Below are 72089 nucleotides of genomic sequence, written 5' to 3' on the forward strand. Positions count from 1 at the left end.
ACAGGGCTGACGCTGGACACAGGGGTCCACCCGCGAGACACAGAGAAACGGATACAACTACTCCAGCCAACCCTTACCATCCCCCACCGCCCTTACAGCCACAACTAGGTCCCACGAGGCTGTGGAACAGACAATATACCACCAATCACCACACAACCGGGTGTATGGACACTAGCAGCGGCGCTAGTCATGTGGAGGGGGGGAGGAGCATGCAAGGTTATTAAGGGAGCGGGCGGAGGGGGCAGCTAGATCCTCAAACGGCCTCGAATGGAAAATCGGGCACATACCTCCTGAGGCTCAGGGTGTACAAGCATCCCGTCGGGTAAGATTACACGGTTCAGTCCAGGATAGAGAAGACTAACGAATACCATTAACAATTTCCTTCTCTGCATACACCTCTCAAACTCCAAACCAAACACAACCACAAACCTCTAGCGCAGCAAACCGCACGAACTTCACTACACTGCAACAACAAAACAAAAAAAAACACATAGACTCGCACATCAGCACACGACGACTACCGGCCGCATACACCCCAGGCCCAGCCGACGGAACCACCGGGCTGAGGCTGCCAACAGCACATCACTGCAATCTTGCACTTTTCCAGCCTCCACCCACTAACCCACCATCCCCCCCCTCTTTCAGAGCCGCCAGAGCGCCAGGGGACCACTCCGGTGGTGATAGTGCGCGGTACAAATGACCTTTAACATTAACATTAACATTAACTTATAATGCAAGAATTAGCAATGCTAAATCAGGAACAAAAGACTTATTTACCATCCTGAGAGAATTAGAAACCCCAGTGACCCCACAGGATCACTGCATAAAATACGCCACTTAGTGCCGAACATCGAAAAAGCACTATTGGATAAAATCTCGCTCCTTCAAAATAAAATGTATACTAAAAAACGTAGCCTGCCATCAGACTCCCAACGGTCTGAGCACTCGGACTTCACTTTAAATCGGCCCAACCAATTTCAGTTTGCACCATTTTCGGTACCTGAAGTGATTAAAATAATTGAAAGCCTCAAACCCTTAAAATGTCAGGGGGACACATCTCCTGCCACTCTTATCAAAGATGTGGTCGTGGAGCCGGCTCCCTTCATCACCACATTAATAAACGCTTCATTTGAATCAAGTACAGTCCCTACCAACCTCAAGGATATGTGGGTCTGCCCACTCCTTTACAAACCCAAGCACACATAGTAACTATCGGCACATAACCACGGTACCCTTCCGTTTGAAAATACTGGATAGGGCTGCATACCTTCAAATTCAAAATCTCGAATCTAATAATCTCCTTGCCCTTCGCCAGTCAGGTTTTAGACTAGGTCACACCACAGTCAGCGCTTATTGACCTTAATTTACAAATGGAGGAGTTAAAGGACAAAGGCAACATAGCTCTCCTTCTACTAGACTTGTCTGCTGCCTTTGACCTGGTCAACCACAACATTTTGTGCAAAAAGTTTACCTCAGCTGCACACTTCTCCGCTTAAGCCACATCTTGGATCAACTCTTTCCTCTCCAATAGAACAATGAGAATCTTCACCCCAACAGCAACGGCCGCCCTGGGGGCCTGTTCTGTGTGGAGTTCCCCAAGGATCTTGCGTCTCTCCTACTTTGTATAATATTTTTACAAAGTCATTATTTGATTTCCTTGACAGTTTGGGTGTCACCTACACTTAACTATGCAGATGACACCTAAATACTCATTCCCCTTTCAGGTTCTTATGACACCGATTCTAAACTCGTGAACAAAATTTACCAAGTTATACATTGGATGGCCACTCATAGCCTTTGTCTGAACGACGACAAAACTGAGATACTATTGATTGGATCCCAAAACCGCTTACACAAATTACCAGAACAATTCAAATCTTTTGTCATTGATAATATTACTATCAAAGTCACAAAAGAAGTAAAAACTCTGGGGATCTACCTGGACTCAACACTCTCTCTAACCAAACAAATCAATTCAACAGCCTCCTCAGTGGCATATACAGCTAAACTCATTATCGCTTGCAGGCCATTCCTCTCTCCTGTTGTTGGATCACCTTAGCGAGAGCCTTGATATTACACTGATTCGAAACTCCTGAACAGAATTTACCAAGATATACATTGGATGCCACTCATAGCCATTGTCTGAACGACGACAAAACAGAGATACTATTGATTGGATTCCAAAACTGCTTAAAAATTACCAGAACAATTCAAATCTTTTGTTATTGATAATATTTCTATCAAAGTCACAAAAGAAGTCAAAACTCTGGGGATCTACCTGGACTCAACACTCTCTCTAACCAAACAAATCAATTCTACACCATCCTCAGTGTCATATACAGCTAAACCCATTACCGCTTGCAGGCCATTCCTCTCTCGTGTCAGTTGTATCACCTTAGCAAGAGCCTTGATATTAGCAAGACTGAACTACTGCAAAGCCTTATATGTCGGCACGAGTTGCCTCAACCTGAACAAATTACAAGTATTACAGAATAACGCATTAAGAGCGGCACTCAATATTCCAAAAGTCAACCACACCACTCCCACTAGACAAATGGTATTTTGGCTCCCAGTGAAAAACAGAATCACCTTTAAAATGCTTTCTTTATCTTTAACCCACAAGTGCCAGGCGAACAAAGCCCCCAAACACTTAAACTGTAAGTTAACAAAGAACCATTCGAACAGACCTACCAGAGCCTCCCAGGCCAACCAACTAATGGTGCCTAGATATAAATTAGAAAAAACAGGGGGTACGAGTTGCCCAGTCCTAGCTTCCAAACTCTGGAATGCTCGGCTATCAGACCTCAGAATTGAAACTGCTTACTCGGCCTTCCGAAAAAAACGAAAAACGTGGCTATTCTCTCAGGAATAATAAGCATCCAACCACCAAGCTACCAATCTCTTCAAGGAACCCAGTGTACCACCGCTCTGCAAAGGTGCTATGTCCGGCACCATCACTGGATCTCCTCCAGTGCATTTAAACTTTTGCATTGTACTATAATGTTCCTCGTCTTATTACTGTATGCACTTTGTTAATTGAAAATGTAAGTACCTGCACCTCAATTGTAACTTGTAAATATTATTACTGTATGCACTTTGATAAATGAAAATGAAACCATTTGCACTTCAATTTAACCTGTAAACTTGCACCAAGATACCTTTGGGTTAGGAGTGCTATGTAAATAAACAAACAAACAAACAAAGGCAGGATACCAGAAGCCAGACACCCAAGTGGGGTAATGAACAGCCAACCCAAGGTGGGGTAATTGAAATTAGACTCGATTGAGCAGGTGGGTGAAGCCAAGTCCCAAGGAGGGACAAAAAAGACACCAACCCCCATGGCAGGATTTTGGACCCAAGACCCCAGAAATGGGGAGGAGCTAGATGCCTCCTATTTGGAGAAACCAATATTTCGATTTCATGCTGGAAAACCCAAAGCAAATACCTGGTGTGGCCTTATAACTAGGGGTCCGCCAAAGCTGAACAGAGTTTCAGAAGTAGCAACCCCATCGTTGGTAAGATATGGTGAAAGATACTAATTACAGGCTGATCCCCTGCCTGAAGAGGGGAACGTGCAAGGGACATTTGACATCTTTTGTTTTGAACTGTAACATGGGATCAAGTGCATTCTCTCTGACAAAGGGACATTATGGTGGGGTCTGAAATCAGCCACCACATCCTTTGTTTTTGAAGTTAGGCTATTGTTTTGGTCACAGTGGTAGGAAAATGATTCAGGATACAATAGGTTTTGTGAATGGCAGACTTTGGGCACTTTGGGACCTCCTGAGAAGCACTCTTTACACTAATTTTCTTTTCTTTAGGTTAAGCACGAGAAATGTAGGGTCAGCTTAGGGTTGGAGAGACAAAAAAATAAAGAAATCATGTAACCAAAATATCACCACATCCATCTCTTGATTCTGATTTACCACAACAATAACCAATGACATTCTTTTTGACTCTATTGGATGTTCGGCAATACTGTAACAACATGACATTCTAGCTCAGGGCCAAACCTGCCCCTAGGTACATTTCTGTGGTGCACTGTTTGGCAGTGGTTATATATTTATGCATGCACAAAGACCTGCCTTCATGCTCTGGCCCAGTATGTTTGCTCATTGGGACAGCACTCGATATAAAACCAAGCCCTCCACTATAACAAGATTATGGGCCTTTCATTCCCTCTGATATAGGGACCTGCAACTCAGCCTCAGACACACTCTGAGTACATTTTAGCTATAGAAATTTTTATTTTTTTATTTTTTTATTATTGTTTTATCAAAATATGATTTTACAATACTGAACTTTTTGTGGTGAACTACAAAAAGAAGACATGTCTTTGTTTTCTGTTTTGCAGACTTCTGTTTTGCTATTCATTGTTTGCGTTTAGTAACTTTGCATCAATATGTTTTAGCATTTTTGCAGTTGCTATTTGCCACGTTGTTTTGTCTCCCCCGATGAGTCTGCACCACCACAGTTGCTCTTCTGGCAGTGCGCTGAAGTTTGGTATCATTGGCAGATAGCACTGTCTAAGTGCTGCGGTCGCTGTGCATGTCATGAGTAAATGTCTTATCGTCTCCGTCGGAGGTTGTGTATCGTTGGAGCAGAATCTGCAGGTGCTTGACTGTGTTTGTCCTCGTACGTATCTTATTTCGTTTGTTTTCAACAGGTTGAGCCTAGCGCGTAGGATTAAGTTCTGTGCTTGCCTGTTTGGAAATTGCTTTATATAGTTTTGTAGTTCATTTCTTTTTGCAGTGAAACTAGGTAGGTGAGCGATGAGTTTTAACGTCGAGGTGTCATCGATCGTTTTGGCCCAGTCCATGTCTTTTATCTTCTTTAGCACTTTGCATGGATTTGTGATGAGTTCGTCTTCATCTGAGTTGATTGCCTCTAATACTTTTTGATTTTGCCTTTGCCAGTTGGTTATCATGTTACACGTATTGTCATTAATTTCTTGTTTAATGATACTGAAGATTTTGTTTTTGCTGTCCATTCTGCATTTACGGTAAAGCATGATTCCATTACAGGTTACGGCACATCCTAGGGATTGTAAACTTAGTTCTCGTCGTATTGCTGTTCCAGGAGTCGAATTTGGTAGTTTGAGAACTTTGCGCCAAAAATGAGCTTCTAGTTTGCACCAGACTTTCTGTGGAATCATTGGCATAGCTTCACTGCCGTATATGATGGCAGGTACGACTTTCATCTTGTAGAAGTTTATTATTGGTTTCAGGGAGAATTTTCCAAATTTGCTGTTGATTTTTTTTTGCTTGCGCTGTTAGTTTGTTCATTTTTGTGTGTAGTTCCTGCTACATTGTGGTCTCATGGTGGGAACTGTCCATGTGGACTCCTAGATATTTAAAGTTTGAGACCACTTCGATTTTGGTTTTACCCAAATGCCATTGAAAGTTTTCCTTTCTTGGATGGGATTGGAAAATCATGATTTTTGTTTTATTAATGTTGATTTCCAGGTGATTGCTATTGGCGTAGATTAGAAGGGCATCAAGTTTACGCTGCAGGCCAATTTGGGTTTGGGCAAAAATCGTTAGGTCATCAGCATAAAGTAGGTGTCCAATTTGTGTTTTACCTAATGTTGGTGGGAAGACTCGTGTTGGACTTCTCATATTTTGAATATCACCTATGTAAGTGATAAAGAGTGCTGATGCTAGTGGGCAGCCTTGTTTGACTCCTCGTGTGGTGTTTATTTCAGATGATAGGTCTCCTTCACGGCTGAGTCTGACTCTTATGGATGTTTCCTGGTGCAGAGCTTGAATTGGCTCTAACAGAGCGTGGGGACATTTCCATGCTTCAAGTTTGTTCCACAGGAGAGATCTTTCAACTCTGTCAAAGGCTTGCGAAAAGTCAATATAAGCTGCAAATAGACGGTGCTTCTTTTCTAGGGTTTTTGCTTTTAGTATGCTGCACACTAGTATGTTGCATGTTGTGCCTGTGTGTTTCTTGAACCCCGTTTGCATTTCATCGTTACATTCTGCAGAGGCCGCCCATTTTTGGAATCTCGTCAAAAGTAGTGAGGCGTATACTTTCCCCATGACATCTAGTAGGGCGATAGGTCGGAAGTTTGTTGGATCCGTGAGACTGCCTTTTTTGTAGATCGGTACCACAATTGCTTTGGACCAGGATTGTGGTACTGATCTCGTTTCGTTGCATCGCTTGAAGATGACGCTTAGCAAGGTGGCCCATTCCTCTGGATGATTTTTTAATTCTGCATTACTGATGCCATCTGGGCCTGGCGCACGAGAGTTTTTCAAATAATTGATGATGTCGATGATGTCTTCTTTTTTGTCTAAGTTCAACCATTGTTCACCTGTTAGTTGTTGTGCCTGTGGTTTTGCATTTAGATCGGATTTAAAGACTTTACTGAAGTGACTTTCCCATGTGTGTTGACTGATGTTATTTAAAATTTGATTATCCTGGGATTGTTCAACGTTGTGTATTAAGGACCAGAAGTTCCTGCTATTGTTGTTGATGAGCGCTTTTGTTATTTGTTCAGCGTCCTCTTGGTACAATTTGTGTCTATATGATTTTACCCAGGCTTTGTATTTTGTTTTGATATTTTTCATCTCTTATGTATCGTTTGTGGGCATTTGTTTGGAGACTGTTCGAAGAAGTCTTCTATATTCGCGTCTTTTATCAGTTAGAACTTTGTTGTATGCATGCCTTGGATTTTTGTTTGTTGCATTTCTTTTTCTTTTTGTTGATTGTATATACGGCAGTAGTAAGGGTTGATAGTCGACGCTGAGGCATGTCGCTGAGCTGGTAATGGCCTTGTATTTTGCTGTGATTTTGAGAATTTCAGCAGTGCTTAATTTGATTCTGGTGCCTTTTGCGTTTGCCTCAATTTGTATGTTCATTTGACGGTTTTTGTTGGTTTTAAGGTTCCATGCAGTTTCCAGCAGGTTGTGGTCACTTGTTGGAGTGTGCCGGACTTTGAAAAGTTGGAGGCGTTGCAACATGGATTTGGATACATAGATATAATCGATCGTGGAGGCTGAGGATGCTCTCTGCCAGGTTGCTATTCTGTCTGTTTCCACGAACACTTCATCCAAGTTGTATAGCTCACTCGAGTCGGTGAACTTTCGCCAGATTGTGCCACGGTGTACGGACGCCTTTTGTGATTCCGTTGTGTTCGTGTTAATTGTTTGGGTGACATTTAGATCTCCGCATATCAGGATGTTCTCTATGTCGTGCTCGGTTCTTATTGCGTCAATTGTTGTTTCACAGAGGTTTATGAATTTTTTTGTGGTGATTGCAGCTGGGTTCCAATAGAGATTTATTATAGCCATTTTTGAAAAATCTGTCTTGTGATTTGCGTCGCTTTGCCAGGCAATCTCTACTGCTAGAATTGATTGATTTGCAGTTATCGTTTGTACAATGGAGGCTCCAGAACCGTTTTGGCAGGCTATTAGGAGACCTGAAGTTGGACGTCCTTTGGATCCTCTTGCAGCAGGGGATAGAATGATTTGATAATCTTCTAGTGTGGGAGTTTGCTGGAGCCAAGTTTCCTGTAGACAGATTATATGGAATTCTCCAAGATTGGGACCTCCCGGAGCAGTCAGATGTGCATGACCTCGCGTGTTCCATGAACATAACTTGATGTCGTTGTTAATTTCTGTTGGTTCGTTACATGTGACTGCTTCCGCTATCTTGAGTGGCTATTGCTTACGATGTAAGTTTAATGCTCTTGGCAACCAGGCCCAGATTCCTGTTTTATTGCTTGTGTTTGGACTTTGTTTGTGTTGAGCCGTAGGTTTTGAGCTGACTCTTTGCGTACAGGTTATTTTTGTGGTACCATCTATAATTAGTTTCTGTTGTGACGTTGCCGTGTTTTCTTTCTTCGTTGTTTTATTGTATTCTGGGGCGTTCTTGGTTTTGTGGTGCTCATTTTTACTCTTATCATGATGTGATCTCTGATGTTTTTTTGATGTTTCAAGTTCCCTTGCTGCTTTATGGTCTTTCTGAGGATAATCCTCTGTATCTTTTGTGACGTGCTTCTCATGTTTCGTGATTAAGGGTTTGCTTTCTGTGGCAACGGTCTCTCTGATCTTAATTGATTCGATGCGTTCTTCGTTACTGTGAGTTGTGAGGTCTTCCACGTGGTAACCAGAATTGTAGATATCTCTTTTATTATTTAGAATTTTTTTGAATGTTGTTGAAGACGTTAAATGCAGTATTGTAACTGCCCCATGTTGCGTGTGCCATGGTTCAACAATTTTCAGATTGTCTGTGTGAAGTCTCTGTAAGTCTTTAACTTGACGTAATATTTTTAAGACCGTTCTTCGATTTAAAATGATCTCTTCTTTTATGCAACTTCGTTGGGTCAGTCTGATGTAATATCTTGAAACATTTTTCGTGGAATGTAACTCGTCGTTTTCTTTAATGTCTGTGTTTCTTGTTTTTGGAGCATGAGATGCTCGTTTGTGTGTCTCGTTCTGTTGTTTAAGTCTTGGGCTTGGATTATATTTGGTGTTATTGTTAGATCTTCTTACTTCGTAGTCTCGTTTCTTGGGTGTTTCTTCGTACACCTTTAGCTTTCGTTTTTTGTCCACTTGAAGTTCTTGTGTTTTGTTTTGTACTTGTGAAGTGGTTATTGACTCTCTGTCCGTTTTTTTTTTTTTTTTTGTAGAGAGTTCTTCTGATTTGTTTCTGATGTAAGTTGTTTTGTCGATGTTTTTGCTTTTGTTAGTTTCAGTGTGTTTATCTGCAGTATATATTTGCTTGTGCTCTTTTTTGTTCTCACGGGATGCTGCATACTTTGTTAGACGATTTCGTTTTTGTTCTAGAGTTTCAAAGTCGCGTTCTTGTAGCATTTTCGCGGGATTTTCTTCTGTGGTTGCTGTAGTCTTTAGTTTCGGTAATTTTGTTTGTTCTGCCTTTTGATTGACTGTGGTTAGTTTTGTTGGTGAATCGCTGATTTCATACGAGTATGTGCTCAGATTCATTAGGGGATCTGTTAGATCCAGTTTATCCTTGAAATTCTGGTTTTTGATTTGTTTACTTTTGTTGTTTATTGCGCTTTCTGAGTTACTGTTTTCTCTTATTGTGGTGGGCGTTGAGCTGCTCGCGTTCCATTTTGGTGCTGCAACTAGTGATGTTATTTCAGGACTTGGATTTGATTCTTTTTCTGTATTTTGTTTGTTGGCGGTGGCTTTTAAGATGTCCTTGTTGATGCAGGTTGAGGCTGTTTTTGGACCGTTATTCGGTTTGTCTTTCCGGCCAGTTGTTTCAAAAATGCCAAATGAGGGTGTTACGAATCTGGTCTCGCCTTTGTCTTTAGCGTTTGCTTGATTTAGCACTAACATTACCGATGGCGTTTGTTGTTTCGTGGACACATTATGTTTAATGTTTGTGGTCTCGTTGTTGTTTGCTGTGTTTTGCTGGGTTTGTTCTTTATCAATTGCTTTTCTGTCAACTGTTAAGTCGATAATGGTCTCTGTTTGTGTTCCTACTTGATGTGTGTTGATAGACTTGTTTGGTTGATTAGGCAGTGTTTCATTTGTTGTTTCTGTGCGGTTGATGATCGTGTCATTGCTACTTGACTCAGTTGTACCTTTATTGTTTGTGGGATTTCCTTTTGCTGTGATGTAGCCTTCCAAGTTTACTATTTTTGTCAGCAACATTGCTAGGATGACTTGTTGATCTTTTACTGCGTCATTCATGGTCTCATATAGTTTGCAGAAGGGATTGAGTGCAATAGTTATGACAGACATAATTCCTTGTAGGTCCGTTTTTTTTGAGGATGCTTCCTGTACTGCATTTGGCGTTTGTGGGCATGAGGTTCTGCCTGACTGGTGTTCAAAGTCACTGTGACTTCTCCTAGGTGTTCGTGGATGATGAGAACCTCTTGCTTCCATTTGTGTTATTTTTTCTGTCGGAAAAATCCATTGGGGTCGATCTTTTATTTTATCCCCTTGAATGTCCAGTTCCACTATCTTTGAATGTTTATTTGGTTCTTTTGTATCTGTCGCGTGATGACTGGTTGAGCGTGGGCTAAGATTTTGACTGGGGGTGTTTTAGGCTCTAGGAATGGAACCTGCCAGTGCTAAGCTCCAAATGCTTTGTGATTACGATTTTTTGGGGGCAAGATCACAGGAGCGGTTTTGGGGTTAGCCTAAGCCCCAGTTTGGTAAGTAGAAAAAGAGAGGTTTGTTGCTCCCGGCTATCTTGCTTGTAGTTTGTAAAATAAATATTTTTGACACTTTGGTTAATACGAATTAATTCGTTTATTGTTGGTATTTTTCTCTATGATTTTTCCATAAGTACATGTGTTTATGAAAAACACTATTTCGAACTTGACAAGCAAGTTTAGGTCAGCCGACACGTGTTTCGACCTTACGGTCGTTCTCAAGGCTGAACAATATTCAATTAGTGACAAGGTAATGACATATTACATTATTTTCAGCAGTGGTGTTATGGTGATGTGCAAACATAGTGACAGGTAGTGACATGATATTAAAGATTTTGACTGGATGCGGCTCGTAATGGGGATACTTCTGACACCGAGGTCTGAGGTAGGCTTTCTTGTTCTTGTGTTTTTGCCATGACCGCAATGGCCTTTTGAGGCTCTTTAAGTTCTTTACTACTTCGAGTCGGTTGTTCATCGTTTGTCGCGCTCTCCTGGTCTGTGTTAAACGATGTTGAGTACACACCTTCTGTGGTGTCTTGATAAGGTGCGCTTTTTCTATTACGTGTGTCTTCGTCTATGTTCGTAGAGGGGTTGACTTTTGTCATTTGGCCTGTTGCATTCTCGTCGCTTGCGTTTGTTTTTTTGCCGTCCTCAATAGTTGAGTCTGTTGATGTAATTCTTTGAACTGCGGGTTTATCTGCTTGTGGCGATCCTGCTTCAGGTGAGAGGTCCATTCTTCGTTGTTTTGCGTGTGGTATGTTTTCGCTTATGGCTGTTAACATTTCTGCATCAGAAATTTCCGCGAAGTTTCGTGATTTCTTCAGTAGCTGGAGTTCAAAAAAATCAGTCAACATTCGCATAGTATTTGTTTTTTTTGATTTCACGATGCTTGCGCTTTTGATCATCTGCTCTTTTACTGTAAGTGATGCGTTCTTAATGGATCGCTTCACTTTGGTTCTTGCATGCCTATTTGATTTATTATTCTTTTGATTGGTAAGTTTGTACAAGCTTGATTGTCCGAATGTGGTTTCGCAACTGTGTCTGCTTCTTTTTTTCATGTTTCGCTCTGATGTTAGTGCGCTTTCTACACAATTCGTTTCTGGTGGAGCGTGTTCCGTACCGTTTGTGCTTTCCTGAAGGTTGTCTTCATTGTTCGAGGCGTGCACTAGGACGTTTACTTGTTGATGGACCTTCGTTGGTAATTGGTCATGAGTCTGTTTTTCAGATTTTTTCTCTTTCTGTCTATACGGTTCACAGCTCTCAACTTCGATTACGGGTTGTGTGTCCTTAATATGCGCGCAATCTTCATCCTCTGACGTCAGATCAGAGGTAACTATTGACAATCGAGAGTTGGTATAGCTTGATTGCAGCGTTTCTTCTACGTCTTCATTTTGAGGGCGTGTGTCTGTTCCCTCACTTTGCTCCAGGCTCTCTTCATGCATACACTCCAACTCCCCTCCGGGGGTCGGCAGTGTAGTTTGCTTGGGAGTGCCGAGTTGTGGGGGTGTAGACTTCTTGCCGTCCTTGCTCTCTTCGTTTTCCAACTGTTTGCGATTTTGGACGCTGGTTATTTTTTCCTCGTTCACGGTGATTTCTGAGATTGTAATGGGGGTATACGCAGACTTGTGGTTTCTTTCCAGATTGACTGTCCGCGGGCCGATGTGCTCGCGACTCGTTTGTATGAGGGGTATTAACGATGCATCGGTGACTTCAGATGGAGCATCGTTCTTCTTTGTTGATCTATTTATCTTGTTTCTTTCAATGGCTGCACCGGTTCTGGGCCCTCCTGCTCCTTTCCTCGAGCTGCGAAGACGACGCCCGTCATCTTCGTCCATTTCTGGAGTGAGCAGATTTTGTGCGCTGGGAATTTGGGTGCGTGTGATGAGTTAATAAGCTTCAGTTCTCATGATTTTGAGTGGGATGGGTGTTGGAATCGGAGTTCATGGGCTGAATGCAAAGAAAGAAAGCTTGAGAGCTTGGAAGGGCTTACCGTGTGTGCTTGAGCTTCTGGGTCAGGGCGCTACCGCGGCCCTCCGCCGGACCACGCCAGACCACTTAGACACCACTTCGCACCGCGCGCGCTCCGCTCCGCGGATGGTGTTTTGTAGTTGCTGCAGCTCCTCCTTCAAAAATCGTGGCAATGGACAACAGACTCTGACCACGCCAGACCACTTAGACACCACTTTGCACCGCGCGCGCTCCGCGCCGCGGATGGTGTTTTGTAGTTGCTGCAGCTCCTCCTTCAAAAATCGTGGCAATGGACAACAGACTCTGACCACGCCAGACCACTTAGACACCACTTCGCACACATCCACTACTCCCTGAGATTGGGCACAGTAATGCCACCATTGTTACTCTGCAAACCGAGCAACTAGGAGCACTCGAGTGGCTCAGAAAATCAAAGCAGGCCTGCTCCCAAATGCCATGTCCAACAAAGTTGCAACCCAAAATGCTCTCTAAAAGTCATATGGCTGCTTTCGTGGGACTGCATGCAATTGCCAGACAGATCTTACCCCAAACGTATCTGACTCCTGAAGACCCACATGTTGCAAGTCTGTTTCAGACCACAGTACCATATGTCATGCTGATACATGACCTTGTACTGCAGTGACATCTGCAGCAGACTGCACCCGTCACCTATGTCCCCCACAAATCAGGATCAACTTTAAGAAGCACCACTGCTACGGGGCAAGCTCAAAGTGAGAGCGTTAACAGACTAACATGAATGGTGGGTTTTGCTGGGAGCAGCCTCTCTTCATCACTACTTGAAGTATCTTTGTGGTGAGGCAGCTTGGTGCACACACACACTAGGAGCCATTATGTATAAAAGAATACTTCTTTATTACAGTTACAGGTAAGCAGGATCAAGCAGTAGGAATAGGACACAGATACACTAGGGAACACTTCACCCCGCCGCCCTCTCTCTAGCCAGCCTCTCACCAACTGTCACTCCTGGAACACACAGCAGAGAACACTCACACCACATTCTAAACTAGGAACACCCGTGACCTCACAGGGGCGTTGCTGGGGGGGGGCTAAGGGGGCTATAGCCCCTAATCTTTTGGTTGTAGCCCCTGATAGAATCTCAGGAGCTACAGCCAAAAGACTACCTAGCCCCCAGTCCCAACAGTTCCTACATCAGTTTAGCCCCGGGTCTTTTCCAGACCTTGCAACTCCCATGTTCACATCCATAAATAGTAGAGCAGGTAGATAAAGGTAAAATCACCACACCCACCCCCTTACACGAAACAGGAAAATTAGCTAATTGAAAGAGACATGCACATAGGCCCAAGCACTGCAACATCCAAACATGACATCTCTCTGAGCAGTCTTCCCGTTCCACCATTTACAGACCTTGAATACAAACTCCACCCTACATCCAAAACCCAACAACTGTCCTCACATATCGACAGGCACATGCCACCTGATAGTGGGACAACACTACACAAACCCTGTCACCCGTCAAAATATATGAAATACAATGAGAGGCGACCACCTAAACTAAGCAAAGGATATCATGACTCACCCCTTAAACTTGCATGAGCCATCTAAACAAGAGTTTACCATACTCCATTTAAGGACAGCAATAAAACCATATGCAGGAGAAACAAGACATCAATCCCCTGGACAATCTTACTTGAACAATTTTCAAAAGCACCAGCAGTGGCGACTCCAAACCTACCTCCAATGCATTTAACCACGCAAACATCCATTGTGCGGCCATAAAACCCTCTGCATGACCCAGTCACTCTGGCACTCCCTCAATGAGATAATTCTCCAAATGTATTCAACATCAGACCAGGTTCAGGTGTCAGATACAAGACTAGAAAGTTGTTAGAAGTCCACATAACTCCTCAGCTAAGATGATATCCTACAACACAAGAAGCACAAAACCTTTGGTGTCCAACCCCTCTTGAAAACCTGATGTCCGAAATAGTATAATTTCCTGGGTGTCCAACACCCCCATGAACAACCTGGGTGTCCAACACCTCCAATGTTATGGTGTTCAACACCACTAAATGACCTAGGTGCCTAATACCTTCCGAAATTACATGGGTGTCCAACACCTCTTTTAATGCTCATGTGTGTCCAACACTGCAAAACCAACATGAGTGTCCAACAATCCAAAGCGGCACGTAGGTAGTGCATTGCACACACTAACAACAGCTCCAAGACAATCAGTAAAATCAGAAAGCACACACCTAGTTCAACATACACAGCCACCCTCAATTGGACCCATTGTTTGCTAGGCCATGATCCCAGTGGCATATACATACACAAAACATACATGTGTCTCCACCGATTCAACTCACAGTAAGTTGACAAGGCCCAAGACTATGGAACCTCCTCCCTGTCAGCATCAGACTCGCCCAGAGACGTTTTTATGGGAGTGCAAAAGGGGCACTTGCCCAGGGCCCCCACATAGGAGGGTCCCCTACAAGGCTAGCTGATCTGAACAAATAAGATTCCATTGTTCACCGGTCTTAAATAGCACACATCCGGATATTTTATGGGGTGCTGCTGAGGCTCTAAACCCATTGCCTTTCTGGTTTGGCAAGTGCATTCTGCCTTGATCAATTCATCATGTATTGCTTCCTATGTTCACTGTGGTATACATATTTTGTCTCTCCATATGGCACAACTCTGTAGTATTCTTTCCTTCCTGTGGGAATTATGTTGATAATGTGCAATAGGCTATGGTGAAATGCATATTGATACATTGAGTGCCACAATGGTTCAGAAGTTAGCTCAGTGTATGAAGCACCCATTTCAGAGATATGTGTCATGTGCACAATTTGAATATCACATTCTATCAAGGCTGGCTGAGCCTTTCCTATATCTGAAGTTTATAAACCTGCCTGCATATGTACTTGGTTTTGCAGACAACATATGCTATTATCAGCAATGTACCTGTACCAGATAGGGATTGCTATAAAAACTAACATATCGGCCGTATGGTGAAGGTCTAGAAATTGGTTTGTTCAGATGGGGTATTGTAAAACCTAGGTAATCGCCTCCAACAATGACATAAACTGTTAATCCAAGAGGTGAATAAGGATCCAAATTTAAGACTATGGAACGACAGCTTTCATGTTTGTATCCTGGATTTGCCAGCAGATGATGATACAGTGATCCTGGGCAAATCATCTAATATATCGTACATTACTATGCTGTGAGGTTTTCCTTCTTGCATGCTGCTGGTATCGTTTAGCCCATTACTTGATCTTTCTTCTTATGTAGGCCAATTGGGTGGACGGGTTGGTAGACAGAAGAGCGTGGACCATATATTGCAGTCCCCAGGCAAGCATATTTTAAGGTTTGTTTGTTTGACACAAAAAGCGGTTTGCTTTTTGGTAAACGTTAAAGGTTTTTATGCACGTTTATTAATGAAAATGTCACAAGCCATTGTTTAGGAAGTATTTAAAGCTTTAAAATACAAAAGACAACCCCAGATTAAATTTGTTAAATCACATCGATTGGTATGCTGGTTCTTATATACTTCCCTTGATGATGGAGAGAATGAAGCTAGAGTCATTCCCATTTTGCATAACACCCTTCTATAATATTTTGTTTAAAAATGGTAATGTTTGGTAATGTGATTTTTATACTTTCCATGTCCATTTTTTTTCATAAAATGAGATTGTTTTGTAACAAGAAGAAAGTGTTCAAATGCAGAAATTGCAGAGTTGGCACAAATCCCAGCTTCACCCCTTCACCCCCTAACTAATGTGTGATCCTGGGCATGTCATTTAATCTTGTATTGCCTAACCTCTCAATATTGCCATTCCCTAAACCTTTCAAAATTGTCAGCCCTTCCGAGTGATCTCCTTCTTATGGTATGATCTTCATAAAAGCCCTATTCATAGTTTCCCTGTGTTAATAGTAAGCATATTTATATCGCACACCACAGGCATTGGTTCCTTTGATATTTATTTTATTCTTTTTTTAATTTACAATTCTTATAAAGTGTTTAATGCCCAAAGGCCTCAAAGCACATTCACAAGAAAACAAGACAAACATTACATAAAACAATAAAAGCAAAACACAATATAAAAACAGACAGCAAATGCAGGTGATGGTGGCCCCTTGGGTCATTTTCCCACAGAGCCAACAGATCTTAGACCACCAAACCAAGATCCGAAGAGCCCATGGGCAGATATTTGCATAGTCTCAGAAAAAGGGGTAATGTACTACTACATATCTAATGGCAACACTATTTGCAAACCATATCCCACTTCTAATCTCAGTCTGTCTGTATAAAGACACCTTCCTGGTAGCTTCTAATCTGCCTCCATTATCCATGCTACGGTAAGTGTAGCGTTCTCCTTCCTTCCAATTGGTGATCTCTATCCATCCATGAGCATTCTGTGAGGCAGCTAACGTGAGTTCTCTGTCTAGTATGGGTTACATGTACCTTTTACATATGGTCCTGCATTAATACTACATCTACCTTCCTGGATGTTATTGATAAAAAAGTATCCTGTATGTACCAGAACAGTAACCCCTTTGTAGACTGCTAATGTTGGTCTTCAAATGCTACTTATTTATCATTCTGATTAGAGCAAGAATGAAGAGGGCAGGGGGACTTAAAGGGAGTAAACTTGCATATTATGCTGCGAGACAGCATATCAACCTATAGGATGTGAGTGTGACGGGTGGGGGGCGCACCAGTATTCTTGATCCCTTAATTCCTTTGGTTTGGTGGAGGGGGACCCCAAAGATGTCCGTGCCCAGGGCCCCAAAAGTGCTTAAGATGGCCCTGGACTCGCGCCCATGCTCCTACAATTCAGAAAAGAACTCAAGACCCAGCTTGTTGTGGGTATCTCCTCCTCAACACCTCGGACATCACGTGGACCCAAGCACCACCTGACCCACTCAACGCCGCCCACCGCTCTTCTCCCCACCACCTGTACATGTGTACCGCTCCTGGGTGCCCCGCTGTATCCTACCCCCGCTGTATATCTGTTCTGTTGTTACCTCTGAAAAGCACTTCTTTATGTATCTGTACTTTGTATACCTCTGTAAAGCACTATGCTTAATAATTACCATAATAATATTATTAATAATAATAATTATGATAATAATATGAAATGAAGACATTTATAACTTGCCTTAACAAGTCCATGACCTAAGCCTAACGTCTGCAGATGTTGATTGTCCCTGTGGGGGTAAAAATAACGTTACAAATAACACTTACAAATCACAATAGTTGCTTTGACTCCTTGTTACAGAGGCCACGACATACATCCGATGCATGGTCACCCATTAATCACTAGATATCACTATCACAGGCCTCACATCACACTCTATTCTCTTATTGAACACATTTAACACATGCCATTACAGTAACTTTACAACTGCATAATTCCTCCTTCACTTTGCCAGGTAATATTACAATTGTAAATTTCTAAATAACGGCCGCCACAGCATTTCCAAATGTCCATGCCATTGACAGGAAATGAAGGAATCACTTGAGTTCTAGTATGTGCACCAGAGTGCAACCTTCCCTCTGCATCCCTGAGAACTTGCTATCTCGGTCGCCACCTTATTGGCAGTATGGTACCTGTCTGTCGGCTATCCACCGAACAGCAGTTCATGAAGAGCAATGACGCTCTCACTCCCTTCAGCACTGCACATAAATAAGGCCTGAAACCTGGTTCCAGCTTTTCAGTCCCCACTGTCACTGCATTGTGTTTCTTTTAAGAAAAGCGGACCTTGAAACGTGACAACAATGTGGGCCTGATCCGCCCGTTTTCCACGGAACTCATGCTCTGCTGGCATTCTTTTATGTTATGTTATGTTATGTTATTTTGCACTTATATAGCGCCTTATATACCATTGGTATGGTCTGAAGGCGCTGGTAGGTTGAACGCCCTTGGGAACCGAAGTTCTTGTCAGTAGAGGGAGGAGAGAGGGTCCAAAAGGTGCGAGTGCGCAACTTGTATGTGTGCAGCTGGTGCGAAAATTCCTGTGGAAGCTGCTTCATGGCGGTAGGTGTGGTGGCTGAGAGGTCAGGAGTATGTGTTCGAATCTGGCAGGAATTATCCAGACCGAGAGTGGCAGCGTAAGGCCTGAGGAGAACGCCTGGCTGGGGGTGCGAGACCAGCAGTGATTAAATAGAGTGATGTGGAGTGAGCAGCGTCATATGTTGATATGAGAACAGTTATACCGAATGGTGTCATAGTATCTCTGTGTTCTAGTTGGGTGGTGGTGTAAGGAGAGAGTAAGCGTGGGGTGTGATATGAGGTATGATCTTTTAAAGGATCCATGCATTCTAGGTATAATATGGACGTCATGCAGTTAAGCAATTCGTCCGTTCTGCACATTCGTCGGCCCTCCACACGTCCTCTCGCCACACACGTCCTCTCGCTACACACGTCCTCTCGCCATACACGTCCTCTCGCCATACACATCCTCTCGCCACACACGTCCTCTCGCCACATACGTCTTCTCGCCACAACACGTCCTCTCGCCACAACACATTCTCTCGCCATAACACGTCCTCTCGCCACAACACGTCCTTTTGCCACAACACGTCCTTTCGCCACACATGTCCTCTCGCCACCCACGTCCTCTCGCCACCCACGTCCTCTCGCCACACACGTCATCTCGCCAAACACGTCATCTCGCCACACACGTCCTCTCGCCACACATGTCCTCTCGCCACACACGTCTTCTCGTCACACACGTCCTGTCGCCACACACGTCCTGTCGCCACACACGTCCTCTCGCCACACACGTCCTGTCGCCACACACGTCTTCTCGCCACACACGTCATCTCGTCACAACGCGTCCTCTCGCCACAACATGTCCTCTCGCCAAGCACGTTTTCTCTCGTCACACACGTCTTCTCTCCACACACGTCTTCTCTCCACACACGTCTTCACTCCACACACGTCTTCTCTCCACACACGTCTTCTCTCCACACATGTCTTCACTCACTACACCCGGCCGCCCTCCATACAAGGCCGCTCTCTACACCCGGCCGCCCTGGACACCCGGCCGCCCTCCACACCTGGCCGCACTCCACACCCGGCCGCCCTCCACACCTGGCTGCCCTCCACACCCGGCCGCCCTCCACACTCATCCGCCCTCAATACTCATGGGCCCTCAACACTCATGCGCCCTCAACACTCATGCGCCCTCAACACGCATTCGCCCTCAACATGCATCTGCCCTCAACACTCATCCGCCCTCAACACTCGTCCGCCCTCAGCACTCATCCGCTCTCAACACTCATCCACTCCCAACACTCATCCGCTCCCAACACTCATCCGCTCTCAACACTCATTCGTTCTCAACACTCATCCGCCCTCAACACTCATCCGCCCTCGACACTCATCCGTCCTCAACACTCATCCGCCCTCAACACTCATCCGCCCTCAACACTCATCCGCCCTCAACACACATCCGCCCTCAACACACATCCGCCCTCAACACTCTTCCGCTCTCCACGGTCATCCTCTCTATATGCTCGTTCGCTTGTATACGATCGTCTGGCCACGCGTTCACCTAGTCTATACGTTTGTTGGTTCAGTAAAGTTAATTTTATACGCCCTCATCAGTTCTACGTGCTCCTTAGTTCTGTTCGCTTCACTGTATTCGCGTTCATATTAGCTTTTACATACTGCTATGTGCATTCCATCGGTTCAGATCTCCTTAGTTTCTCATTGAATTATTTATCCATATTAGCATTTATATACTGCTATGTGCATTTCATCGGTTCAGATCTCCTTAGTTTCTCATTGATTTATTCATAATATCTGCTTCCCTGTATTTGATCTACTTTAGTCGTTTATTGATAGGTCGGTGTGATGGTGCTAGTTTGGAAGCCGGTTGGTTTTAGGGGAAGAGCCAGGTTTTCAGTAGTTTGCGGAAGGACGTGAAGTCCTCAGTTAGGCGGATGTGGGGTGGGAGCGAGTTCCACAGGGTTGGAGCTTGGGCTGAGAATGATGTTCCGCCTATCCTGATTGAGTTTGTCTTAGGAATTGTTAGGAGGCCGGCTGAGCTTGATCTTAGGGTGCGAGAGGGATGATATGGTATTAGTTTTTCTTGAAGATATTGAGGTCCAGTTTTATGCAGTGCTCGATGGGTGAGGCATAAGGTTTTGAAAGCCACCCTACGGGCTACTGGGAGCCAGTGCAGTGTCTTGAGGGCTGGGGATACGTGGTCTCTTGGACCTAGCGCAAGTAGCATTTTGGCCACCGCGTTTTGTGCTCTTTGGAGTTTATTCAGCTGGTAGGCATGGATTCCGAGGTATAGGGGGTTTCCGTAGTCCAGTCTGGATATGACGATTGATTGGACGGCAGAGACTCTGTTCGGAAATGAGAGGTATGGAAAGATGCGCCTGAGGGTTTTAAGGTGGTAGTGGCAGGACTTTGAGACATTGTTGACTTGGTGCAAGAGTGTTAGGCCGGAGTCTTGGGTGCATCCAAGATTTTTCACTGTGTTGGAGGGTGTCGGTGAGTTGCCCATGGCGGGTGGCCAGGGAAGAGGGTGCGGAAGAAGATCGGAGTTGCCGCACACCATGATTTCTGTTTTGGCGGGGTTTAGCAGGAGGTGGCTTTGGGTCATCCAGCGGTCAATGTTAAGGAGGCAGACTGCCAGGTCGGGTCGGGAGTTGGGTTTCGAGGTCAGGAATTTTAAGATTAGTTGGGTGTCGTCGGCGTAGTTGTAACATATGATGTTGTGTGAGCGAATTATTGGCGGGAGGGTGATCAGGTAGAGATTGAACAGCAGGGCAGATAGACATGCTCCTTGAGGGACTCCCGTGTCGACTGGTCGAGCTTGGGAGGTAAGGCCGGAGAGTGTAGTTATTTGGTGCCTGTCTTTGAGGAAAGAGGCTATCCATTTAAGAGCGGTTCCACGGATTCCTAGGGAGTGGAGGCGGTCTAGGAGGATTGAGTGATTGATCGTGTCAAAGGCAGCGAATAAGTCAAGGAGTATTAGTGCTGCGCATCCTGCGGCGTCTGCTGTCATTTTGAGGTCGTCCCAGATCGACGTTAGGGTGGTTTCGGTTCCGTGACGTGATCTGAAACCTGATTGAGCAGGGTCTAGGAGGTTATTGGCTTCGACAAAGGCATTTAGTTGGGAGTAGACGGTTCGGTCAATGAGTTTGGCAAGGAACCTGGTGTTTGAGATTGGGCGGTAGTTTTTGACCTCGAGAGGGTCGAGCGAAGATTTTTTTATTAGAGGTTTGACATATACCATTTTGAATGCCTCGGGAAATATACTGGAGGAAAGGGAGTCGTTTATGATAGATCTTGCGTGCTCTCCTGCGCAGGTGGAGGCAAAAATTCCTTTGAGAGTTTTGGCTGGGCAAGGGTCTAGTGGTGATCCAGATGGTTTGCGGGCAGATAGAAGTTTGAGAAATTGCTCTGGTGATAATGGACTAAAGGATTTGAACGTTGGTTGCGTTGAGGTTGCAGGTGAGGGGCTGGCCGGTGCGGGCGGCGGAGTGTCAATTGGTTGTAGGAGAGCCAATTTGGTGTTTAGAGTTTTAGTCCTTTCAATAGCCGTGGTGTAAAAATGGAGGGAGAGTGAATCACAGTGATTGTGACGGGGTCGGGATGGTTGTGTTACAGGCTGGATTGGTGAATTCGGAGATGATTTTGTGGAGTTCTTTGCTTGGGTTTTTGGAGTTTAGGATTCGGGTGTTGTAGTGGGCTTTTTTTGCTTTCCGGATTTCGGCCTTGTACTGATACAATTGTCAGGCCAAGGTGGTCTTGCTCTCTTGGGTTTTCTCTTTCCGCCAATTGCGTTCAAGGAATTTGTAATGCCGTTTAGTGGTTTTTAACTCAGGAGTGAACCATCTGGGAAAAGGGCCAAGGCGGGATGATGGTTTGCACAGGGGAGTGAGTCGTGTCAGAGATGCATTGAGCCATGAGTCAAAGGCTTCAGGCGTTAGATGGTTGTGGGGACGGTGGGTAGGTGGTGGAGACTGGAGGAGTGCCTCGGCTAGGTCTGGGGTGATTTTTAGTTTTTTCCAGCACTTGCTTAGGTTCGGAGGCTCAGATGTGCGTATGGGAAGGGGGCTGGGAGAGTGGATGGTGAACGAGAGAATAAAATGATCGGACCAGATGATAGGGGTGGGGGGCTTTAGGTGAATCAGGGTATTGGAGCTAAAGATGGCATCGAGAGTGTGTCCTTTAAAGTGAGTCGGGCCGTTTATGTGGGGTTGGAGGTTAATTGCATCTAGACCGTCAACCAGGGCGTGGGTCATAGGGTTGGTGGGGTTGTCGAGCCATATGTTGAAGTCTCCAAGGAGGGTGAGGTTGGGATGATTGATTTGGAGGGAGGCGATGGAGTCACAAAGGTTGTTTGCGAAATGTCTATCGTAGCCAGGAGGCCTGTAGATTATTAGGAAGCTGTGTGAGAGCGACGGGGAGAGGGATAGTTTAACGAGGAGCGATTCACAGGATGGAATGGAGGTTTGGTTGTCCATGATTGTGGCACGGAAGTGAGATTTGAAGACGAATGCTATCCCCCCTCCTCTGGACGGACGGTTCAGTGGGATGAGGCAATAGTCAGGTGGAAAGGCTTCATTAGCGATTGGGCCGAAGTCATCAGAGAACCAGGTTTCAGTGATGAAAACTAGGTCCAGTTTGACAGAGGTGAGGAGGTCAAAGATGCAGTGTCTGTTTTTAGCTACAGATCGCGCGTTAAAAAGGATACAGTTTACATCTGCGGGCAGGGTTGGGTTTGGCGCTTGGGTGGGGGGGGCGGAGAGGCTGGAGGGAGGGGGTTAAGGTTGGTGATGCTAGGGAAAAGTGGGCGAGCAGAGAAGTATTTAGGCTTCGGGTGTGGTTGGGTGGTTGCTTGTGATAGGTTGATCGGGTTCGGGGTGGGGGATTTGAGGAAGGGGAGTGGGCGGTTGGGAGTTCCAGTTGCAGTCGAGGAGAAATCGAGGGAGAGGGGTTTCAGGAAAGGAGAGGCCACGGGGGAAGGAGGAGAGTTTGGGAGAGAGGTGCAGGGTCGAGATAGGGGAGGCGAGGAGAGCTGAGAGGTTGAGGGGGACCAGGAACGTTTCCTCTTTAGTTTCTTTGCTGCACTCTGTGCGCTGAATAGAGTTGCAATGGATGTAAGGGTCTGATGGTCCTGCAGTCCAAACAATGCACTTCAAGCGGCCAAGGATGTCACGCTGTGCCTCAATCCAACAGGCAGCACACCCTGCCCTTTTGAATGTAATGTCCCCTTTCTTTGCCTATTTAAGGACATGCATTCCACCCGTCCCCTTTTTTAATCCTGATGTGGTTTGCAGCCCAGCATACAAATATAGAGGCAGGGTTACCGCCTAGCACGCAGTGTAGAGTTAGAGAATAAAGAAGATTGCCCGACATATTTGGCTCCCGTGTTTTAATTGCCTACACAGTTTCACTTCCATGTGTATGATTGCATCCACTGCAGCGGATTTAATATTGGCAACAAGGATGAACTGCTGTGTGCCTCATACTTGGAGGAATAGTATTGCCTGCTGAGACTGTGTGGCTGGTCTCCAACTTCCATGGACTTGACAGAAGCTTGCAGAGGTGCGCAGTGCCTGAACCGTGAGTGTCTTCCCCACTCTCTCAGGAACTGGTGCCTTGACTCCACACGGCACCAGCCGCTAAAACACAATACCTGCATCGTGTTGGCAGGTCTGGCTGGCGCTGCGTTCCATCCAGATTGTTTCACACAACAGTGTATACACACAGCAACACAACAGGAGGCCCTGCCCTCTGCTGGAGGCTGATCTCGTCAGCACAAGCACCGTGCCCTACGTTCTATGTTCTACACATCGTTGCATCGCCAATTATTTTCAATTTCAATCACAATTATTTTCAATTTCAATCACAATTTGTGTTTCCACATTTCGTTGCATCACCACTTAGGAAAATTGAGACCTTTAAACTAGTAGCAGTATCAGAAAGGGGAGAGCACATGGTCAGGAAGGCCCTGTGGTCACAGGCATATATATAAACAGTGCTGTCTGCAGAAACACTCAAGTGTGCACACGAAATACCACCAAAGGACAGCTTCAAGGTGAGATTTCGCCTCAATTTTCTATGGTAAAATAAAACTCTGCCATCATGTCAGACAATGAGGGTGTCAGCAGCTCACAAGGCCCACCAGCAACCTCATCCCCTCGCAACCCAGTGTCCAGGGAGGAGGGTGGACATGAGTCCCTACAACTACAGGCCATACAACCATTTGATATCTCAGATACAAGCAGTTTGGGACCAGGGTAGAGCAGGTGGCTCAAGGAACTTAATGTATACATTGATGCACCAGGCGTCAGAGAAGAACGCTGCCTCAGAGGCCTACTCTGCACTAGTTCGGGCCCATTGTGAGAGACATTGGCCCTCATACGGGTCCGGAGGTAACCGTACCAGTAAAACCGGCAGGTAGCTGCCGGACCCGTAATGATTTACCAGCGCCTGACTTGCTGGAAAAACTGGGGTATTACAAACCCTGCAGTCCGGTATGTTAGGCGCTGATAATTGTAAATCCCCATTCCCTTTAGGACTCAATGGGAATGGGGACCACGGAAGCACTGACACCGTCAATAACGGTGCTGGTGCTTCCATGAAAGTCTGCGGGCGGGTGCCGTTCCACCCAGCAAGTCAGTCCTGCTGGGTGGGAAGGCACCCGCCCACCAGACTTGTACTTTGGTAAGCTTACCGGCACCGTTGTTTCTGGACCGGCAACATCAAAATGAGCCCCATTGTATTTGAAATGCCGAAAACTCGACGGACACTTTCCAAGGTATTATTTCGCCCCGCTAAAGAATGTAGATTATGAATGCCATATTTTACACACATCTATGCTAGACAAAAGGGAGCATTGACAATTTTGTCATGAGATTGCTCAAAAGGGAAAAATATTGCGATTTCGACCACTATTCAACAGAGGAAGCCCTAAAGTCAAAAGCTATTGCAGACTGCGAATCGCCCGACTTTAGAAAGAAATTACTACAGAAGAGCAGGACCCTCGATGAAATCCTACAACTTGCCAGAGAAGACAACCCGTTCTCCCTGCAGACTGAATATTTAAGCAACTTTAAAATAACACAAACTGCCTCAACGGCATCCCTATGTCCTGTGCATACATCAGAACGTAGTCAAGAACAGAAGAAATGTTATAGGTGTGGCTACAACTTCCCGCACATCGGCCCATGCCAGGCCGTAAGTGAAGATGTGAGAACCATTTTCAATCGGTGTGCAAAAACATCAAGTTCTTCCAGAAAGCTGAGAATCACAGAGAAACCAGACGGCAGAAAAGTCATTGTGTGTGGCAGGAAAGCCCTCGCCCAAGAACGTGGTGGTCTCCAGCACCAAGCAGACACAGTTCGCACAGCAGAAGCAGGGAATTGTTACACAAGGACAGACAGCACGAAGACAAAAGAGAAGATGCAGGCCAGTCACAGCACAAAATTGATTCGTATAAGAGAGCGACACGGCTGAAGATAAGATATTTAGAGGCTCGCTGAGGTGGTGAAATGAGTCAGATTCATCGTCATCGAGTGGTGACAGGAAAAGAGGCTATGTATCTGCCATAAGAAATGCCACAGCAATGCAATACAGCTCGACTCTGCTACTACAGAACAAATACCCCACTCGACTGCAGGGAATGTTGAAGGCCACGTGTACATACAAAGACAAGAGTATGAGGGTCACGATATACGTAGTCAAAGGTGAAGTCCATGGATGAAGCATCCTTAGCTTCCGCTCAGCCATCCAGATGGGCCTGGTGCATGAATTGTATCAGATCATGTCGGCCTACACAACCAGCCCAAAAGACAAAAGAGATGATGACAAAAATGTTCCAGTAACTATTTAAAGATCTGGGAAAGTTAAAAGGAAAGCAAATTAAGTTGCATGTTAACACTCGGGTTAGATTTAAATAAAGGATAACATCAGCTCGAACTACATCCGGACTCTCATTATATAACCACTTTCTCCACACACGTAGGACTCTTCAGATATAAACGTCTCAGTTTTTGGGTATCCTCCAATTCAGAGATCTTTCAGAATGAGATACACCAGGTCATCAAACATATTCCCCATTGCCTGAACTATAGCGATGCCATTCTGTGCATGGCCCTCGAAGATGCAAACCTGACTCTAAACACAAAGAAGTGCGAGCTAAGCAAATCAACGCTAATTTCTTTGGGCACATCATTTCGCACAGAGGCCTGCAACCAGATCTGGACAAGGTGCAAGTGCTGGTAGAAGCTCCCATACCAACACCAGTGTCTGTCATCAGATCATTCTTAGACATGGCAAGTTATTACACCAGGTACATTAAAGATTTTACCTCAGACAGCACACCCCTCTGTTTACTCAGCGGCAAGGGGCAATAATTCGCCTGGTCGGCCGACTGGGAAGAGGTGTTTCAAGAAATTAAAAGACATATCGCCTCTACCTTGTGCGTGGCCTACTACCTCCCAGAACTAGGAACCAAACTAACAGTTGATGCCAGCCCCAGCCTTGGGGTGAACCTAGCGCAAATAAAGCCAGGTGTGTCTCCATCCTCGGCAAGACGCATAGTGGCCTATCTCCGACCGAGTGCTCATACTCACAACCAGAGAAAGAGAGTCTTGTTGTCGTATGGGTGTGCAAGCACTATCATTTGTTCCTATACGGTTGACCATCATACCAGATCACCAAGCCCTCACTACCATGTACGGCAAGCCAACAGCCAAGATGCTTTATCGCATCACAAGATGGGGGCTCAGTTTGCAAGAATATTTGTTTACCATCATAGAAAATAATCCCGCTGATTTTCTATCCAGATATCCCGTACCCACCAAAGATGAGGGACAGTCCATCAAAACAAACCAATATTTAAATTACATTTTGAGTAATGCACTGCCAAAGTCATTCACGCTGCACAAATATTGGATGGCACGAACAAGACCATTTGCTCACAACAGTGAGAGACTCTGTAACATCCAGCAAGTGGCATCAAAGAAATAACCACGAGAAACCCAAGTCAGCAGCAGAGAAGAAAGAAATCCAGACATTCTGCCTCATAAGGCACACTCTGCCCATCTCGCCGGAAGGATTACTATTAAAGGAGAACAGAATCGTCATCCCTGTAAGTTTACAGGATCAAATAATCAATCTGGCACACACAGGACACTGTGGCATCGTATCTACAAACCAGCAACTCAGGACAAAGGTATGGATGGTCCCACAGATGGATGCCAAAGTTGAACAGACGCTGGGAAATTGCATAGCGTGCAAAGCAGTCATGCCATGCACTTTCCCCGAACCACTCAAAATGACAACGATGCCTCAACAAGTGTGCCACAAGGTTGGCGTCAACATATTTGGTTTGCTCTCCAATGGTAATTATGTTCTAGTAGTCATGCACGAGATGTCCAGGTTTCTGGAAAAACATCTGCACCATTCCACTAGCGCTCAGTTGGTCATCCCAGCACTGGACATAACCTTTGCTCACTAATGTATCCCCACCATTGTGAAGTCGGATAATGGACCCCCATTCAGCAGGCATGACTTTGCAGTGTTCGCAGAACATCTAGGATTCGAGCACCACAAAACCAAATGGCTCTAGCCTCAAGCCAACGGAACAAAAGAGAGTTTTATAGCCAATCTGAAATGTGCTCTCCAAATCTGCTCGATCACTAAGGGATCGTTCATGCAGGCCATCTGTACATTACTCTGGGACTACAGGAACCTACTGCACAGGTCCACGGGAGTATGCCCATCAGCTGTAATGTTCGGTCTCATGATGAGAAACACTCTCTCTCACAATCCCAAGAGCGAGACATCTGAAAATGGTGAAGCCAAGGCCAGGGCAAAGGATCGGGAAAGCAAACGTTAAATGAAAGAGTACGGCAATCACAGAAGAAAGGCAAGGACCAGTGACTTTCAAATAGGAGATCAAGGACTAGTGCGTCAGAAACACTTGCGTTCAAATCGGAGCCCATAACAGTGTTCCACATCAATGGAACCATGGTAACCGCTGCCAGTCCCACCGGCACAGTCGCAAGAAACACATAATTCTTCCGATCATTTGAAGGAGATTTGACTCATGAGAGAGAAGAGTCAACAAACTGCGAGGACTCGTCGGATGCAGACCCTGAGTTTATGGACGGTGTTTTGGACACAGATGACAGTGAGAGTGATCACAACAACAGAAGCACTCCCATTTTGCGAAGCCCATCCAGAAGGGTGATTCGCAACCATCACGATGGATGGAAGAAATGGGTTAGCGCCCAAGTTGTTTGCTAAGCAAGGGGGAGATGTAATGTCCCCTTTCTATGCCCATTTAAGGACAAGCATTTCACATGTCCCCTTTTTACTCCTGATGTGGGTTGCAGCCCACCATACAAATATAGAGGTGGGGTTACCGCCGAGCGCACAGTTTAGAGTTAGAGAATAAAGAAGATTGACTGACATATTTGGCTCCTGTGTTTTATTTGCCTACGCAGTTTCACTTCCATGTGTATGATTGCATCTGCTGCTGCGGATTTAATATTGAGCCACTTCAACTTGGTAGCCTGACCACAGCATCCACAGGCACTCCAGCACAGATCACGGAGCCCCTCACCAGAAAAGAAGTGGCATTCCCATCTCTTGTCTTCCATACACTTTAATGACAGTTCACGTTATGGCAGCAAGGTACCACTCTGGTACAGTTCACACACCTTGACAGCACTACGAGGCATGCCATCTTGATACTTCTGAATCAAAATGCTCAGAGCGACCACTGAGGTCTGACCACTTTACACTTCCTATAGCAGCACTCCCAGCACGGCAACAGGGATAGTTCCTTACAGGAGGCTGGCAACACGTTTTTCACAGAGTGAGAGTACCTATTTTGTCAATCCTTAATTGGGGGGAAGTGGTTGCCGCTTTCTGAGGCTCATCAGTCCCCCAGCACAGCTCAGGCCCTTTCATGCACAGAGCAGGTCCAGCTCGTCGCCATTGTGGTGAGGTAGCTTGGTCCACACACACCCGGAGCCTTGATGTATAAAAGGAGACTTCTTTATTGCAGTTACAGGTAAGCAGATGCAAGCAGTAGGAATAGGGCACTGATGCACTAGAGAGCACATCCGCCTGCCACCCTCTCTCTAGCCAGCCTCTCACCAATTGTCACTCCAGGAACACACACAGAGAACATTCACACTGCATTCTATTCTAGGAACAATCATGACCACACATCCATACATCAGGTATGTAAAGGTACATCATCACAGTCTTCTTCAAGGCTAGATGATCTAGGAACTAGTGGACAAAGATAAGTCCTTCAGTTAACTGTATGAATATTTTGAAAAAGAGCAATGACCATGTAGGACCCATCGATGAACCACCACTCAAGTAACTGTCATTACCATCTGGGGTGGAGTACTCTAGTAGGTAGCATTATGCTGAGGACATTCTATACATGTCATTTTTTATCTGACATCTCACGCTCATAAGCATCCATACACACTGCAGGGGCTGGGGAAGAAAGACCTTTTACACAGAGCAAACGTGTCTGTGCACTACTGTATACTTGAACTTCTACCTCAAGTTGCTCTCTGGTGTTTAGTCATCATGGTAAAACAGACAACAGGGACATTGTATACCTCCTTCATGTCCAAAGAAGTAGCATGGGCCAAGGGCAGGCGCTACTCTTCATAGATGTCACTCATCAGTGGCAGCATCTAAACAACAACATTGTGTTATGTGCCAAGATAAAAAGAGTGTTCATGCACGTCCCTATGAAATTGAAAGTATTTTATTTAAAAAAAACTAAGAATAAGTAATCACTCATTCCTACAAGAGAAAAGCACATCGTAATGCAGGCTGAATATTCATTGTCGGAATACTGGTTAACAAGCTAACATACTGCTGGAAGGCTATCAACAATAGCCAGTAAGATGAAGGAATAATGGAAAAACCAGCTAACATACTGCTGGAAGGCTATCAACAGTAGCCAGTAAGATGAAGGAATAATGGAAAAATCAAACAAAAATAATCACTTAAAAATACTTTAAAAGAAGTGAATCCTAGCCAGTTTCTAGAGTTAAAGCCAAAGCATAAGGGTTTCAAGGAATGTCAGGGAAAAGGCAATACATGCACATGTTCTCTACCATTGTTTCTTAAGAAGGCTCAGTAGCATCAACCAGTTTTCTTGGAGCTTCTCTTTGCAGCAGAATCAGAAGATTAAGTCCAGACATCTTGGTGTAATCAGACAAGTAGAAGAGGCTCAATCGGTGGAGGACTGCTTTAACTCAAGCATCTCAAATTCTTGTCTAAGCAGCTGAATGAGGCAAAGGAGGGGCTTGATGCACAGGTGGCAGGCAGGTGTGTGAAGCCACTGTGTCTTAAAATCAGTTTAGTAACAGTCACAAACATGTCTTGAATGCAACTAAATTAAATGATGTTGAGGCACAGCAATGCAATGGACAATGGTCTTGGATTTGAAGGGGAACCGGGTGTTCCAGTACAGGAGAGTTACATGATCTGAAACCTTCTTCTGCACTTCCAAAATAAGAGAAGTTTGGAAAGCTACCCTCAGGCCACTCCCCTCTCCGAGGCAGTTATTTGACCTAGTCAATGGGCCTCATTACACGGAGGCGGTAACCAAGGCGCTAATAGCGCCATGGTTGCCGCCGGTATTTTACCGATTCCGCCTTGGTGAATGGGGGAATAACCGTCCCATTCCAAGGTTGGCGGGTGTTAGTTCCCCATTCACCAAGGCCCTTCCCCATTCCCATTTGAGCTCCCATAGGGCTCAATGGGAATGGGGAAGGAGCAAATAACGGTACCACTATTGGTGGTACCGTTATTTGCCCTGAAGTCCCTCAGCGGGTCCCTTCCTTAACGTGTGGTCTGGCCACACGTTAAGGACGGGACCCACTGAGGGACCTCGTAGTATGGCGCTAAGGGATTACCGGCACCGGTGCCTTTACCGGTGCCGGTAATCCCTTAGCGCCATCTGTGTAATGAGGCTCAATGTGTCCTAAATCAAATCCAGTTTGGATTCAGAGTTCCTCCAGCTATTCCTCTCCATGTTCCTTAGGCCTTTTGGAGAAAGGGCATTGCTCTGTTCTTGAATCAACTTCTTCACTACTGCAGAGAGGAGATTGCACCATCATCAAAATTGTAGTAGGGATTAGTGTATTTTCAAGCCTTGCACAAGAATTCAATCTGAACAGTGTCTTAACGAAGTCCCCATCCTCTTCTCCTGCATTAACTAGAGGCCTTAATCGACAGGAAGCCAATTTAGGGTAGAGCTAGGTATGCATGGTAACATTGAGAATGTCAGGACATATGCTCCTTTTATCACTGTTCCCTGGCTCTACTTCCTGTTGGTAGATTAGAGGTTTGTTATTCATATGTTTATGGCTCAGCCAGGCAATTAAAACTGCAGTGGTGAGGTGGTAAAGTAAAATGAACATTTGCTATAACTTCAAACTCCTTCCGATTACAATACTTTCCTTTGGCAGAAAATTACTTCACACTTATCACAGCCCACCGTACAGTTTTTAAGAAGATAGGACTCTGTTAATCAGCCCTGAGAGAACAAAAGCCAAACAAAGTTAGCTTGAGATTGCAATAATTAAAACAAAAACAAAAACACCACATTTCTGCTATGCAAACTAAGGCCTTTACAAACTGCTTTAAATAATAGAATAACAAAGAAAATAAGAAAAGCCTACAAATTGAGAGTCATGACCTAATGTCAAACTGGCAAGTTAGAGGAAAATGCAGACAAGTTCTATCAAGAATGTTCGCACATCTAACATATCTCACCTTTCAAATACATTTTGATTGATATAGGACATTCTAACATCCAATCTTCTTAGTTGATCTTAGTTATGTAATTTGTCATCAGCATTGTGTCCTTTTGGTGATTTCCTATTTTAGCAATAATACCCAATCCAGCCCACCAGATCCGAAATGAACAGCCCAGGGCCAGAGTTAAAGGCCAGAATGTAGCAAAGACGTTTAATGAGGGCCTTAGTGCCGTTACCACCCGATCAGGTGGGCTGGATTGGGTAGTATTGCTATTAGCACCCATTTGCCAATCCGGTAACCCAGGAGTGCCGACAGCAATGTTTTTGTGTGAATTAATGGGATGCCTCGCAGCATCTAATTCATTAATACAAAATACACAAGATGGCTCCCACAGAGCTGGAAAACAGGGCTCCAAGCTGAGCCCCTCTTCCATTTCTTTGGCATCCAGCAGGCTCAGGAGCGACAGCAGCGGGGCGCCGCCAACGCTGAAGAATAAAGGTAAGTAGGGGTGGGAGCGATGGGAAATTAAACAATATGGGAAGAGAGGGTGGGGGAAGATGGCTGGGAGGGCAAAGCAGCTGGCAGGTTGCTTGGAACGTGGGTTTGGATTGTGGGATTCAGCCCACAATCCAAGCAACCTGATTACAATGTGCTGTGTCTGTATTCTTCTTAAAGTAAACTGATGATCAACTCTTCTTAAATGTTCTTTTATTTTATTAAACACAAAGAAATCCGCATTTTGTTATGGCTCTTCTGTGCTGCAAACTCCTTATCTTCAGTTTGCAAATTGTACTTCCTATATACCATGTGTAGCATGTACAAGTGAGCACATTTACCACAAATTTGGTTTCAAGTGTACTTTAATCTTTTATCATATGACTTGGCTATTGGCAGAATGTACAAAAGATGTGGTATTCATCTCATATTGACATACGTTATGTTGTAAATATTTTTAGAACCCTGTTGTTTTGTACCTTAGCCATACATTCTTTAAAATGTCTTGGTGTCTCTGAAAGAAATAAGAACTAAACTACCATTAAGCGAGGATGATTTGTGATACGTGATTCAGATGATTTGATCAACAAACACCTTTAAACCATCTCATGTCCTCAAAATCTTCCAATGTCTCTAATATTTTCCTGAAGTGAGGTGATTTGTCATTGTATATTGTTATGATTCAAAACTGTTGAGGTCCACCTTCTTTTCCAGCTTACACCTTGATCTTTTCTTTTGTGTTCTTAACAGATATTCTGCTTTAAGGCTTCTAGCTTTCAGAAATGTAGATTCAATCACATGTGTGGAATAACCACTGTGTATAAATGGTGCTGCTGTCACCTTGTTTTTTTCCAGATAACTTTCTGTTGATGAATTTGTTTCATCCAGATATATTCTCCATACAGAATACGCCATTTGTGATGTCATCAGTGTGCTTGGGAGCTATGCATTGGTGACCTCGTAGTTGAGGTGGTGCTGTTTCCATTACCTGCCGAATTCCAGGGGTGTTGTTGCATTAAATTGGCACCTTAATGTCACTTGAACTAAGTTTTCTTCACTGAATTTCAAGGGTTTCATTGCATCATATTGTTGCACCTTCACAATGCTTCAACTCAAGTTTTCCCTGAATGTTAAGGGTTTTGTTGCACTTAACTCATACACCGTACCTGTCCCTTAACTAAAGCTTTTGCACTAAATGTTATGGTTTTTGTTATTGCACAACTCCCACCATCTGCAATTCAGCTTTTTTCTGATAACATATCTGATTTCACATAATGTGTTATCAATATGCATTCTTCAGCTATGTAACATTGGGTTTAACAAGTATTTCATCTTTTATTTGTCACTCTTGATAACAATGGATGAATAAGGGAGTAATACGACGAGGTAGAGGGAGGTGGTGTAATTGTGTGGATTGCTATTGGGGTACTTGGATGAGGAAGATTGATGTGGGGTTAATACAACAATTACCAATGTTGTACTGGGTCAAAGAAGAGGGCTGTTGCTGTAAAGAATTATAGATGGAGATCTGTGATGGGGAATAGTGAAGTGGGGTAGTGGGGGACTGTGATGAAGAAGAGTGAGTTGTGGTAGTGGTGGTCTGTGACAAGACAGTGGGTGACTGTGATATGGAAGAATAGGTTGGGTCTCTGAAGAGGAAGAGTGAAGTGGGTGTAGTGTTGCACTATGATGATTAAAAAAGAGGTGGGGATAGGGGTGGTCTGTGACAAGGAAAAGGGAGGTACGGTAGTGGTGGTCTCTAACAAGGAAGAGTGATGTGGGGATAGTGGGGGTCTGTGACAAGAAAGACTGAGGTAAAAGCGGCGGTGGATGCGAGGAAGAGTGAGGTGGGAGCTGTGGGGCACTGTGACAAGGAAGATTGAGGTGGGAGCAGTGCGAGACTCTGACGAGGAAGAGTGCGGTGGGATAATATCTGACTGTGATGAGATAGAGGGAAGTGAGGGTAGCAAGGGACTGCAGTGAGGAATAGTAGTTGGGGACCGTGACAAGGAAGTGTATGGTGGGGTAGCGGGAGACTGTGATGAGGAAGGGTGAGGCAGGGGTAATGGGGGTCTGTGGCAGGGAAGAGTGAGGTGGGGCTGGGGGCACTCTGATGAGGAAGAGTGATGTGGGTGACTGTGATGAGGAAGCGTGAGGGGGCTTTGGAGACTGTGACAAGGATGAGTAAGGGGTTGGTGGGGTGTGTGATGAGGAACAGTGAGGTGGGAGTAGTGGGAATCTCTGACAAGGAAGAGTGAGGAAGGGTAGTGGGGACTGTGACAATGGAAGAGTGAGGTGGGGCTAGGGGGACTATGACGAGGATGAGTAAGGAAGGGTAGTGGCGGACTGTGACATGAAAGCGGGGTGTAGGGGTAAAAGCAGGATTACTATTGGATACTGGGATGAGGAAGAGGGATGTGGGGGTAAATGTAAAAGTTACTATTGGGTTCTGAGACCAAAAAGAATGATGAGGGGGGTAAATGTAACTTTATTATTGTGCACCGGGATGAGGGAGAGGGATATGGGGTAAAGATGAGATTACAATGCGCTTTTAGGATGAAGAAGAGGGATGTGTGGGTAAAATTGAGATTACTATTGAGTACTGGGATGAAAAAGAGGGATGGGGTAAAGGTAAAATTACTACTTAGGTACTGTGATGAAGAAGAGCGTGATGTGGTAATGCAGAGCTCTTCCCTGCTGATGTCAGAAGAACATCTCGATCTTCAATATCAAAGCACATGACATGCCTAGCCAATAAAAACAAATTCTATTGTAAACATACATTGGCACACTCGAGCTTCAGTGACACACTTTTAATTGATCGTGATCGTAACTAAACCAATGCAAACTTTTTTAGAGAATTTCATGTCCCTCAAAGAATAATTGCCCCCAAGAACCACCCTCAAACACATATTAGGTTAATTTAGGAAGTAATCCCTGCAATTTGTTTTGTTATATATTAAAACATGGATTGCTTTCTATATTTGTTTAAAATACTCCTCTTCCCCTAGCTAGCAATCACTTTAATTGCTACATCTCAATATATTATGGTTTTGAAGTATTTTCTCTTTTTTTTCCCACTTGGAACAAATTGAGTTCTTGGAAAAACCCTTCAAATAAAACAAGCAAAACCACCTGTCCTATGCCCGAAACCTTCACAATCATTCTCCCTTCTCCACATGCTCTCTACCCTGAAAACGCTAACATCCCTTATTTCAAATTAGGACAATTTTCAAAACCAAATCAAGATCTTGAATATAAAACTGCGTAATGGCAGGTTTTCTGAAATGAAAAGACTTGGCACCAGCAATGCATCATGAGGGTATAACATTTTGGGTACAGGGGCACACGGCGGTATGCCAAATTTTAAAATGGATGAATTTATACCAAACAAACAAAGGATTTCCTTCAAGTGCTTTGTGTCCAACTTGTTTCTTATTTGCCAAAATCCAGTCAGCGCTTTGGGCTGTGCGTTTGAGCAGCGATTAAACATTTTCCCGATGGAAAAATAAATGGAAAAGTTAAAAACATACCCTTTTTTCGACCCTTTGTATCTTTACAACCGTAACACAGATTTGTACTAGATCATTCAAGTTTAGGGGCCCAGGCCACAAATTCTGTTTGTAAAAATGTCTTTCTGAACCAATTTATAGCTCAAAAGTTATTAGACATAGTTTTTGCATTTCCTACGGACGATAGGTGTCCTCCTAACAATAGGGCGATTAGCATTACCCAGGAATATGTATGTATATATAAAAGTAGGAAAATCCATTCAAACTGAGTCACACTCCATCGCTGGAAGTACACCTCCAGTTCTCAGTCACAACAGCAAGCATTGTGGCTATGCAAATTAGTGATATCTGGGTTTAGTCTGCAGACTCCTTTCTTGATTCGGAGTCCGCAGATGCCTCTGGACCTATCAGAGAACAGTGTGATGTTCACAGACTTCATACGCAGATGCTGATGGCTCGATTAAAAACGTGAGGTGTGTCAAAACTTTTTAAACGGATGCCCTGTTGGATTCACGAAACCTGCCGTATTCCACGGACACGGCGGCTAAAACATATTAAAAAACACAACATTGCGCTTTTCAAACTAGTCTCTGGGGAGGTGAGGGGTGATGACGATTGGATGTGATATGGCCATGAAAAGCCAAAAATCTGGTGTTTTTTCCCCTCTAATGTCCGCGAACATCTCAGTTGTTCGGGACATCCATGCATAGTTCTGCATTACAAAGTGGGGCAAGCAGTTCCTGGATGGTTTATAACATTGGCACCACTAAATGGAATTGCATGAAATTCTGCAATATCATTTTAGACCTGACCCTGAATGGTTCTGCAAAGTTTGGTGCTGTTTTGCAAAGATGGGGCAAAATTAGAGGGGGTCCCCAAAATATCTGAAAGGCATATACATTTTGTGCTGTTTGATGAATCTGAACAAAGGTTTGCAAAACGATTTTAGACCCAGATTTGAATGTTTTTGCAAAAGGTTGGTGGGATTCTGTCAAGGAGGGGCAACATTAGAGGGAGGGTCTCAACATTTTTAGATGGCTTATAACTTTATTGCTGTTTACCGAATGTGCACAAAGGTTTTCAGAAAGATTATAGACCCAACCTTGAACGTTTGTGCAAAGTCTGAATGGATTTTGTTAAGTGGGGGCTACGTTATATGAACATTTTTTGTACCGTTGTTAGGCAGAATCATATGCACTACCCTTTGGGAACACAACACAAAACTAAGACTACAAGTGTAAGCACAATTTCACTTTCACCTTTGGTACAAGCCTGTACTACACAGTAAAGTTGTAATGATGGCTGAGCAGCCAGCAAGACTTATCTCAAGAGTAAAGTGAGCAGTATCAGAAGTTACACAAAGGACAGTAATTACTATGGTTCAAACAAACACTTACTCAAGGTTTCTGAGTAAAGGAATATACATTTATTTACACCATCGGTTATAAAACAGTCCACTAATATAAAGCAGCAGAAAATCACAATCTTAATACACTACACAACACCCAATCAATTCTGGACAAGTTAAGCTCAAAATGAAGTGTGAGCAAAATGGCACTCCAGCAATTTAAAAAAGGGAGGGAAAGAACAAGGTTATCAAAAATCAACAACACCAACAAGTGATAGGCAGGCCAATCTAGAAAAGGCTTACTAAAAATAGGATTCAAATCAATAGGCCTGAGCCAATGTTAATTAGCCATTCTGGAGAATTCTCCTTAACACTCAGCCCCCCTAGTCTAAGGGACAGGAGGATTTAATCCACTCCTGGATGAATCTCTTCACTCTAGTTGGTTAAAAACATCCTAGAGAGACCATCAACATGTTGGTGGTGACATCCTGACCTGTGCTCAATGGTGAAATCAAACCCTTGCAGGCAGATTGACCATCTAAGTAGTTTTGGGTTTTCTCCTTTCATTTGCATTAACCATCTCAAGGGTTGGTGGTCTGTCTGAATAACAAAAGTAAATCCATACAATTATGGTCTAAACTTCTTTAGAGACCACACAATAGCAAAGCATTCACGCTCTATGGCTGCCCATCTTGTTTCTGGTTCCTTCAGCTTCCTGCTGATGAAGCAAATGGGGTGCTCCCTACCTTTCTCATCCAGTTGACTAAGGACTGCACCTATACATGTATTGGATGCATCTGTCTGAACAATCAAGGGTTGGTGATAATCAGGAGCTCTTAGGACTGGAGCTTGACAAAGGGCTTTCTTCAGGGTTTCAAAGGCTTGAGTGCACTCCTCATTCCATATAAACTTTTCAGAGAATTTTGGAGAGGAGACTACATTCAAGGGAGAAGCTATGGTCCCATAGTTATCTATGAAATTCCTGTAGTACCCAGTGAGACCTAGGAAGGCTCTCACCTGAGTTTGAGTAGTAGGGGTGGCCCAGTTTTGTACAGCTTGTACTTTCCTAGGCAATGGCCTTATTTCACCTCCTCCTACCTCACGACCAAGGTAGACCACTTTTCTCTGACCAATTTGACATTTACTTGCCTTTATGGTCAGATGTGCCTGCTCAAGAGCCTACAATACATATCCTAAGTGATCAACATGTTCTTTCCAAGCAGGGCTGAACACTGCAATGTCATCCAAGTATGACATGCAGAATTCCTCCATTCCATTCAGAACTTGATTGACCATCCTTTGGAATGTAGCAGGTGCATTCTTTAATCCAAAAGGCATAACCCTAAAATGGTAGAGGCCTGCTGGGGTTGAAAATGCAGTTTTCTCCTTGGCATGGTCTGTCAGGGCTATTAGCCAATAGCCTGACATCAGAACAAATGTACTGAGGTACTTAGCTGCACCAAGTTTATCCACCAGTTCATCTATCCTTGATAAAGGTGCCTTGCATTTAGTGCCTTGGTCTTGGTGCCTGCATTTAGAGCTCTATAGTCCACACAGAATCTCAACTCCTTGGATCCTGCCTTTGGTACCAGAACAACTGGACTAGACCATGGACTTGTAGAAGGCTCTATAATCCCGAGATCAAGCATCTTGTTGACCTCTTCCTTTATGTGGGTTCTTACATGCTCTGATATTCTGTAACCTCTGCTTTTCACAGGTAAACTGTCACCAGTTACAATTTCATGCTGGCACCAAGGGGTCAAGCCTGGTGAAAGTGAAAACAAGGAGGCAAACTGATTTAACAGAAGCTTGCACTCCTCCTGTTGTTCAGAAGTCAGATTAGAAGAGAGATTAACTCCTATTTTCTCATCCAAATGTTGGCCTCTGAGTAGGTCAGGTAGAGGTTCACTCTCCTCTTCATCTTGAGCTGAAGCTAGAAGCAAAGCTCCCACTTCTGGACTTGAGACATATGCCTTCAAACGGTTGGTGTGAAAGACTCTAAGAGCCTCCTTAGGTCTGCCTAAATCCACCAAATAGTTCACCTCTTCAAGTTTGCCCACAACCTTGAGGGTCCTATCCATTTGTCCTGCAAAGCCCTCTGCCTTGTTGGCACCATAACCAGCATAAGCTGGTGTTGGGCGAACTCAACCATGTTGGCCTTCGGGTCATGCCAATGTGGGACCAGAGCCTGACCTTCTTTCAAGTTATCACTAGCTTGTGCCATCATGTGTGACATTCTCCTCTGGAAACCTATCACATAGTCAGTCAGTCTGACTGGCTTAGGGGAAGGAGCACTCCCCACCCCCTCCTTAATCAGGGCCAAAGGACCTATGACTGGATGGCTATAAAGAAGTTCAAAGGGACTATATCCAACTCCCTCCTGAGGGACTTCTCTATAAGCAAAGAGAAGACATGGCAGTAGAAGGTCCCACTTTCTTTTAAGGGGTTCTTCTAAAGCACCTATCATGCTCTTCATAGTATGATTAAACCTCTCTACCAGTCCATTGGTTTGTGGATGATAGGCCATAGAGAACTTGTAAGTGACACCATAGTTTTTCCACATGGCTTGCATGTAGTGGGACATAAATTGGAACCCCTGTCGGATATCACTTCGTTAGGAAACCCTACTCTGGTAAAAATACCAAGCAGAGCCTTAACTACAGCCTGAGCCATAACAGTTCTCATAGATATTGCCTCAGGATATCTAGTGGCATGTTCTACTAAAACCAGGCTAAACCTGTTTCCTGAAGATGTGGGAAGGTCAAGGAGACCAACAATGTCGATGCCCACACTCTCAAAAGGAACCCCCACCACTGGGAGAGGCACCAATGGTGCCACATTCTTGGCTCCACTCTTGCCAGATGTTTGGCAAGTGTGACAGCTCCTACAGAATTTGTCAACTTCTATACCCATTTTAGGCCAGTAGAAGTATAAAGAGAGCCTTTCCTTGGTCTTTTTGAAACTCAAGTGACCAGCCAAAGTTATCTCATGGGCCAACTGTAGGAGCTGGAGTCTGTTTTCTAGGGGCACTAGACGTCTTTTGAAGTCCCCAGGGATAGACTCAGTCGGTTTACTGTAGAAGAGGCCATCTTCCCAGTGCAACCTATGCTTCCCAGCTTCTTGCCCATCAAGCTGAGAAGCTGCCTCTTGTCGAAGACCTTCAAGAGTAGGACACTCTTTTTGTCCTCTGCTGACGCCTTCCCTGTTGGATCCACCTTCTGCCAGTAAAGACTGCAGCTCAGGATGGTCAACAGGAGCCAGATCACCAACTAGAGTAATGTCTTCTTCCAGATCTGATTCTTCAGAGACTGAACCAACCACGCAGGGTTGTACCTCACACTCAGCCTCAGCTGGTGGAGGAGTCACAGGTGTGACTTTGAACAATCTTGGCGATGTCCTTGTTGGTAGCATAGGGCTGCTATCTGCTTTCTTCTGTGAGTTCTTAGGATTCCCCTTTGCCACTTTCTTTCTTGAAATAGCAGTGAGCAAGTCCTGTGGACTGGGGTTGATAGTTTCCTCTTTCAAGTCCCCTGGATAGCCTCTCAAGGTCCTCTCCCTTGCAGGCCTATTGAGCTCCTGTCTCCTTTTACTGGGGGCCTAGGGGTACTATGCACAACTCCAATAGTTTTCAGGTCATTACCCAACTGGACCCTCCCAGGTACTTCACTCTGCACCCTAACAGGTATCTTGACAGTCATGTCATTGTACTGGATGAGAGCTGGTAACTGGGGAAGCATTTGCACAGGGCCTCCAGCTAACTTGGTTAGGTGTTTGGGTGCCTTATCAAAATCCTCTACCTTGAAAAATGATTCATCAACCACAGTTATATTGGTTCCAGTGTCTCTGATGGCAGGGGTCTCGTGGCCATTCACAAAAACACTATCTTTAAAATACTCTTTAGTATTATCTGTGATGGAATTATAGACATCTAAATTCTGTTGTTCCCACAAAAGCAGGGACACTAAAGAAACATTAGCTGAGACTCTCATGGGTTCATCAGCCAGTAGGTGAAAGTTTCCACTTGACATAGGAACTTCTTCCTCTGAGGAGAAGGCTAAGGAGACAGTGTGGGCCCCTGAAGGTTTACAATTACATCTGGGATCCCCTTTCACATGGTCAGTGACCCACAAACATAACATTTCCCAAATGTTTTGATGAATGGGGGTTTTTTTCTGACCTCCATCTGGGTTGGGTCCATATGGTGCACTAGCCTGATTCGGGTTCCCTTGTGGTTTACCCTTATGTTGCTGTTTGGGGCCCTCTTTTGTATTGGAGGTATTAGAATTCTCCTTGTTATCTTTCTTTGGCTGCTTTCCCTCATCCTTCTTCTGAGTTGCCCAATAATTCTTGTGAGGAGCCCTGTTGACAACCCACAAGTCAGCAGCTTTAGCTTACTTCTTTGGATCTATCGCCTTAGAATCAGCCAAGTGCTGTCTGAGCTCAGGAGAGCAGGAATCATAAATTGACTCCAACATAACAAGATTTCTCATACCTTCATAAGTTTTAACTTTGTAACCCTTAACCCAACCATCTACGCTTTTCAAACATTCACATACCCAGGTAGCCCAAAGGGTACCATCATGCTTTTTGAGGGTCCTAAACCTCTTAAGGTACTGGGAAGGGGTCTTCCCAAAACTAGCAATTAAAGCTGGCTTCACACACTCATAATCCATCCTATCCACCTCCCCCAACTCCATCACAACATCCGATGCAACAGTGGGTAGCCTATAGAAGAGCCAAGGAAGCAACTGATTCCCTGTAACGTCTTGAATCCCATGGTTATACTCCAACATTGTCAACCAATCCAAAATATCAAGCTTATCCTCATACATGCCCACAATTTCCATAGACAAATGTGGTCTTTTAGGACTGGAAGACCTAGAAGACTCTGGGAGGGAAGCATTCTCAATAGACAACTTTTTCATTTCTAGTGCATGGTTCATCTCCATTTCTCTGAGCTTAATTTCTTGATGCTTTTATTCAGTTTAAGCAATAATACTTTTGAATTCCAATTCAAGCTTCATCTTTTCTAGAGCAATGCATTCAGGACTGAGTGTAGGACCTGTTGGGGGCCCAGTGGACAAAGGTTGAGTTTGCTGAGCAAGCAGAGGAGCAATAGGGCCTACATTGTGAGACTCATCTAACTCATCTAGCTCATCAATAATATCTGACACATTATCATCCTCATTATTTTCCACATTTGCTGGAGGGTTAGGTATTTCAGACCCACTCCCCAGACTTTGTTTCTCTAACAACCTTTCAATTAATTATGACGTGCTGCCTTTAACAAAGAAATGTCTTTCTCTACACAGATTTTTCAGATAATCAACAGTGTAACTAAGGAAGGTCTCCTGACTGTAGCTTTCCATATCAGACATGATTAAAATGTTGCTTTTAGTGATGTTTAGCCTTGTGGTTAGTTGATCCAAGGTAATAACAGCACTCTAAGTGTAATCACTATACTTTATCCTCACCGTTGTACACCAGTGTTAGGCAGAATCATATGCAGTACCCTTTGGGAAGACCACACACAACTAAGACTACAAGTGTAAGCACAATTTCACCTTTGGTACAAGCCTCTACTACACAGTGAAGTGGTAGCGATGGCTGAGCAGCCAGACTTATCTCAAGATTAAAGTGAGTAGTATCAGAAGTTACACAAAGACAGCAATTATTATGGTTTAAACAAACACTGTCTCAAGGTTTCTGAGTAAAAGAATATACATTTATTTACACCATCAGTTATAAAACAGTCCACTAATATAAAGCAGCATAAAATCACAATTTTAATACACCACACACCACCCAATCAATTCTGGACAACTTAAGTTCAAAATGAAGTGGGAGCAAAATGGCACTCCAGCTATTTAAAAAGGGAGGGAAAGAACAAGGTTATCAAAAATCAACAACAGCAAAAAGTGATAGGCAGGGCAATCTAGAAAAGGCTTACTACAACTAGGATTCAAATCAATAGGCCTGGGCCAATGTTAATGGTTCAGAGTCTTTGCAGAGGATCACACAGTTCAGAGTCGTTTGCGGTTAAGTCTTTGCCAAGAGTTCAATTCGAAGTTGGTCGGAGGAAAAGTTATTCAAAAGAGTAGAGAAGGATCAGCCTTCGGAGAGGTGAAAGATTTAAAACAATTTCACTGCGGTCGGATGGAACAAACGACCGGATTTGAACAGTACTTTAGATGAAGAAGGATGCTGTAGCTGAGGCGGTAGTTCCTGGCAGTTCCTGCAGGCTCACGGTTCCTGAAGCGACTGTCAGACTGACAAGAAGGAGAAAGACTGGAGGGTCCTGTGCTGCCCAGGGAAGAAGCCAGCAGCAGAGCAAAGCATCGAGTAAAAGGTGCGCTCCTTAAAAGCACGAAGGGACTCTCTCAAGCTGGCCATCCGGTTTCCTGTGGCACAGCAAATTAGACCAAGTTGAAGAGGGAGGTCCAGGGGCTTTGTGAGCTTGTTGGTCCCACCAGGCTCAAGGGGAGAAGACTCCTTGCGGATCTCCTCTGTCGTCGAAGTTTCAGGCTATTCAGACCTGCAGCAGGGCTTCACCGGGATGTCCAGTAGTTGCAGCAGTCGTCTTCCTTCAGCTCCTCCAAGGAGACCCTGTGCAGGGGGCCGAAAACCCTTCCCTCACATCCTGTCCACCCAGACACTCAGGCGCCTAAGGAGGGTTTCTGTGCAGAAGCCCGCCAAAGGACGGCGAACACAGGAACCAAACCTGGTTTGGCGCGCAGAGTAAAACACGAGAAAGACCTTTACAAAAAGAAATGGTGAATAAACCCAACCAGAACCAAATAATATTAAAAGGGGTCCAGCGGATTAAAGTTCGAGGCTACCACCATAGCCTCTAACAGTACCGAGGCCATTTTTATAGCTCACAGTAAAGAAAAATGGTAGATACCACTGCCACCAGCCAAATCTTAGAGAAAGGGGAACGAAATAATGTTCCATGAGAAACAGACACAAAGGTATAACTATTAACCCTGTAAGAGGATTTAATTCAACACTACAGCTAAGTCAATGCCTAGTCTGGGATACTGAATGGAAACCCTTATTGATATGTCTTTATGTCCAGTTCAGTACCCTGGATGACAACCCTTGTATAACACCCCCCTTTAAGAATCCCCCTGACCCCACTGAGCCAAGAAGTAGGTTTGTTTTGCAAATTAAAAGGTTTATTTGAAAAATTAAACAATATATATATATGTCACACTTTTATAATAAATTAATATCTGATAGTACACTTAGACATATGATGTTGATCAACAATGGGTCATCTGGCACTAGCACACTTCTTTACAATCAATGAGGAGTTAGTATAGGATGGATACAGTAGCAAAAATACTTTTATGGTTTCAAGGGAAAAGCAATGAGGAATAAAATGCAGTACAGAAATACTTGATATGATTTTAGCAAAAGATAAGATAATCACTTTTTCTCTGGCAATTCACCCCCCTCCCCTATGCAATGTAAGAAATGGAAGGAGATGGAAAGAGGAGCACACAGTTCTCAGGAATGCAATCAAATACAATACGAAATTCAGTCCCCCCCAGCAAGCTTAGAGAAAACAGGGATGAGTTTTAAACACAGGCGAATTACTTTAATGTGGTTTGCAAGGAAGTGAAAAGGTGCTAAAATTGCTTTTAATTCCCTCTAGAGGTTCAGGGTAGGTGATGGCTACTTTATATTAGTTCAGGCTCACTTTAACAATGCTCTATGAGTTATTACCAAGTTGCAACAGATTTTAACAAAAAGAAAGAATGGAGCTGCTATTTTGACAAGTGGAGAAATTGAGCCAAAATTGCAAATCGCGGTAAATTACGCGAGTGCGTGAATCTTGATTGCAGAAAAAGTATAAGGAGTAGTAAGTCATTGGAAAGCTTAGATTCGAAGCTTTCAGATGAAAGTTAAATTTCGTTCCTAGCCCAAACGGTTCCAGAGATACGGACGATTAAATAAAGGTAGATTTTCGGATTTAAAGTAAAACTCAAAATGACAGATGACAGCTTGCAGCTGCAGAATTGACAGGTGACAGTTGTGCAGCTTTACAAATGACAGATGACACGATTTCTAGGAGGCTGTTCTACTTAGGTTAAAATAGTTTGGATTAGATTATTTTAACTAAGAGATTGGTTCTGCACAGTTCTGCTAGGTACTCACAATATAAATTTGAAATAGGCCTCGCCACGGATCTGGTCAGGTTTTGGACTGGACTCCGGTTCTGGTCTCGGCACTTCACAGTGATCTGGGTCAGCTCTCTGGTTCTGCTCACAGCGGTTTGGGTCACTCTGGATCTCTGGTCTGGTCTCTGGCAATTGTTCTTGGCAAAAGAATTCAAACAGCTTGCCCGGCTGTGGAGCAGTTTTCAAATGATTTTAAGGTTGCTGAGGCCTGCTGAGAAGAGTTCTCAGTTTGTGGGTTTAGGCCCTTGCTTTAAGTTCTGAAGTAAAGTTCTGGTCTTTGGAGATTGATGGATTTGAAGTCTGGATCTCTGGATGTGAAGTCGTCGGTCAGCATGCTCCGCAGCAAATGACATTGAATGTCCCTACCTGTCCCAGCAGTCTCTTTTTATGTGTTTTGAAAATGGGTGTGTGCCTGGGCCTAGCTAAGCCTGCCCCTCTCTACTTGTCATTGGCCCAATTCTCCCCTCTCCCATGATTGGGGGAAGGAAATGGATTGTCAGCATGATGAAGTCTGTTTATGGGTCAGAGGATCCTCCCCTGGTCAGTTTGCCCACAAATCTATATTTGATTCAAATACATCCTTCCCAGATATAAAATTTGTTGAAATTACATGTGCACATTATATATTCCTTTTGGTCCATGCTTGTCCGCCTCTGATCTTCCTGGGGGCTTGCATTCATAAATGACAACATTTTGCGCTTTTTAACTGGTTTTGCAATATCGGACATTTACCCAAAATTACACACATGTGCGGAAGGAGTATGGACATTAATTGATGAAGTGTCAGAATACACCACAGGGTCCTAACCCCTCTCAAAATGTTCACAGAAAAATCACAAAAATAATGACAAGTCCGCATTATGAGTTATCTATCTTTTTAAAATTATGCCCTGGTCAAAAAGGGGTGTGGTTTCCCACATCACAGGGTGGAATAACTGGTTTATCCACTTCCCCCAAGCTCAGCTGCTAGCAGAGGCACTGCCCCTCCCAGTTTCCCTAAAGAGGAAGCCACTTTTACGACGCCCCCAATATAGCATTTGCCTGAGTCCAGGACAGGCCTTTGTTCAACTCCCTGTAGTCCCCAGCTGCTCCACCCCTAATCTAATCAGATAGGTGACAACTCCTTTTGGCCAGGGGCAGCAGGATGCAGCTAGGCCTGGGAAGAGTGGCTGAACAGGTTTCTCCTGTTGGGGGTAGTTGTCAGGCAGAATCCAGTTTCACTAAACCAGGTTTCAGCTAAATGTCTCTTTTTGTTCCCAGTTTGCTACATTCAAATCAAACTGACAATTTTTACATATACATTAAATAATTACTTCCTTCAAGTCATTACAGAATATAGTTTTACATTGTATCCACCTCTTAGCAAGTCTTTCCTTGGTCTGGTTTTGTTTCATTTGTTCAGTTTTACACAAAAGTCTGGTGGTTTTAAAACGCCAGCTTTCTGATAGTGGTGAGTACTGGTAATGCAACCATTTTTGGAATTAAGAAAATTAATTCCCCACAGTTCTGGGTTGCTTTTGGCAATCAGCATTGCCATTCCCAATGGTTTCAGGCTACTGTGTGTGTAGCCCAATTGTGGTTTTAGGCAGTGCCCTCCTGTGCTCACAACATAGGCAAAAAAGGGTGGCAGCCTATTCTTCGTGTTTTCTCTGTGCACTCTCTGGGGAGTTCTGGCCATCATGATGTTTTCCATGCCAGTACTGCACAGTTTTATTGTAGGGCTTGGATGCATGGGTAAAAACATCCCACAAGCCCCCCCTCTTGCGATGGCCATTCTGTCCTTTCACAGATGGAACTCGCAAGATCTGGGATGTTCGCTTCCTCTTCTTCCAATTCCATAGGTGGCACAGTTCAGCATCTTTTCCTCCCTCCAGTCGATCAATCAGTTCTCCTTGCTGGTCCTGATGGGAGGATTGAGCGGTACCCCGGGCCCCTTGGGTCTCTGCTCCCGGTCTCCGGATCGTCCTCCTTGGCCAGTCTCCAGGTTTTCTTTCTCCTAGAACGACAAAGGAAAAGCGACAATACCTATTCGTAGACATTTTACCATCACTACTAATGGTGTGGCAGACATATACATTTTATACTTTAACATACCTAACATTTTACTTTTGAGATACAAGTTATCATTCAAAGACAGTGGTTTTCAAGAGTATAATATTTTAGAGACTATATGTGGGATATTTTAGGGTTGGAACTGAATTAATCTGGAGCGGTCCCCTCTGGTATTGCAGAGGACTCCTCCAGTTGCTGCAATGTGTGCCTGGGTTGGCAACACATTAGCTGGTTAATATGGACCCACTTGTCTTCCCCTTCCGCCAGACTGCCTTTGGGGATGCAGATCTTATAGGCCACAGGGGAAATTTTGTCTATAATTTCAAATGGTCCCTTCCATGTAGGCAAGAATTTTCGCTGTTTGGCCTGGTTCCTTTGGAAATTGCATAGATAGACCCGGTCCCCCACAGTATATTCATTCCTGGTGGTCCTCAGGTCGTAGTGGGTTTTCATGCTATCAGCTGATCTTTCTAGATTCCGCTGAGCATAGGCAAAAGCATGTTGAAGGTGTTTCCTTAAATTCTCCACATACTCATGAGTTGTGGAGGCATTTATCAGTGTCTGCTCTTGGGTCCTGTAGAGCAAATGCTGGGGAAGCACCATCTTGCGTCCAGCCATCAACTCAAATGGTGACATTTTGGTTGCAGATGAAGGGGTAGATCTGATGGCCATTAGGACCAGCGGTAATCGGATATCCCAACTTGGCCCAGAATCTGCCACAAACGTTTTTAAGATGCTCACAATGGTTCGGTTATATCTCTCCACTGCTCCAGAAGAAGCTGGCCGGTAAGCAATATGTAGCTTTCTTTTGACCCCCAGTATCTCCCACATCTTTGTCATTACTTCACTGGTGAAGTGGCTACCCCTGTCTGACTCAATCCTTTGAGGTAGACCAAAACGGGAAAAGATGTGGTTAATCATCAGGGCAGCTGCTGTTTCTGCCTTGCAGTTTGGGGCTGGGAGACATTCCACCCACTTGGTAAACAAGCATGTAACGGTCAACATGTACTTGTTTCCTCTAGACGTGCGGATTACAGGGCCTACAAAGTCGATTTGCAAATCTGACCATGGCAGTGTCATCCCCCTCTTTTGGAGAGGCGCACGGTGTGTGAGGGATGATGGCTGAAATTGTGCACACACAAAACACCCCTTCAAGTATTGGTCGAGGTCCTGCCCCATGTGTGGCCAGTATGCAACCTCTCTTAAGATTTCCAGTGTTGTGTGAAACCCCCTATGACCGGAGGTGGCCGCATCATGGGCGTGTTAACATCAGGCTTCGGAATGAGGTAGGAACCACCCACTGATCGTGGCCAGCTTTGGATTTCCTTACCAGCAAACCGTCTTGGATTTGGAACATTTTTGGACATTTAATCAACACTCTTAGGTCCTCTTTCCCAATGTAATCGGTATCCGTCAGGGGAAAGTTCTCAGGGTCCTCAAGGTGTTGGTAAAACTTACCAATAATTGGATCCCCCTTCTGAGCTGTAATTAAATCAGCATCAGGGGTCTCCTTACTCCATTGTGCAGTTGAAAGATCATTGTGAGCATTTTTCTGGGACCTAGTGATAACAGTGACCTGGATTTCCCCCAATAGGGACTCTATTTCTAGTAGATACCCTTGGATGGCCCCGGTTTTGGCCAGCTGAGCAGCTAAGTCATTTCCAGTTTTGTCTTATCCCTCTACTTTGGAATGACCCTTGATCTTTTTCCAGTAGATGGTCATCCCATTCGATGTGACCAGATCATCAATGTTTTGAATTAACTTCCCATGTTTCAGGGGTTTGTTATTAGCGCATAACATACCTCTGGTTTTCCAGTTGACCAGGTGCTCCACGAACCCGTTCCGTACATAATCCGAATCTGTGATTATGACCAGTTCGTGGAGTTGATGCTGGACAGCAGTGAGGATGGCCTGATGCACAGCCATCAATTCTGCCACCTGACTACTTCGGGGACCAATTTTGTATCCAGCGGAGGGTTTTGGGAACTCCTTCACCCATGCATTCCCTACGCCAGCCACCAGTTCTTTCTCCCTGTCGTTGTCAACATGGTAAGAGCATCCATCCACATAGACAGTGGGAATTCCCTCACACTTGTCTTCTTCAAAGACTTTGTGTGGGGAATTAAGGTATGCCTCCATGTTGTCCTTGATTTTTAGACTTTCGTCCTCGAGACAGTTTTCTCTGGCGCAATCATGCAAGTCAGCCAGACCTTGCGCGAGGGGACTCTTCTTGTTTTGGCCATATCTGACCTCCACAGGAAAGCCTTGCATTGTAAGAATCCAGGGAATTACTCACATTTCCGGCCCGGATTCTGTCACTTTGGAGATATTGCAGAGGCTGGTGTGGAGTCTCCACTATCATGTGTTCCCCCTGGATAAACGGGTGGTAATTCTTCAATGCCCACACCGTTGCCAGGAGTGCCTTCTCACAATCGTTGAATTTTTCCTCCACAGAGGATAAAGTTTTGCTCGCATAGGAGATTACTTTATTGACCTTGTCATGCTTTTGGTATAATACTGCCGTCAAGCACGTATTAGAGAACCCCGTCTCCAGGAAGAACTCCTTGTTTCTGACAGGGTAAGCTAGGCAAGGCGCTTGTCAGAGGCTTCTTTTGAGTTGTCTTACTGCCTCGGCTTGTTCTGGACCCCATTCCCACTTGACCCCCCCCCCTTCAAGAGATGAATCAGGGGTCTAGTGATCTCTGCGTAGCCTTCAATGAACTTTCTGCTGTAATTAGTCAGTCCAAGGAGGCTCCTTAGTTCCCGCAGAGTTGTGGGGTCTTTCAGTTTCTGGAGTGCTTCCACTTTCTTTTCTTGGGGACAGAGACCCTGAGGAGTAATCTCATGCCCCAAGAAATTAACACGGGTTCTACACCACTGTGCTTTCTGAAAGGAAAGTTTTGCTCCGGCGGCTCTCAACTGTGTCAGAACATAACGGATCTCTGCTATGTGTTCCTCCACAGATGAACTTTTGATGAGGACATCATCTACATAAGCCAGGTTACCCCTCGCACCCAGGTCGGGCATGGCCTTATGTAGGAAAATGTTGAATTAATTGCCGGAGTTGAGGTATCCGAAGGGAGTCCGGGTCCATGTGTACTGCTGGCCCCCAAAGGTAAAAGCCAGTTTGTATTGGTCCTCCCTACTGACAGGCACGGTCCAGTATCCATTGGTCAGGTCTATTGCTGTGAATACCTGTGACCCCTGAATCTGGGTCAGCCCTTGGTCAATGTAGGGCAGAGGCCATCGGGAAGTATGGACCCGTTTATTGAGCTCCCTAAGGTCGGCGCAGAGTCTCCACTGGCCGTTTGGCTTCAATATTCCCAGCACCGGATTTTTGAAAGTGCTGTGGACTGGACGGATTATTCCCCGGGACTCTAGGTTCTTAATTATTTCAGTAAGGGACTCCATGGAAGCGAGAGGCAAGCGATATTGCTTCACAAACACTGGAGTCATTCCAGGGTCCGTGGGAATTGTTGTGGTGTGGATGTCGGTGCGACCACAGTCATATGAGTCTACCGCAAAGAGATCTTGGAAATCCAAGAAAACTTGTTTCAACTTTTGCTTCTGTTTCAGAGTCACAGAGGCATCAGCTAGGTTGACTCTCTCTTCCACCATCTGCCTGAAGCCTGGAAAGACTTCTGGTTTGGCTATCTCAGTGGCCTCCTCCAGCTGGGTGGAGAAGTCCCTGGTCAGAGTGCTTATTTGGACTGGAGGCTTCAGGTGGGAAAGGCAGCCCTCATGGACCTGGAAAATCACCTCATCCCTCCTGAAGTCACAAGTCACTTCTTCCTTACCATAAGGGCAAGAAGTGTACACCAGGAAGTTCCCCCCATGCCGGGTGAAAATCCTGTCTGGTGTTGTATTGTCCTCACTGTCACTGTCAAAACAGTCCTTGGGGATCGGTCCTAACAGTTCATTTCCTAAATCAATGGAGAAATGACGGTCATCAACCGCCATTCCTATAGAGTAATATTCTGTAAGTCGCTGTTATCCACCTCTGTTGGAATGGTATCATGTTCTATGTTGACTAATGGTGTTGGGTTTACCCCTAAACCTTGCTGTTGGAGAGAAGCATTTAGATGAATATAAGCAACAGGGTTTTGCAATTTTTGTCCTCTTTTAACTTTCACTTCCAGGGAGAATTGTCGGGTCCTTTCTGGGGTGGTGACTTCCTCTTTGATCTGAATTTCAACTGCATAAGGTAGCAATTGAGCTGACCTAAATGCTTTTTCTGGATCATCAAAGCCCATGGGATTATCCGCTAATCGGGACCAAGCTTTGAAGTTTATTAGGTCCAAACTAATGGCAAAGCGATTGAGAATGTCACTGCCTAAGTAAAAGGCGGCAGTGACGTCTCGTACGACCCAACAATTATGGACTATGCTCTTGTTGCCAATGGAGATTTTGAGCATACACCTGCTTGGCAGGAGATGTTTGGAATTAGGTGCTTCCAGGTCCATATCCCATTTGTCTATCAGTTTGAATGTGGGAATGGCTGGATCTTTTGGGAGTTGGCGGAACATGGGTTCGCTGATGAAGCTCTTACCGTTGTTCACACACACTTGAGCGAGAACAGAGTCCTTCCCATCATTTAACTGAACAGGGATGAACAACTGCTCTCCAATTTGCTGAATATCAGCCAGGCTCTGAGCTGATTTCACATATTTCTGGACTATAGGAGTGGGAGTTTCTGATTGTGGATTGGTGAAGAATACCACCTTAAACTGGAAGGAAGGTTGATTTTTAGAAATAGAGAGGACCCCCCATCACCAGTCTGTTGTCCTACTGCTATTACTGTCACGTCTGGAGTTTGGTTGTTCTGGAAGTGAAATTCTACTTGGTCAGATTTTTGTTCAACCATGTGGCAGGTGCCGTTTAAACTAACATGGTTGACACTCTGTTTTAATTTTATGGGTCGGCTAGTCTGGGTCCAGAAGACCTTGTTTACACAATCTATTAGGGGTGACAACCTTCTCAGGAGGTCATTCCCTAGTAAACAAGGGGTGCCCTCTGGAGTCACTACTATGACCGGGTGTTTCACCTTGTTTCGCCCAATTTTAATGTCCAAGTCTGCAGTCCCCTCAACGGGAATTTCCTTCCCGTCAAAGTTCTGCAGTTGTCCAGGAAGAGAGGTGAGAGGAATTCGGTAATTCTCCCCCCTTCCTGCATTTAGTTCCGCAAGGGCCCTTTTGGACAGAAGGGTAGCTTGGGATCCAGTGTCCACCAGTGCCAAAATTCTACCCTGCCCCTGTACTTGTACCGGGGCATAGTATCTTCCCTCCTTCTCCTCAAGGGGGCACAGATAATGCACATTTTTGGACAACTGGTGGGCTAACTTTCTGGTTTTGGAAATTGCTAGCGAAGAGATTTGGGCAGAATTCTGTGGAGAGCCTTGGGAATCTGAAAGAAAAAGTTGGCAACTGGAGATCAGAGCCATTGTGGGTTCCCCTGGTTCCGGTTCTGGGCCGCCCCCCGTTTTTGGAGGCAGTCACCAGGATGGGTTTGAACCAGGGGATTTTGGTATTGTCGGTTCTGGGATGAGATGATGGGCGGCGGTAGCTCAGTCTCCACATCTCCCCAGTCTGAATTGGCGTCCCTTGGGACCCATTTTCCTTGGGAGGAGTTCCCCCATCTCTAAAGGAGAAGATCCTTTCCCCAGGATCCTCTGAGGATCCCTCTCCCTCAAATTGGAAGATCTGTACCTCCTCCACAAACTGGGTCTGTTTGGGTACTTTGTTTCTCCTACCTCCTCTCTGCTCCTTGGGTGGCAGACTTTCAGGGGTAGGAGATTTTGTTTCCGGTTCCTGGTTTTCCAGGGGCTTTTTACAAGTTGGGAAGGGAGCTTCCTCCAAGGCTTTACACCCCCCTTCCCCTTGTGCCTCCTCCCTGGGAACCGGTGGGTTATCGGGGTGCTGCCCCCGTCATTGTTCTGGAGCACCAGGTCCAGAGTTTGGGGCATTCTGCGGTGGCATGCTCATCTGAGGGTTCTGTTGAGCCCTCAGTATGTGATCCAGATCCCGTGCCATATTTTGGACCTGGCACTCTAACTGGGAAACCCGCTCAGGCTGATACGGGGCTCTATTTTCTCCCCTGGGCTGATCCCGGGAAGGGTAGCTATCCCTTCTCTGGTAGTACACCTGGTTGGGAAGATTTTGGTACCCCTCCACCCTTGGCCTCCCCTCTCCCGGATTAGGTTGTCTGGGCTCAGGGAATTGGGGAAAGAAGGATGGATGATTTTGGGGTGGGAAATTGGGTGGATACCTGGGGAAAAAGTTCTGGCCAGGATTTGGAGAATTTCTGCCCTCCTTGTGGGAAGTTGGGAGGGAAGTTCCCTGGGTTAGGTGCTTGGATGGATCCCCCCCTTGGGCTGGAGGAGTCCACACATAACTCAGGATTGGTCGGTTTCCCTTATAGCGGGGACTTACATAGTCAGGGGAGCGGGAGACCCCATTTGTGGGACTACCTCCTCGACTCCCTGTCTGTGACTGGCCCGAGGGTCTTCTGGGCTGTGAATTATTTGGTGCAGGCAGGTTTTTAGGCCCCCCCATCTCCAAATCTAAAACGGGGGCAACCTTTACCTCTGCCACCTTGGCAGCAGCAGGGGTGATGTTGGTTTTGGGGTTTTTCGGCGTGTTATTTTTATTTTCGATAGGCTTCTGCACCTCATAGATCTGGGTAGCCTGTTCAATGACCCAGTCTAAAGATCTTTTCTCATGAAAATCTCTCACGAGCTGGGTCATTATGTATTTGGGTAAGGCATGGAAAAACGTATTGATAAATTCTCTGCTATCCGTGCGTACCCTTCTGGTGGTCTGCGCAAAAGCATGCTTTAATTCTTGCACAAACTCTTGTGGGGCCTGATCCTCCCCACATTGCAAATTGTAGGCTGCCTTGCGAGCCTCTTGAGGATTTCTGTGCACAGAAAAATGTTTCAAGATGGCCGCCCTGTATGTGGACCACCTTGAATGGTTTTGATCCTCCAGCCCCGCAAAGAAACTGGAGTATTCTGGTGAGAAGGTCCACTTTACATATTGAATACAGCTTTGGCTGTCCTTCAAATGGAAAGTCTCCATCATTTGCTCATAGAGCTCCAAGTGTTCCCAAACAGAATACTTGGCGTTCTTATGATAACGCGTGATGACACTCCTTATTGCCTTTATTTGTTTCAATGGGTCCTTAAGCAAGGCCCTTTTTGCCTTATTGGCCTTTTTGGTTCGGGTAACCCTGGTCCATTCATCCTCCGACTCAGAAGCGCTGCTCCCAGAGGTGATCTTCCAGGTTTTCCCGGATTCTGCGAGCATGGGAATGGCTGGCAGAATGTGGGGACCTGGTCTCCTGTGTCCTGTAATGCTCAGAGGAGTCTTCAGATCCCTCCTTGCTGCCAGGATTTGATGGGTACCCCCCCCCACTGACCTAACTGGGCAGAGGTTTTCAGGATGCCCTTAATGGGCCTACTCTCCTGGGGTTCCCCACTAAATTGCACTGTGCTTGGGTGCCCATACCCGGATGCCCGCCCATCCATTCCTGGGAGGTACTGGCCTATGAGCCCCATACTTCTAGCTGGATAGTAATCTGCCGTCTCCGTGGTCCTGGGCTCATGTGCGCGAGAGGACATGGGGGTGGCAGAGTCCAGGGACTGGGAGAGATGAAGGCCTCTGGTACCAGGGCTCCTGAGGTTATGCTCAGGCGTTTCCCTTTCCCAGCGCACCTCGTCTCTATCCGCCCCTACTTCCTGTTGCAATGCAAGAGCCTGCGCTTTCAGTTCCTCAGTTAAGGCCTTACTAGACTCTATCAGTCTCTCCTGCTTGGATACCTGTTGCTGGAGCCTATCATTTTGCTGACAGAGAGCCTCATTTTCTCTCTGTGCCTCCTGATTGGTCCTGGAGTACTGGGCCAGTCTCTGCTGCAGGAGGGTTACCTCCTCAGTTCCATCCCTACTGGCCTGCTCCTTTTTTGCCAGAGCCTCCTCCACCCTCCTGGTGTGCTCTAACAAGTTCTGGTGTTCTTTTTGGAGGTCACCCAGTCTCTGGAGGGCCAGGTGATTTTCTTCCATTTTCCTTTTTAAGTGGCAGACTTCCTGGCCTAAGGTATCCCTTTCCTGACTAAGAGCCTGCATCTGTGCCGCCAGGTTGTCCCTTTGCCTTTGGAAGGCACCAGCTTTCTGGCGCTCCTGGTCAAACTCTGCCTGGGTATCCAGGTCTTTCAAAATCAGTTTATTGCTCTCTGCCTTCTCCCTATCTCGGTGGCTTTGTAGGGTAACTACCTGCTCGGCACATGCCCTATTGAAATCTAATTGTTGCTCCAGCATTTTCTGGCTCTGCAGTAGGGAGTCCAAACCTTCTTGGTACTCCTTCTGCAAGGCCAGAAATCTGGAATACTGGTCAGCCTTTTCCTGTTGCAGCATATCCATATCTTCCTTTATTTTAGTGATGTACTGTCTGCTATCATTTTCTGACTCCTGGCTCCTCTGCAGCCTTTGCTCAGAAGAGACCAGGTCAGATTGGGCCTTCTCTAACACCATCTGTTGCCTATTTGCCAGATCTTGGCCTGCAGCACATTTGTCCTGCATGGCTCCCATATATAGATACAAATATGCCGCTATCCTGGCAATCTTATTATGTTCCTCTTTGGCTTTAGGGGCCACATACAGTTCACTGAGGGCCACATGTAGGGGACCCTGATCTCCCCATTTATCTGACCCTGTTTCAGTGGCCTGTTGCGCGATTGCCTGTAACCAGACCGTTTGGTCCTGATGAGTCCACTCACCTCTCACAAATAGCTTATGTAAGAAGTGCTCTCTGGCTATTTTGATGTCTACCAGTGTCGTCATTCTGGAATTTGAGTTCCTTCCTGACTTACAGAAGTTTGTATTTTATTTTTGCAAAACAGACCGTTTCCTTAGAGCATTCCTTTGAGGAGTGCTTTACAGCGTAACACAGCATGGTGATCCGACCGGATATGTGTATCTGGTCAGCTGGCACACTGTATTAATCTGCAAAAATGGTAAATCTAACCCAGAATATCCCACCTCGAGCCCCCACTTTGTAAGAGGATTATTGATATATCTTTATGTCCAGTTCAGTACCCTGGATGATAACCCTTGTATAACACCCCCCTCTTAGAATCTCCCTGACCCCACTGAGCCAAGAAGTAGGTTTGTTTTGCAAATTAAAAGGTTTATTTGAAAAATTAAACAATATATATATATATGTCACACTTTTATAATAAATTAATATCTGATAGTACACTTAGACATATGATGTTGATCAACAATGGGTAATCTGGCACTAGCACACTTCTTTACAATCAATGAGGAGTTAGTACAGGATGGCTACAGTAGCAAAAATACTTTTATGGTTTCAAGGGAAAAGCAATGAGGAATAAAATGCAGTACAGAAATACTTGATATGATTTTAGCAAAAGATAAGATAATCACTTTTTCTCTGGCAATTCACCCCCCTCCCCTATGCAATGTAAGAAATGGAAGGAGATGGAAAGAGGAGCACACAGTTCTCAGGAATGCAATCAAATACAATACGAAATCCAGTCCCCCCCAGCAAGCTTAGAGAAAACAGGGATGAGTTTTAAACACAGGCGAATTACTTTGGTTTGGAAGGAAGTGAAAAGGTGCTTAAATTGCTTCGTTGGAAAGCTTAAATTCTAAGCTTTCAGATGAAAGTTAAATTTCGTTCCTAGCCCAAACGGTTCCAGAGATACGGACGATTAAATAAAGGTAGATATTCGGATTTAAAGTAAAACTCAAAATGACAGGTGACAGCTTGCAGCTGCAGAATTGACAGGTGACAGTTGTGCAGCTTTACAAATGACAGATGACACGATTTCTAGGAGGATGTTCTACTTAGGTTAAAATAGTTTGGATTAGATTATTTTAACTAAGAGATTGGTTCTGCACAGTTCTGCTAGGTACTCACAATATAAATTTGAAATAGGCCTTGCCACGGATATGGTCAGGTTTTGGACTGGACTCCGGTTCTGGTCTCGGCACTTCACAGTGATCTGGGTCAGCTCTCTGGTTCTGCTCACAGCGGTCTGGGTCACTCTGGATCTCTGGTCTGGTCTCTGGCAATTGTTCTTGGCAAAAGAATTCAAACAGCTCGCCCGGCTGTGGAGCAGTTTTCAAATGATTTTAAGGTTGCTGAGGCCTGCTGAGAATAGTTCTCAGTTTGTGGGATTAGGCCCTTGCTTTAAGTTCTGAAGTAAAGTTCTGGTCTTTGGAGATTGATGGATTTGAAGTCTGGATCTCTGGATGTGAAGTCGTCGGTCAGCATGTTCCGCAGCAAATGTCATTGAATGTCCCTACCTGTCCCAGCAGTCTCTTTTTATGTGTTTTGAAAATGGGTGTGTGCCTGGGCCTAGCTAAGCCTGCCCCTCTCTACTTGTCATTGGCCCAATTCTCCCCTCTCCCTTGATTGGGGGAAGGAAATGGATTGTCAGCATGATGAAGTCTGTTTATGGGTCAGAGGATCCTCCCCTGGTCAGTTTGCCCACAAATCTATATTTGATTCAAATACATCCTTCCCAGATATAAGATTTGTTGAAATTACATGTGCACATTATATATTCCTTATGGTCCATGCTTGTCCGCCTCTGATCTTCCTGGGGGCTTGCATTCAAAAATGACAACATTTTGCGCTTTTTAACTGGTTTTGCAATATCGGACATTTACCCAAAATTACACACATGTGTGCAAGGAGTATGGTCATTAATTGATGAAGTGTCAGATGTTTAACACGTGAGACCCTATTTTCCGCTAGCAAACCCCCAGAATACACCACAGGGTCCTAACGCCTCTCAAAATGTTCACAGAAAAATCACAAAAATAATGATATTACTTATATAATTCTGACAAGTCCGCACTATGAGTTATCTATCTTTTTAAAATTATGCCCTGGTCAAAAAGGGGTGTGGCTTCCCACATCACAGGGTGGAATAACTGGTTTATCCACTTCCCCCAAGCTCAGCTGCTAGCAGAGGCTTGGGGGAAGTTTCCCCTAAGAGGAAGCCACTTTTACGACGCCCCCAATATAGCATTTGCCTGAGTCCAGGACAGGACTTTGTTCAACTCCCTGTAGTCCCCAGCTGCTCCACCCCTAATCTAATCAGATAGGTGACAACTCCTTTTGGCCAGGGGCAGCAGGATGCAGCTAGGCCTGGGAAGAGTGGCTGAACAGGTTTCTCCTGTCGGGGGTAGTTGTCAGGCAGAATCCAGTTTCACTAAACCAGGTTTCAGCTAAATGTCAGTTTTTGTTCCCAGTTTTCTACATTCAAATCAAACTGACAATTTTTACATATACATTAAATAATTACTTCCTTCAAGTCATTACAGAATATAGTTTTACATTGTATCCACCTCTTAGCAAGTCTTTCCTTGGTCTGGTTTTGTTTCATTTGTTCAGTTTTACACAAAAGACTGGTGGTTTTAAAACGCCGGCTTTCTGATAGTGGTGAGTACTGGTAATGCAACCATTTTTGGGATTAAGAAAATGAATTCCCAACAGTTCTGGGTTGCTTTTGGCAATCAGCATTGCCATTCCCAATGGTTTCAGGCTACTGTGTGTGTAGCCCAATTGTGGTTTTAGGCAGTGCCCTCCTGTGCTCACAACATAGGCAAAAAAGGGTGGCAGCCTATTCTTCATGTTTTCCCTGTGCACTCTCTGGGGAGTTCTGGCCATCATGATGTTTTCCATGCCAGTACTGCACAGTTTTATTGTAGGGCTTGGATGCATGGGTAAAAACATCACACAAGCCCCCCCTCTTGCGATGGCCATTCTGTCCTTTCACAGATGGAACTTGCAAGATCTGGGATGTTCGCCTCCTCTTCTTCCAATTCCATAGGTGGCACAGTTCAGCATATTTTCCTCCCTCCAGTCGATCAGTCAGTTCTCCTTGCTGGTCCTGATGGGAGGATTGGGCGGTACCCCGGGCCCCTTGGGTCTCTGCTCCCGGTCTCCGGATCGTCCTCCTTGGCCAGTCTCCAGGTTTTCTTTCTCCTAGAACGACAAAGGAAAAGCGGCAATACCTATTCGTAGACATTTTTCCATCACTACTAATGGTGTGGCAGACATATACATTTTATACTTTAACATACCTAACATTTTACTTTTGAGATACAAGTTATCATTCAAAGACAGTGGCTTTCAAGAGTATAATATTTTAGAGACTATATGTGGGATATTTTAGGGTTGGAACTGAATTAATCTGGAGCGGTCCCCTCTGGTATTGCAGAGGACTCCTCCAGTTGCTGCAAAGTGTGCTTGGGTTGGCAACACATTAGCTGGTTAATATGGACCCACTTGTCTTCCCCTTCCGCCAGACTGCCTTTGGGGATGCAGATCTTATAGGCAACAGGGGAAATTTTGTCTATAATTTCAAACGGTCCCTTCCATGTAGGTAAGAATTTTCGCTGTTTGGCCTGGTTCCTTTGGAAATCGTATAGATAGACCCGGTCCCCCACAGTATATTCATTCCTGGTGGTCCTCAGGTCGTAGTGAGTTTTCATGCTATCAGCTGATCTTTCTAGATTCCGCTGAGCATAGGCAAAAGCATGTTGAAGGTGTTTCCTTAAATTCTCCACATACTCATGAGTTGTGGAGGCATTTATCAGTGTCTGCTCTTGGGTCCTGTAGAGCAAATGCTGGGGAAGCACCATCTTGCTTCCAGTCATCAACTCAAATGGTGACATTTTGGTTGCAGATGAAGGGGTAGATCTGATGGCCATTAGGACCAGCGGTAATCGGATATCCCAACTTGGCCCAGAATCTGCCACAAACGTTTTTTAGATGCTCACAATGGTTCGGTTATATCTCTCCACTGCTCCAGGAGAAGCTGGCCGGTGAGCAATATGTAGCTTTCTTTTGACCCCCAGTATCTCCCACATCTTTGTCATTACTTCACTGGTGAAGTGGCTACCCCTGTCTGACTCAATCCTTTGAGGTAGACCAAAACGGGAAAAGATGTGGTTAATCATCAGGGCAGCTGCTGTTTCTGCCTTGCAGTTTGGGGCTGGGAGACATTCCACCCACTTGGTAAACAAGCATGTAACGGTCAACATGTACTTGTTTCCTCTAGACGTGCGGATTACAGGGCCTACAAAGTCGATTTGCAAATCTGACCATGGCAGTGTCATCCCCCTCTTTTGGAGAGGTGCACGGTGTGTGAGGGATGATGGCTGAAATTGTGCACACACAAGACACCGCTTCAAGTATTGGTCGAGGTCCTGCCCCATGTGTGGCCAATATGCAACCTCTCTTAAGATTTCCAGTGTTGTGTGAAACCCGGTATGACCGGCGGTGGCCGCATCATGGGCGTGACTTAACATCAAGCTTCGGAATGAGATAGGAACCACCCACTGATCTTGGCCAGCTTTGGATTTCCTTACCAGCAAACCGTCTTGGATTTGGAACATTTTTGGACATTTCATCAACACTCTTAGGTCCTCTTTCCCAATGTAATCGGTATCCATCAGGGGAAAGTTCTCAGGGTCCTCAAGGTGTTGGTAAAACTTACCAATAATTGGATCCCCCTTCTGAGCTGTAATTAAATCAGCATCAGGGGTCTCCTTACTCCATTGTGCAGTTGAAAGATCATTGTGAGCATTTTTCTGGGACCTTGTGATAGCAGTGACCTGGATTTCCCCAAATAGGGACTCTATTTCTAGTAGATCCCCTTGGATGGCCCCGGTTTTGGCCAGCTGATCAGCTAAGTCATTTCCAGTTTTGTCTTATCCCTCTACTTTGGAATGACCCTTGATCTTTTTCCAGTAGATGGTCATCCCATTCGATGTGACTAGATCATCAATGTTTTGAATTAACTTCCCATGTTTCAGGGGTTTGTTATTAGCGCATAACATGCCTCTGGTTTTCCAGTTGACCAGGTGCTCCACGAACCCGTTCCGTACATAATCCGAAACTGTGATTATGACCAGTTCGTGGAGTTGATGCTTGACAGCAGTGAGGATGGCCTGATGCACAGCCATCAATTCTGCCACCTGACTACTTCGGGGACCAATTTTGTATCCAGCAGAGGGTTCTGGGAACTCCTTCACCCATGCATTCCCTACGCCAGCCACCAGTTCTTTCTCCCCGTCGTTGTCAACATGGTAAGAGCATCCATCCACATAGACAGGGGGAATTCCCTCACACTTGTCTTCTTCAAAGACTTTGTGTGGGGAATTAAGGTATGCCTCAATGTTGTCCTTGATTTTTAGACTTTCGTCCTCGAGACAGTTTTCTCTGGTGCAATCATGCAAGTCAGCCAGACCTTGCGCGAGGGGACTCTTCTTGTTTTGGCCATATCTGACCTCCACAGGAAAGCCTTGCATTGACAGAATCCAGGGAATTACTCACATTTCCGGCCCGGATTCTGTCACTTTGGAGATATTGCAGAGGCTGGTGTGGAGTCTCCACTATGATGTGTTCCCCCTGGATAAACGGGCGGTAATTCTTCAATGCCCACACCGTTGCCAGGAGTGCCTTCTCACAATCTTTGAATTTTTCCTCCAAAGAGGATAAAGTTTTGCTCGCATAGGAGATTACTTTATTGACCTTGTCATGCTTTTGGTATAATACTGCCGTCAAGCACGTATTAGAGAACCCCTTCTCCAGGAAGAACTCCTTGTTTCTGACAGGGTAAGCTAATCAAGGCGCTTGTCAGAGGCTTCTTTTGAGTTGTCTTACTGCCTCGGCTTGTTCTGGACCCCATTCCCACTTGACCCCCCCGTTCAAGAGATGAATCAGGGGTCTAGTGATCTCTGCGTATCCTTCAATGAATTTTCTGCTGTAATTAGTCAGTCCAAGGAGGCTCCTTAGTTCCCGCAGAGTTGTGGGGTCTTTCAGTTTCTGGAGTGCTTCCACTTTCTTTTCTTGGGGACAGAGACCCTGAGGAGTAATCTCATGCCCCAAGAAATTAACACGGGTTCTACACCACTGTGCTTTCTGAAAGGAAAGTTTTGCTCCGGCGGCTCTCAACTTTGTCAGAACATAACGGATCTCTGCTATGTGTTCCTCCACAGATGAACTTTTGATGAGGACATCATCTACATAAGCCAGGTTACCCCTCGCACCCAGGTCGGGCATGGCCTTATGTAGGAAAATGTTGAATTAATTGCCGGAGTTGAGGTATCCGAAGGGAGTCCGAGTCCATGTGTACTGCTGGCCCCCAAAGGTAAAAGCCAGTTTGTATTGGTCCTCCCTACTGACAGGCATGGTCCAGTATCCATTGGTCAGGTCTATTGCTGTGAATACCTGTGACCCCTGAATCTGGGCCAGCCCTTGGTCAATGTAGGGCAGAGGCCATCGGGAAGTATGGACCCGTTTATTGAGCTCCCTAAGGTCGGCGCAGAGTCTCCACTGGCCATTTGGCTTCAATATTCCCAGCACCGGATTATTGAAAGTGCTGTGGACTGGACGGATTATTCCCCGGGACTCTAGGTTCTTAATTATTTCAGTAAGGGACTCCATGGATGCGAGAGGCAAGCGATATTGCTTCACAAACACTGGAGTCATTCCAGGGTCCGTGGGAATTGTTGTGGTGTGGATGTCGGTGCGACCACAGTCATATGAGTCTACCGCAAAGAGATCTTGGAAATCCAAGAAAACTTGTTTCAACTTTTGCTTCTGTTTCAGAGTCACACAGGCATCAGCTAGGTTGACTCTCTCTTCCACCATCTACCTGAAGCCTGGAAAGACTTCTGGTTTGGCTATCTCAGCGGCCTCCTCCAGCTGGGTGGAGAAGTCCCTGGTCAGAGTGCTGATTTGGACTGGAGGCTTCAGGTGGGAAAGGCAGCCCTCATGGACCTGGAAAATCACCTCTTCCCTCCTGAAGTCACAAGTCACTTCTTCCTTACCATAAGGGCAAGAAGTGTACACCAGGAAGTTCCCCCCATGCCGGGTGAAAATCCTGTCTGGTGTTGTATTGTCCTCACTGTCACTGTCAAAACAGTCCTTGGGGATCGGTCCTAACAGTTCATTTCCTAAATCAATGGAGAAATGTCGGTCATCAACCGCCATTCCTATAGAGTAATATTCTGTAAGTCGCGGTTATCCACCTCTATTGGAATGGTGTCATGTTCTATGTTGACTAATGGTGTTGGGTTTACCCCTAAACCTTGCTGTTGGAGAGAAGCATTTAGATGAATATAAGCAACAGGGTTTTGCAATTTTTGTCCTCTTTTAACTTTCACTTCCAGGGAGAATTGTCGGGTCCTTTCTGGGGTGGTAACTTCCTCTTTGATCTGAATTTCAACTGCATAAGGTAGCAATTGAGCTGACCTAAATGCTTTTTCTGGATCATCAAAGCCCATGGGATTATCTGCTAATCGGGACCAAGCTTTGAAGTTTATTAGGTCCAAACTAATGGCAAAGCGATTGAGAATGTCACTGTCTAAGTAAAAGGCGGCAGTGACGTCTCGCACGACCCAACAATTATGGACTATGCTCTTGTTGCCAATGGAGATTTTGAGCATACACCTGCTTGGCTGGAGATGTTTGGAATTAGGTGCTTCCAGTCCATTTCCCATTTGTCTATCAGTTTGAATGTGGGAATGGCTGGATCTTTTGGGAGTTGGCGGAACATGGGTTTGCTGATGAAGCTCTTACCGTTGTTCACACACACTTGAGCGAGAACAGAGTCCCTCCGATCATTTAACTGAACAGGGATGAACAACTGCTCTCCAATTTGATGAATATCAGCCAGGCTCTGAGCTGATTTCACATATTTCTGGACTATAGGAGTGGGAGTTTCTGATTGTGGATTGGTGAAGAATATCAGAGTGTTTCCTTCCAGTGTGGAATACCACCTTAAACTGGAAGGAAGGTTGATTTTTAGAAATAGAGAGGACCCCCCATCACCAGTCTGTTGTCCTACTGCTATTACTGTCACGTCTGGAGTTTGGTTGTTCTGGAAGTGAAATTCTACTGGGTCAGATTCTTGTTCAACCATGTGGCAGGTGCCGTTTAAACTAACATGGTTGACACTCTGTTTTAATTTTATGGGTCGGCTAGTCTGGGTCCAGAGGACCTTGTTTACACAATCTATTAGGGGTGACAACCTTCTCAGGAGGTCATTCCCTAGTAAACAAGGGGTGCCCTCTGGAGTCACTACTATGACCGGGTGTTTCACCTTGTGTCGCCCAATTTTAATGTCCAAGTCTGCAGTCCCCTCAACGGGAATTTCCTTCCCGTCAAAGTTCTGCAGTTGTCCAGGAAGAGAGGTGAGAGGAATTCGGTAATTCTCCCCCCTTCCTGCATTTAGTTCCGCAAGGGCCCTTTTGGACAGAAGGGTAGCTTGGGATCCAGTGTCCACCAGTGCCAAAATTGTACCCTGCCCCTGTACTTGTACCGGGGCATAGTATCTTCCCTCCTTCTCCTCAAGGGGGCACAGATAATGCACATTTTTGGACAACTGGTGGGCTAACTTTCTGGTTTTGGAAATTGCTAGCGAAGAGATTTGGGCAGAATTCTGTGGAGAGCCTTGGGAATCTGAAAGAAAAAGTTGGCAACTGGAGATCAGAGCCATTGTGGGTTCCCCTGGTTCCGGTTCTGGGCCGCCCCCCGTTTTTGGAGGCAGTCACCAGGATGGGTTTGAACCAGGGGATTTTGGTATTGTCGGTTCTGGGATGAGATGATGGGCGGCGGTAGCTCAGTCTCCACATCTCCCCAGTCTGAATTGGCGTCCCTTGGGACCCATTTTCCTTGGGAGGAGTTCCCCCATCTCTAAAGGAGAAGATCCTTTCCCCAGGATCCTCTGAGGATCCCTCTCCCTCAAATTGGAAGATCTGTACCTCCTCCACAAACTGGGTCTGTTTGGGTACTTTGTTTCTCCTACCTCCTCTCTGCTCCTTGGGTGGCAGACTTTCAGGGGTAGGAGATTTTGTTTCCGGTTCCTGGTTTTCCAGGGGCTTTTTACAAGTTGGGAAGGGAGCTTCCTCCAAGGCTTTACACCCCCCTTCCCCTTGTGCCTCCTCCCTGGGAACCGGTGGGTTATCGGGGTGCTGCCCCCGTCATTGTTCTGGAGCACCAGGTCCAGAGTTTGGGGCATTCTGCGGTGGCATGCTCATCTGAGGGTTCTGTTGAGCCCTCAGTATGTGATCCAGATCCCGTGCCATATTTTGGACCTGGCACTCTAACTGGGAAACCCGCTCAGGCTGATACGGGGCTCTATTTTCTCCCCTGGGCTGATCCCGGGAAGGGTAGCTATCCCTTCTCTGGTAGTACACCTGGTTGGGAAGATTTTGGTACCCCTCCACCCTTGGTCTCCCCTCTCCCGGATTAGGTTATCTGGGCTCAGGGAATTGGGGAAAGAAGGATGGATGATTTTGGGGTGGGAAATTGGGTGGATACCTGGGGAAAAAGTTCTGGCCAGGATTTGGAGAATTTCTGCCCTCCTTGTGGGAAGTTGGGAGGGAAGTTCCCTGGGTTAGGTGCTTGGATGGATCCCCCCCTTGGGCTGGAGGAGTCCACACATAACCCAGGATTGGTCGGTTTCCCTTATAGCGGGGACTTACATAGTCAGGGGAGCGGGCGACCCCATTTGTGGGACTACCTCCTCGACTCCCTGTCTGTGACTGGCCCGAGGGTCTTCTGGGCTGTGAATTATTTGGTGCAGGCAGGTTTTTAGGCCCCCCCATCTCCAAATCTAAAACGGGGGCAACCTTAACCTCTGCCACCTTGGCAGCAGCAGGGGTGCTGTTGGTTTTGGGGTTTTTCGGCGCGTTATTTTTATTTTCGATAGGCTTCTGCACCTCATAGATCTGGGCAGCCTGTTCAATGACCCAGTCTAAAGATCTTTTCTCATGAAAATCTCTCACCAGCTGGGTCATTATGTATTTGGGTAAGGCATGGAAAAAGGCATTGATAAATTCTCTGCTATCCGTGCGTACCCTTCCGGTGGTCTGCGCAAAAGCATGCTTTAATTCTTGCACAAACTCTTGTGGGGCCTGATCCTCCCCACATTGCAAATTGTAGGCTGCCTTGCGAGCCTCTTGAGGATTTCTGTGCACAGAAAAATGTTTCAAGATGGCCGCCCTGTATGTGGACCACCTTGAATGGTTTTGATCCTCCAGCCCCGCAAAGAAACTGGAGTATTCTGGTGAGAAGGTCCACTTTACATATTGAATACAGCTTTGGCTGTCCTTCAAATGGAAAGTCTCCATCGTTTGCTCATAGAGCTCCAAGTGTTCCCAAACAGAATACTTGGCGTTCTTATGATAAGGCGTGATGACACTCCTTATTGCCTTTATTTGTTTCAATGGGTTCTTAAGCAAGGCCCTTTTTGCCTTATTGGCCTTTTTGGTTCGGGTAACCCTGGTCCATTCATCCTCCGACTCAGAAGCGCTGTTCCCAGAGGTGCCCGTCTGATCTTCCAGGTTTTCCCGGATTCTGTGAGCCTGGGAATGGCTGGCAGAATGTGGGGACCTGGTCTTCTGTGTCCTGTAATGCTCAGAGGAGTCTTCAGATCCCTCCTTGCTGCCAGGATTTGATGGGTACCCCCCACAGACCTAACTGGGCAGAGGTTTTCAGGATGCCCTTAATGGGCCTACTCTCCTGGGTTTCCCCACTAAATTGCACTGTGCTTGGGTGCCCATACCCGGATGCCCGCCCATCCATTCCTGGGAAGTACTGGCCTATGAACCCCATACTTCTAGCTGGATAGTAATCTGCCATCTCTGTGGTCCTGGGCTCATGTGCGCGAGAGGACATGGGGGTGGCAGAGTCCAGGGACTGGGAGAGATGAAGGCCTCTGGTACCAGGGCTCCTGAGGTTATGCTCAGGCGTTTCCCTTTCCCAGCGCACCTCGTCTCTATCCGCCCATCCTCTTTGGCTTTAGGGGCCATATATAGTTCACTCAGGGCCACATGTAGGGGACCCTGATCTCCCCATTTATCTGACCCTGTTTCAGTGACCTGTTGCGCGATTGCCTGCAACCAGACCGTTTGGTCCTGATGAGTCCACTCACCTCTCACAAATAGCTTATGTAAGAAGTGCTCTCTGGCTATTTTGATGTCTACCAGTGTCGTCATTCTGGAATTTGAGTTCCTTCCTGACTTACAGAAGTTTGTATTTTATTTTTGCAAAACAGACCGTTTCCTTAGAGCATTCCTTTGAGGAGTGCTTTACAGCGTAACACAGCATGGTGATCCGACCGGATATGTGTATCTGGTCAGCTGGCACACTGTATTAATCTGCACAAATGGTAAATCTAACCCAGAATATCCCACCACGAGCCCCCACTTTGTAAGAGGATTCAATTCAACACTACAGCTAAGTCAATGCCTAGTCTGGGATACTGAATGGAAACCCTTATTGATATATCTTTATGTCCAGTTCAGTACCCTGGATGACAACCCTTGTATAACACCCCCCTCTTAGAATCCCCCTGACCCCACTGAGCCAAGAAGTAGGTTTGTTTTGCAAATTAAAAGGTTTATTTGAAAAATTAAACAATATATATATATTTGTCACACTTTTATAATAAATTAATATCTGATAGTACACTTAGACATATGATGTTGATCAACAATGGGTAATCTGGCACTAGCACACTTCTTTACAATCAATGAGGAGTTAGTACAGGATGGCTACAGTAGCAAAAATACTTTTATGGTTTCAAGGGAAAAGCAATGAGGAATAAAATGCAGTACAGAAATACTTGATATGATTTTAGCAAAAGATAAGATAATTACTTTTTCTCTGGCAATTCACCCCCCTCCCCTATGCAATGTAAGAAATGGAAGGAGATGGAAAGAGGAGCACACAGTTCTCTGGAATGCAATCAAATACAATACGAAATTCAGCCCCCCCCAGCAAGCTTAGAGAAAACAGGGATGAGTTTTAAACACAGGCGAATTACTTTGGTTTGCAAGGAAGTGAAAAGGTGCTGAAATTGCTTAGATTCTAAGCTTTCAGATGAAAGTTAAATTTCGTTCCTAGCCCAAACGGTTCCAGAGATACGGACGATTAAATAAAGGTAGATATTCAGATTTAAAGTAAAACTCAAAATGACAGGTGACAGCTTGCAGCTGCAGAATTGACAGGTGACAGTTGTGCAGCTTTACAAATGACAGATGACACGATTTCTAGGAGGCTGTTCTACTTAGGTTAAAATAGTTTGGATTAGATTATTTTAACTAAGAGATTGGTTCTGCACAGTTCTGCTAGGTACTCACAATATAAATTTGAAATAGGCCTCCCCACGGATCTGGTCAGGTTTTTGACTGGACTCCGGTTCTGGTCTCGGCACTTCACAGTGATCTGGGTCAGCTCTCTGGTTCTGCTCACAGCGGTCTGGGTCACTCTGGATCACTGGTCTGGTCTCTGGCAATTGTTCTTGGCAAAAGAATTCAAACAGCTCGCCCGGCTGTGTAGCAGTTTTCAAATGATTTTAAGGTTGCTGAGGCCTGCTGAGAAGAGTTCTCAGTTTGTGGGTTTAGTCCCTTGCTTTAAGTTCTGAATTAAAGTTCTGGTCTTTGGAGATTGATGGATTTGAAGTCTGGATCTCTGGATGTGAAGTCGTCGGTCAGCATGTTCCGCAGCAAATGAGATTGAATGTCCCTACCTGTCCCAGCAGTCTCTTTTTATGTGTTTTGAAAATGGGTGTGTGCCTGGGCCTAGCTAAGCCTGCCCCTCTCTACTTGTCATTGGCCCAATTCTCCCCTCTCCCATGATTGGGGGATGGAAATGGATTGTCAGCATGATGAAGTCTGTTTATGGGTCAGAGGATCCTCCCCTGGTCAGTTTGCCCACAAATCTATATTTGATTCAAATACATCCTTCCCAGATATAAAATTTGTTGAAATTACATGTGCACATTATATATTCCTTATGGTCCATGCTTGTCCGCCTCTGATCTTCCTGGGGGCTTGCATTCAAAAATGACAACATTTTGCGCTTTTTAACTGGTTTTGCAATATCGGACATTTACCCAAAATTACACACATGTGCGCAAGGAGTATGGTCATTAATTGATGAAGTGTCAGATTTTTAACATGCAGACATTTGGAATGAGTCCCTATTTTCCGCTAGCAAACCCCCAGAATACACCACAGGGTCCTAACGCCTCTCAAAATGTTCACAGAAAAATCACAAAAATAATGATATTACTTATATAATTCTGACAAGTCCGCACTATGAGTTATCTATCTTTTTAAAATTATGCCCTGGTCAAAAAGGGGTGTGGCTTCCCACATCACAGGGTGGAATAACTGGTTTATCCACTTTCCCCAAGCTCAGCTGCTAGCAGAGGCTTGGGGGAAGTTTCCCCTAAGAGGAAGCTACTTTTACGACGCCCCCAATATAGCATTTGCCTGAGTCCAGGACAGGCCTTTGTTCAACTCCCTGTAGTCCCCAGCTGCTCCACCCCTAATCTAATCAGAGAGGTGACAACTCCTTTTGGCCAGGGGCAGCAGGATGCAGCTAGGCCTGGGAAGAGTGGCTGAGCAGGTTTCTCCTGCCTGGGGTAGTTGTCAGGCAGAATCCAGTTTCACTAAGCCAGGTTTCAGCTAAATGAATTTTTTTTTCTCAGTTTTCTACATTCAAATTAAACTGACAATTTTTACATATACATTAAATAATTACTTCCTTCAAGTCATTTCAGAATATAGTTTTACATTGTATCCACCTCTTAGCAAGTCTTTCCTTGGTCTGGTTTTGTTTCATTTGTTCAGTTTTACACAAAAGTCTTGTGGTTTTAAAACGCCGGCTTTCTGATAGTGGTGAGTACTGGTAATGCAACCATTTTTGGGATTAAGAAAATGAATTCCCCACAGTTATGGGTTGCTTTTGGCAATCAGCATTGCCATTCCCAATGGTTTCAGGCTACTGTGGGTGTGGCCCAATGGTGGTTTTAGGCAGTGCCCTCCTGTGCTCACAACATAGGCAAAAATGGGTGGCAGCCTATTCTTCATGTTTTCCCTGTGCACTCACTGGGGAGTTCTGGCCATCATGATGTTTTCCATGCCAGTACTGCACAGTTTTATTGTAGGGCTTGGATGCATGGGTAAAAACATCCCACAACCCTTCCAGGACTCTATGGAAGATAGTTTGTACTGGGTCTGTAAATTTAAAAAGACTAGTAAAGTCAATGGCAACTTTCCATGTTCTGTGAGACAGTAGTTAGTCCCAGAAAATGGAGTTTAAAGTGGGAAGTCGAAAAAGACAACCCTGTGTCACTGCACTAAAGGTGCTGTGTGACATACAGTAAAAAGATCATGCCTTTGGAGTAGGTGAAACTCCATAGTCTATGAGCACAAAATGTACAACACACAGTAAAAACACATGTAAGAGTGGGAAAAAAGGCTCACACTCTTACCAGGTGAAAAAAAGAAATCCTAGAAATCCAGCAAAAGCTGCTGAGGGACTCATTAGATAAGGGAAATTAGCCATTCTGGAGAATTCTCCTTAACAACCTGTGTGCAGCAAACTCGTACAAAGGGCATTGGCAAGGACCCAAAAGCATGGTTTTGCAAATGTGTGAGTGTTTTATTTTTTTTAAAGTGTCATAATGTAGGTACAAAATAAATAGTGATATACCTTTGGTGACTAAGGTAGATAGCCTGCGGCTATGGCCAGTTGCCAGATTATCCGGGTCATGTATGACCCGAACAATGAGGCTACTGACCATGACCACTAGGGACCGGCAATGGCGTTAATGTGGGCATGGCCACCAGGGATCCGCTATGTGGTAAAGTATTTTCAAATTGGGATAGGTTTGAATGGGAATCAATAATCTGCTCATGGCTACAGCCTGAAGTGCTGTACAGGATTGCAGGAAACATTCACGAGGAGCCACAGCAAGGACCTCAAAGCATGGTTTAGAAAATTTGTACTGTATTTTATTTTTTCTAAAGTGTCAAAATGTAAGTACAAAAATTGTGATATAACATTGGTGCCTGGGCAATGGGTCTGGCAAGGACAAATGTCTACTCTGATTTGCCTATTGGGGAATGCAGCATGGCCAAAGCCCATGAGCCGTGGATTGTGGTGACTGGCCATTGGTCATATTATGAGGGTATAGTGGATACTAAACTAGGATGCAGGGTAGGTGCAGTGGATAACAAGGGTGGTTTGATGGGGCTGGGGTCATGGTCGAGCCTCATGCGCTAGGCAATCCAACCTTGACTTGCATCTCCAGCATGCGCTGCTGATAATGACACACATCCGCATGCGTTGTAAAACATATGTTTGTTAAAGGAGGTTTACAATTCTTTCATATATGTTAAAAAATGAATTATTAATAACTTATGTACAGTGATGTAACATCAGGAAAATGTTCTCATAGAAACCTATGAAATTCATTGAACAATCTTTGTTAAAGGGACATTATGGTTAAATTGCACTCATGAAAACCTATTCAATTGAGTGAAAAAGCTTTTTTAAAGGGAAGTTATGGATGCAAGTAAAACCAAAAACCCCCAGATATTTTGGTTATGGTAAGCTAGGCACTGATAACTCGCACCACCACTGTGCACTGCTAAGACTAACACCCAGGAAGTCAAAGATGACAACACAAATGTCATTGATGACATCACTGATAACATCACACATCTAGGCCCCTTGTTTTTGTTCACTGACATATCTAGGCCAGGTGTTTTTGTTCACTGC

The sequence above is a fragment of the Ambystoma mexicanum genome, chromosome 2q, assembly GCF_040938575.1.
Source record: "Ambystoma mexicanum isolate Mex_15411 chromosome 2q, UKY_AmexF1_1, whole genome shotgun sequence".
In the NCBI taxonomy this organism is placed as follows: Eukaryota; Metazoa; Chordata; class Amphibia; order Caudata; family Ambystomatidae; genus Ambystoma; species Ambystoma mexicanum.